We start from the raw sequence: 72,089 nt of genomic DNA, 5'->3' as shown, positions 1-72,089 counted from the left end.
TTTCTGACTGCTACTGAGTACTAAATCACCATCGCATAGAATTGACGTCCATAATTTTTTTTTTATTATAGCTTTCATATCTCTCTAAGATGCAGTAGCCCACCCAGTGTTGGAACCCATCACTGTGCAAAGCTAGTGAGGGGAGGGGATGTCTTCCCTGTGTTACTTTGCATTCACCAACATGAATTTCATTTGCCATTTTATTTGCCCCAGTTTGTCAGTATCATGAGTGATGGATTCTACTGGAATGATTTCTGGGTAAAGGCAAGAAAGTGTTCTATCAAGCTGTAGATGCTTCAAAGAGGGAGTCAGCTCAGTATAAGGGAATGAATGTCTCGGGGCTTGTCATAGTTTTGTAGAATTGGAATTCCTAAGTTCTCTAAAATAAATTCGGTCAAGAAGTTCTCCTATTAAGCCTGTGCATTTCTTTGCCTTCTGCCACAGAGTCTTTGAAGGACTTAATGGGCAAAACCTGACAGCCAAGTGAGGTTATGGAGAAGTAGTGACAGCAGGAATGTGGAAGGTCTGCCTTACTTGTTTTGAGGATCAAGGGCAGCAGTGGGAGGAGAAGAACACATGGTTCCAGGAGATAAGTTGACGAGAAGGAGAGGAAAAGAGACTTGGAATCACAAAAAAGAGATAAAGGTTGGTCTCCACCAGAAATCTGTTAACTTAGAAACACAGCATCTTGATAGCAGGATGACGCTATGGACAGGTACTTGATCGGTTGACAGCAGAAACGTTCATGGAATACGTGCACTGGGGTCATCGTGGTTCTGTATATTTACGGTTTTTCTCAACTAGCAACAGTGAAGCAGTTCTCCACTATGACATTATGCTATGTTTCTTGGGCAGATTTAAAGTTTCTGAGACAGAAATGGTACTTGGGTTTTGCTCACTATGCAGTGTTTTGGTCAGCAGTAGGAATTAGACTTCTTGGTGCTGAGAGAAGGGACCTTCAAAGTGATCTGAATTCTCCATGCTTATTCAGACTGCTTTAGAACTAGAGTATGTGTCCTCGGGGATGCAGTACTTGGGCTTCTTGTGTAAGGCAATCTTAAGATGTGTTTCCTCACAAAATACAAAACAAGAAGAAAAATCTTTAAGGTTGTCAAATCTTTCTTCCCCTATAAATCTTAAGTTTTGCCCATGTGTGTTGTGGTTTCAGCCCAGCCAGTAACGAAGCACCACGCAGCCGCTCGCTCACTCCTCCCCACCACACTCCAGTGGGATGGGGAGGAGAATCAGAAAGGAGAAAAGAAAAAAAAACGGAACCTCGTGGGTTAAGATAAGGACGGTTTACTGGGACAACACAAGAAGAGAAGTTACAACAACAATAATGGTACTAGTAAAAGAATATACAAAACGAGTGATGCACAGTGCAACTGCTCATCACCCGGAACCCGACGCCAAGAAGTCCCCCTAACCCACTCCCCAGTTATATACCGGGTGTGGTGTCACACGGTATGGAATAGCTCCTTGGCTAGTTTGGGTCAGCTGTCCCAGCTGTGCCCCCTCCCAGGTTCCTGTGAAAATTAACTCTATCCCAGCTGAACCCAGGACAATGTGGAAACTAGCGATGTCTTCAGCAAGTCACCAGATGGTTCGGGTTTTTCCCCTCTCTGTGTCTTTACCTTGGCTAAGGTATGGATAATCTTTACCTCTTTGGGAAAGCAGATTTCAGTTATTGGTGTTGCAAAAGAATTTGGTTCATTGTGGAGTCACAGTGTGTGCCTAGACAAAATACTTAAGGGGACTACTATCTAGCTAGGCTTCACATGAGTTTATCTCAAGGAGGCAGAACAATCGTTGAACATCATCAACATCAAACAATAGCAGCTCAGATGAGATATTTTTGCAATAGCCCTTTGTCATGGCATCCTTGTGGTCAGCTGAACAGTTTGAGGTGCCTTCATTTCCAAATCTGGTATTAATGTTATTTTTGGTTTTAGGGGATTTACCTTCTTGCTTTTATTTACTCTGTGAATCTAATTCTTTCCAGAGCTGTTTAGACCCTCTAGTCATGCTCTTTTGCTACTTCTTTTAGATTAGGGCATCAGCATTGTCAGCATTAACCTTTTATATCATCAAAATATCTATGATTTTCCTTTAATTACCTTCTTTGCTGGGAAAGTAATCTACAGAATACGCTCCCTTAAGGGGTACCATAAAGGTATTCTGGTTTTCTAACAGATTGAGGCATAACCTTGGGCTATCTAAGGTATAGGAAATATTTTAAATCATTTTTGTCTTCAGATTTCTCCCCTCATTCTCTTTTTATGTATTTGATTGGTTCTTCTCAGCCAATGTCTTAAGTTCTACCTTCTTTTATACTGCAGGTGCCTTCACTCTTTGCTTTTACATGTTATTCCAATAGCCACATGACAAAAGACTCCTCTTGTAATCTGTGTCTTAAGGCACAGACTGCGGAGTGCATGAACTTTTTGAGCTCTGTTCTGTCCCTTCCAGTATCACATTAACGTTGTCCTTGGACCCTGCACTGGCAGTTTTACATACTCAGGAATGGCCAGTCTACTGAGCAACGTGGTTAAATGGGGTGATGGGTAATTCCTCTTCCACCATATCACTATGCCTTGTACCTTTCTTAGTTCATTTACTTAAACATTTTATTCTATATTCTCCCATTGTGAAAACAAAGTACTCTTGAACCTCAATTTAACTTCTTTCCATGAAGTGATTTTTCTAAAGTTTTGGTATCATGATTTGGCTAACCATGCTAACTTTTGTATGCCAAATACAAAAGTAATAAACGGCCTGTTTGATTTCAGGATGATAGTCTTGCTTATCTTCTAAAACCCTTTACATAACTCTTAAATAGAATGCTTTTGAATTAATTATGTTATTGACATGGTTCTCATTCATGTTATGCAAGCTCTGGTTCTTACATGGTCTTGCTTAAGTGACATAATCCCTCTGTAGTCGCTGCATCCATTCTTTATAGGGCAAGAGGTTATCTTGCTATCAGTTCACTCTAGGTCCATGGGCAACTTTCTGTATCCGATTTCTCTTGCTTGTAATAGGTTGGGTTCTTTGCAGTTTGCATAGTGGTTGTCCACTGTATGCTTGGATTTGCTTCACTTGGTGCATCCTCATTTCCTCAAGAAGGTTCAAGTCTGCATCTTCTGGTGGTCTTTCTCTGTTTCTGTTGTACATTGTAATTACAGCCTGGTCTCTTGTCATTGCAGTATCCCACATTTATATCTAAGGATGTTCCATAATTGGCCCTCTCCGCTGGATTTGACTAAAAGACAATCAACTGCTGTCAGAAATAAGGTTTCTTAAAACTGTCTCACACTTAGCTGGTGCTCAGTGCTAGTAGATAGGACACAATTCATTAAACTGGATGTATTTATGCGCAATGGAGTTCTCTCCACCTGTCGTCATTCAGTAGAGTCAACAGCACATTCCTTATCTTCCAAACGGAGATGTTCACATTGATTTGTGTGTGGAAAGTGCTTCCTTCTCCATTGAACTGAGTATAGGTACAGATCTGTATGCTGCAGAAAGTTTTTAAAGATAGGCGAGTTGTATCCCAGGAATGTCTGATATCTGCTGGGGGAATTTCTGCTTAGAGACCCTTAACTTACCCCTCTTCTGCTAGAGGCATTGAATAGACAACAGATTTCTCATCCTGGTGTAATTTTGGTGTGGTTTGGTTTGGTTTTGTTCCCAGAATACCATTCTGTACTTGATTTTAGAAATGAAGCATGGGGCACAGAAGTCTTTTCCACAAGAGCTGGGTCCTTTACAAGGTTGTGTCTAGAGATGGGAAGCAAGAGCAATGACCACAGCTGGTCAATCCATCATCATGGGCCAGTAGGCAGTCCCTACTTTAGATAATGTACGCTTACCCAGAAGGCTTGTTCCCAGTATCCCTCTCTTCTAAATATCTATTATTGGATAAATACTCAGTCCATCTTTTTGATGAAATTGATCTTGGACAAGCAAAGCAAGCTGAGACAACAGAGCTGTAGTGCACAGAAAACTCGAGCCTTGTGTATTCACTACTGCCTGACAACAGCAAGGCTGACATTTCAAATAAGGCTCTTCACAGGTATGTACAGCATTGTTTAGCTACTTTGTCTAATAAGTGAATTAATACTTTGTTTCTTGATTTTTAAGTGTCTCAAATTCTGTAGCTTGTTCTCATTGTTGGTCATGGTTGTTAACCTTTAAATTCTTTGGAGATGGGAGACTGGGGAGAGGGGATATGAGTCAGTGAAAATCACACAAAGGTGCCCATTGCATGGTACCAATTAACTAGATGTCTGCTTCATTTTAGCCCACGTTAGCAGAGTCATTTGGATCTGAGATGCTGGGTAACAAAACTGACTGTTTCAAGTGCTGAAGGAATTGTTCTTTTTGGGTAGTTTGTAAAGTGACTTAAAACATTGCTCAATAATGAAGTATTATGCGATGATTACTATGGAAATAAAGAATACTATTCCTGTTGTTTTCACTTAAGTCCTTCCTTAGCTGCATTGATTCTTGAAAGAATTGGAACAGGCTTTGAATTTTCATTCTGCACTACTGGTTTTAGTTTCAAAGTGTATTTAGGACAGAAAACTCTTTTAACCATTACAGTGGTCAAAAACACCTTCCCCGTACCTGGTACTCCAGTTACCAGTAGTGAGTAAGTGCTAACATTTTTAACTAAGTACGCTTTCCTAAACATCTGAAAGAAATGCTTTTATTACCCGAAGATAGATACTTATTCAGTTGGACTCTAGCCTGTGTTTTGCATAAATTTTTCATATGTGCAGCAACCTTTTCATTCCTGTACCTTGTTGCTAAGAGGCTTTCTCAGTCATTGGTCCATCTTCTCACTCTTCATTTTTATTAATATCCTATTTCATATAAGTTTCTTGTTTCCATTTATGTAGTATACTATGTTTCGGCATAGTTAATAGGTGATTTTTTACTGAAAGACAGTAAAAAACCTTTTGCAAAAAGGTTTTAAAACATTTTAGTGGGTTTGAAAACCTGGTTTGTCACATTTAGCAGCTTGAGACAATGTACTATGATTTCTAGCTTAATTCAGGGAGATTCCAAAAGATCAAGCTATTAAGTGGAAACACCTTTATGAACTTACCAATATTTAAAGTTTTTATTACACTGAACACACAGTGTGCATTGTGGTAATGAAAATCATTGCTTTGCTGATCATTCAAGGTTCAGGACTGCACAATGTTCTGACTCAACTCCTATTTTTTTAAACCTGTTCTGTGCCCTTCTTTGAATGCACAAGAAGTCCAGATAACAGGAGAGGTTACTCTGGTGGAATGTCACTAATCTCATGAGGATCTATCAAAAAACAAGGTCCTGTTATATCATATCTTATCTCATCTATCTTCTCATATATCACATATTATATGTATCATATCACGTATCATATGTCATATGTGCCGTATGTATTGTGTATCTCGTATATCGTATGTATTGTACCTCGTGTGTCACATCGTAGCTATCACATAATTTTCAGTCATTTTAGCACAAACAACTGAGGACAAATGTTAAAGCAGGAAAGCCTGAAATGCCATTTCCATTGCATTGTGAAGGGCGTGTAACAATAAACTTTTAGAGGCAAGTTTTCTGTAATTAAATTAAAACCAAGAATGTTTTGAAATCTTTGGCATCCGTTTCTGCTCCCACATGTTGCTTACATATGGATTATTCAGACTTTCTCCAAGATAGAATCCTTCGTGGTGACCAAAAGGACTGGCATAGTGATGACTTTGCAGAATTCAAAGAGTGAAAGTCAAGCTGCTACACACAAATGGGGAGTCTTTTTGTTAAGGCAGTATGAATATACCTGTCAGATTTAAAAACCCTTCAGAAATACTTCAGAAGAAAAAGAATATTCATATCCAAGAATATTCCTTGCCACTTAAGATGAATGCCTGAAAATACATTGTCCGAAAATGCTACAGAAATCTTTCAAATAACAGGGGGGAAATCACTTTCACATCACTTGTTCTCCAGAAGTAAAACTTCCTAGTGTTTGAAGAGAAGTCATGCTGCTTGTAATTAATGACAGAATCATTTTTATCTTTAAAAACCTTATTCTTAAAAAGAGTGAGACATCAAAAAGGTCCAAGTGCATTAAGAGAAGTAGGATCTTTGATTTTTTTTTTTTATTTTTTTTTCAGTCTGGCTCTCTGCAAACCCTGAACCAAGCAGATTGCATAGTTACTCATGTATTGCCATACTGTGACAGAACTGTACTTGTATAGGGGAGAGAGCATGTGCTTACGATGACATGTCAACATTGTCGTGGTTGCTACATATTTCTGTTATGCTTGATTATCACACTTGAGACCTAAGTTGTTAGTGTATCATGGAGCGCTGAAGAAAGTGGATAGATTTTTAGCCTGTGCATAGCTGAAAAAGAGAAGAGTACCACTCGAGGCTGTTAGATGCTGTCTGCAGACTGTGCTTAAATATATGGAAATGATCTGTATGCACGCTTTCAAACTGACTCAGGTTTGTAACAGTGGAGAAACTATTAATGTTTGCACCAGTAGTTATTTTGTGTTGTAAAACTGCTGATTTTCCTGATGAAAACCAGCTTGCTTTAATTATCTGATTACCTTTTTCCAGCAAGGAAGTTCTGAAGGATTAAAGTATTCATTTTTTGAGTTATAGTATGAGTAGTTTTAGAGTGCATTAATTGTCTCATAGCACTGAGCAAATGGGAGAATAAATGTGTTTATCTTCATACGAATGAACAATCTGAACAATGTGTTTGCATGACAGAACAATATGAATTATACAGAATATACAAAGAGTTTTTATTTTCAATAATAAATTTTATTAAAAGCAAATAAGCTTTAGTCCGGCTTTTAGTGACATAAATATATATGTTATAATATAAATACTTAAGGCTCACGATTTTTTTTTTTCTTAGGGTACAACAAACCTTTCCAGAACGTTTTTCATGCTCCAACTACAAAGGCAAATTGAAATATGATGCAAGGTGGATAAAAAAAGTAGCAGGCTAATTAGGTGCCACGGGGTAGTGTTGACAGGTTGATAGATCTATTACAGTGGAAATGCTTTTGCTGCAGTGCCCACTATGTAACTGCTTGTAATAAAACCAGATTACTCTTAGACTTCTCGCGTTGCATTCTCTCTCTTAAATACACAGACACGCACACATATTTTCCTTTGTCTACCTCTGCTCGTGCTTTGCCAGCAGCTTCCTCGCATGCTGGAAGACCTACATTTTTGGCCAGAAGACGTGCTGCAGGAGGACCCGATATTCAAGGGGTTTGTGTTTTCATGTGCCATGTACCTGGTCTGGTTTTCTGTCTTCTTGGAAATACTGCTTTCCTGCTAGCTGGTAGCTTATTACTACAATGGGAAGCCTGCCTGGAGAAAAGATGGATGATTGGGATGCTTCTCCCTTGTTATGAGACCAAGATGGAAGTTTTCGCTAATGTTCCCGGCGGTACTGATGTTTGCTCTGTGTGAGTAGTTTCAGTGACCCACTGACATGCTCTTACGCTGAGTAAGGCTGAATTCAGTTGGCTCTTGTTCTCCTCCACCTGTAAGACAAACAACAGAACCCAAACACTTGCTTCAGGTTAACTGCCAGCACTTTCAAGCACTGATTTGCTCTGAAACCTTGTGTATGTACTTCTGTGGGAGATCTGCCGTTTTAATAGTAATACTGGCTTTCAAAAAACATGCTGATCACTGTTCCCACAGAAAATTTGAAAATGTCTGTGGGTAGTCACACTAATGCGACTGCCTGGATTTTTAAATGAATTATTTTAATTGCAAATGCTTTGTTAGCTCTTCACATGGATATTCTTCTGCACTGGCTGTCTTATACAGTTGCAATTGAGACAGTACTTTATTAACAGCTTGTTTCAAGTTCATTGAGCTGATATCCCCACAGGTCTCTTCTTAAGTGCATCTATTTGTCTTGTATTGCACGCATTTAGCAGTCAGAGATCTTTAGTTCAGAAGTCTATGTACTGCTATCACATATCTGGCTGCTTTGGCTTTTCTCATTGCTTGTTGGGCTGTAAACATTAATTGTCATATTCATCTTGATTCCTAGCCAATTTTCCTTTCTGCTTACTTTAACAAACAATGCCTTCCAGATTTCTCTATGGCTTGCTTTATCTACTTGAAGATCCCAGGTATTTTTCTACTAGATAAACAAATAGGCTTACTCCTTCATATGCATCAGCGATTCTTAGATGCGTGCTTTTTGCAACTTTTACCTTTATTAATTATCGGATGACTGTGCCCTGCGAGGAAGGGTGGATGTTTAAGTTCTGGTTGCTACCTCTTGACTTCCATGAAGATTATCACTTCTTCAGATGACCTTTGGTCTCATCTCTGAGCGTATTTTGCAGTAGTCTTTATTTGAAGAGCCCCTTTGTGACAAGGTTTATGACACTGGAAGGCAGTTACAGTGCAGATGCCTTGCCTGGTTATGAACCTTTCTGTGAAGGATTAAGTGCAACTTGGTGCCCACAGCGTTGCAGTTTCAAGCTGCAAGCCTGATTAACTGAGAAGTGTCTTCCTAAGTGTGATTTTTCTTGAATTCTTTCTTAATCATGCCCTACTTCAAGGTGAGTTTTCTTTTTAAACTGAGAGAGGTTTCTGTAAGTTAGATTGGTCTTCTCAATTACTGTTAATTACCTATGAGGAAGATGATGAATTGCGTGACATGCTTTGGAAATTCATCTGTTCAAAATTGCCTTCAGAAGCTGCTATGCTTAGAGCTTATGAGCAAGAAGAAATTGCAGTTTTGCCCTTTTCGTTTGGCATTTTCAGTATACAATGGAGGTAAAGGCAGTAGTGGGGAAATAAAAATATATGACCCAAAAGCATCCTGCGAGAGTAAATAGCTTTTAGCTAGAAGTATATCAGGTTAAGAACAGGGCCTCCTTTAAACTGACTTTCTGTTATTCACTGGATGTTGTTTGTAATTTGTAGGGTTTCTGAGCTACTGTGATGTACCTTCTCAAAGAAAAAACAACTTTTAAGCTATGTAAACATCAGTCTAATCTAAAATGTTTTGAAACCATTTCCTTACTTCTTCAAATTAATTGGTGTTTCAATACTCTTTCATTTTCAAAGTGCATCTTTGAAATAAGCATTCTGATTCAAGCCTTATTAAAAGATAATTCTAGCTTCCTAATCAAGGACTCTTGAGTTTCTCCCATATTTCTCACATGACAAGTGATACAAGACTTGCTCCAGAGAGAATACTGAAAAGATTGAAACTGTTCATTGGAAGGTGGGATGCAAAAGGACATACAAAATTAGAAGTGGTACAGGGACAGAAGATCAGCCCTTTTGTAATGCAAGAATGAGAGACTGTGAAACTGGTCCAATAGCATTTACTATTTATTTACAACTAATCAATAGAAGTCATTGAGGTAAAAGATACCCATGTTGATAAGAGCTCCAGAGAAGAGCAGACGTTTATAGAAACAATGAAATAACTGTATAATAATTCACTGTTATGATAATTACATAAAGAGTCTTCAGGAATAAATTTTTTCTTCAAAACATTGTAAGCCTCTAATGAAAGGGATAGAGAAGAAATTTACCTGTAAGACAAACTTCTGCTCGTGTCGACTTTCAAATATCTAGCAGACTGTTCTGCAGAAGAAAAACTGGATTTGACCTACAACTGATATGACAGCCAAATTTTCTGTAGGAATTTCACTGTAGCCTCTTTAACCTACTGAAATACCTCTAAAAATCTACTCTTAAGAATCAAAACTTCCATTTTGTGTTCTTACATTGAAACTTTTGCCATTGACTTCAGTGTAATGAAGTTGGCATTAGAATTAGGTTTCTGAGTTAGTGACCATATGGAAAAATTAAAGCATATTGTCTGAGGAATGGAGTGATATTAAGCAGGGTTAAACAGAGATGTTTTTTGCCTTTTCAAGGAGGACAAAACCCCACAACTGTTAAATCAACCCAGAATGTTTCATTTGACCCAGGACAATGTGTATTTCTCTTGCTCAATAAATTAGAGAGAAATCAAATAAGCTTTTGGATCTTTCTAGGATAAAATTTTGGGTTTTTTTCTGTTGTTCTCAAATGTCTACATCTAGAATATGAAACATTTTTCATTTTTAAAAATAGTCAGTTTTAGCTGACTTTATTATTCTTGTTTATAAAACTTGATTTTTGGTGCATGCAGTATAATCAAAATGTCCTATTTTGATTGATACCATGAACAAGCAGGAAATCAGCCCTTTTCCTCAAAAACTTCTTAAGAGCAAGAACTTGTATAAATTCTTCCCAGTTAAACTACATGTGAAAGAAATTTAGATAACTGGCTTAGAAGAACAGAGCTGAACTTAACTACCTAGAGTATAACCATCTGATAGTGCTACCAGCCTGGTCAGTAAGCAGAAAACTAGGATGATTAAACTGAAGTTCTAGCAGTTGTAGCAAGGTGTAACGCTACCTGGAAGGAAAAAAGAAAAAAAAAACCAAACCAAACAAAACCCAAACCCTGTTGCAGTTCCAGTGATTAGTCTAATGTATCACTTCTGCTATGTTTAAATCTGTCACGAATACACGTTTTAGGATGAGGCAGCAAGGTTAACAGTGTCTCTCTGCAAAGAAGAGGCAGAAGAAACTCTCAAAATTCATGCACATGGAGTAAGGTATTATTCTGGCTTTTGAAAACTATGTAAACCATTCTTTGGGCAGATGATTTCCTGTAATCAGTAAGATTTCAATGCTGAGAAATTTTTCCGGTATTGTGGCCAGGACAATTAAAATTTTTCCATTGTATTAGTGTAGGATGGATAAGATGGTAAATAAGAATAAATTATATCTTTGTGTGAAAGACCTTGGATTGGCAAGCCTTTGTAGGGGAGCTGTGTTTATTTGCTACATTTTGCTATAACTACAGACCTAGATTATTTTCTTAAAGCAAAACTTCTTGACAACATATTTAAAATTATGCTTGACTTATGGTTACATTTAAGACCTACAGTAGCTACAACAGCTGATGTACTGACTATTCAAGAGGCCTTGGAAAAGGCTGAAAAGCCTCCTTTACCATTGTTGTGGTGCCTGAATAGGACAGTAATCCCAGATGGTAATTACATGACACAAATTACACCAAAACATGCTGCAGTCTATGCTTACCCTTTTAACTGATTTTGAAATCTAGGTATTAAAACATGAGGATTCAAGGGCAAGGGGGTTAATCAAGATAAGGATTTTTTTTGGAGAGAGAATATAGGACAAGGAGAATACAGAGTAATATGTGACCTTTGGTCAAATATCACAAACCAAAGCAGTATGTTTAATAGTGTAGAAGACAGTTGGTTACCAAGGAAGCTGAGGAATGGACTGCTGGCTTTGGTTTTTGGCTGGAAAAGGTCCTATGTCAATGAACTTAGAAATGATGAGGACATAGAGGAGGATTTTAGAGGCAGCTAGAAAGCAGAATAAAATTCAAGAACAGGAAGGGTTCTTCAGAAGTCATCTGGTCATTTCTATTCCCACTGTTTTGACTGTAGGGACTAAATCATGATTTAAGCAGCTAGAAGATGGGAAGAAACAGAATAAGGTTATACAGGAGGAAATAAATCACTTCTGCATCTGGCTCCTATTTCTATACTTGGATGATCCCATCTTCCATTACACTGTCACTTAGTTTCTATCTCTTCACCTCCTTTGCCCCTTGAAATATTCGCCATCTTTCCGCCAGAGTTTTCCAGAGATGTCTCTGTGAGTTGTCATTCCAGGGAAAATAAGGAAGGCAGATTTCAATCCTTCTTTCTCCATATCAGACCACTTTATTTGCGGGAAGGCTGGAATTCAGGTATGGAACCTGCTGCAGAAGTGGCTTAATCCTAAATATAAAAAGCCCCTCTGCTCTTTACAGACTCCATTAGATTCAGTTCAGCTACGTTTGAGTTCTGAGGATTTCATAATTCGGTATATTTTGGATGTAATTTACTGTCCCAAGACACAACTGATTGTCTGGAGTATATGTCTTCATCCATACTGATAAATATATTACATAGTGGGCATCAAAGGCCTTATGATTAGTGAGAAGAAAATCACTGCAGAATGAACATCTGTGGCGGCTGCCAAAATGATTATATTTTTATTAGACAAGAGGGTAAAAAAAATTTTGTTACAATAGATAAAACATTTGGGAACAGACCTTGAAAATGCATTGAGATACTAGGATCAAAATAATACTCTGCTCATAAAATTTGGATGCATATTGTCGTGTCCCCCCCCATCCCCCACCTTAGAAGCTGTAGCACCAGCTTTTTTTTGTCATATGTTTTATGATCAGGTTTTATGATAAGTTTTGTGTTCCCCATTCAAGCAAAATAGCTAAAACTATCTGTATTACAGGATAATAAAATTGTCACTTAATAAATGTAACTAGTTTCATATTGCTAAAAATACCCAAAAGAACGGGTCATTGGGACCAGACTGTGAGAGACTGTTCCCTGTGACAATAAGGGATTCTTTACATAGACTTTGATGAGGTAATGCATATGATGTGGTGTAATTGCAGAGAGGAAATGCAGTTATTCAGCCAGAATTTCCAGAAACAAAGTATCTCATTTTTTAAATAATTGTGATTTAAAACTGAACATTCCTATTTCGCTTCGTTGTGTCCTGTTCCTCTGAATGTAGAGGTTAAGTATGACCCTTCAAAGATATATAAGCTTGTTTTCTGCAAGGATGGTTTAAAGTCATATTGGTATCCCTGTATCCTTTCATCACAATCTTTCAATAAATTGAGCTGTGTATTTAATTACACACAGGTTAAATAATTATCTTTTAAGTTCTCTGGGTCAGAGGCTTTGTAGGAATATCTCAAAGACACAGTGGCTGGCATCTGGGTCCCGTCAGAAAGTTGTAAGTCAGACGTCTCACTGTCACTTTCTAACTTCATTAGTACGGAAGGCATCACTAGGGCTTATAATGACTTCAGAGTTGACCATTACTAAATAGAGTACAGCAGAAATACCTAGCCATGCTCTCTTTTGTATGTAGACTTTATGAAAATCACTTAAACATGAAGTGAGTTTATATTCCCATAGGTAGGGGTTCTGTTTGGTTTTTTCTTCTTCTTCTTTTTTTTTTTTTTTTCCTTTTCCCCTAACCTGGTCACTTTTCACAGGAGCATGGAATTTTTAATCTGTGTTTCCTGTTTAAGGCATTAGACCTAGAAACTTGATACACAGTTCTCAAATCTGATGTATTCTTCCTTTATGACTGTAACTGCTCTGTGCATCAGGTTTTTTTCTGTAAAATAGAAATAGTACCACCTCTCCACTTGTCTTTTTTCATTTGTTTAGACTCTAAAATATCTGGGAGAAGAAATGTACTGCATGAATGCAATATTGCTTGCTGGTAGTATCTTTGCTGTGTGACATACATGATGAATGCCATACTTTCTTCCTTACATATGAATTTTTTGGACTTGATACGTTTTGTGAATGATGTTCTATATACTGGTCTGTAAGGTAAATAGGAAATGCATGTCACTGTCAGAGGAACCTTTTCAGAAAGTTCTGTCAAATGGAACTATTGCCTACTGCAACCAGAAGACAAGTAGCAGTTTGTTACTACAGATGTGATCATCTGATGTAAAAAGCTGATCCTGTTGACTTCAAGGCAAAACTCCCACTGACCTCAGTAGAGCTGGTATTTTACCCTGAAACTTAATTATAAGTTAGCTAAGGAGCTAATCAAAACACTATGGTAAAGTTACTTTGCACACGATGCAGAAATAAATGCCCTTCTCTATGTAGAGGAAGCTTACATAGCATAAACCAATTGAGCTGAATAAAAATACATGGCTGGGTCATGCTTATTTTATGCATGACTCTGTACTTTCCATCTGCAAGTTATAAGGTGCTTACTGTTAGTGCATGCTGAGGTAAGTTGGATTTAGGAGGATGCTGAAACTAGAAACATAATACTGGCTTACAGAAAGAGGGGTAAATGGGCTTTTAGGAAGACTTTGTTTCCCATGGTAGAGCACAGTTGTCAGCTCAGGCGCTGACGCATCCACAAGGGTGGTAATTCCTCAGTTGGTTGCTTTGTCATCACGAACCTGCGTTCAGGGTCATTTACTGGTTTTGGGTGATTGTTCTACAGTCTCCAGTATGTGGTGTGAGCCCATTGACTTCCTACCAGACTTGCACATCTACCGAGCAGAGGTGAAATTGTGTTTCAGGTATAGTTGACAGCAAAACCTTATTTCAGTAGTGACGTAATTTTGCACGCAGCTGGATCCAACGGGACTTAGCCCCAAGATATTCATCAGTCTTCTTAATGGCATTTAGTGCAGTTATATTCTTGAGGCATTTAATTTTTGCCTTTAAGATTCACTGTTCTAAAATGTAAAAGTAATCCCTATCAATATTGGAATCTTTTGACAAAGTTAGCTATTCTAGTAACTATGCAGAGAGAAGCGTACATAGAGGTCACATGCAGTCGGTGCCAGTTTGTGCTGGAATGACCCAGGATACTGTGCCAGAACCTGTTTCGGGTGTGAGCTTCGCTTCACTCCTTCCCTGCCTTATACAGCCAGCATCTCGTCCGTACAGAAGAGATGTTCTCTGTGTTCTACTGTAATTATAGACATATAAATGACAACTGTGTTCAGGTGGAAGCCATTTCTTAGGTACATGGCTGTAGGGAGCAAAGGACAGTGTTGACATCAGTGGCTCATGACGAGGTTTCACAGGTTCTGTCGTAGCCCTTGGAACACTAAGGAGTACGCTCTGTGTTTATGATGTATGCCTGCCCACTGAGCATGGACAAATAAATATTAAACAAAGGAAGCCACTTCTGAATGAACTGTGGTTTCAATCTGCTCTTAGTGCTTCTGGTACATTCCTGTATTTTTGCTCAACTTCACTGGGTTCAATGGGGAGGGGGTGTTCAATGCTTGATCCGTGTGAGGTCAAGAAACAGGATTTCTGTGGAATTCTATACAAGTCTTTTCAAGTAGCTCCTCTCACACCTACCTCTGTGCATAGCAAAAAGTCTGCAGAAACCCCAAGCTATACATAAAATAAGCACTTTTTACATTCTGTAAAACAAAGGATGTGAAACAAAGGTTGGGCCTGTGTTGTCACCACCAGCAGCACAGCTTTGTTTTACCTGTTTTTTCAGTTCCAAAATGCATGCTAAAAAAAAAAAAAAAATTGTTGAAAGCCACTTTTCTGTTGCTCTGCATGCCTTTTTTCCTTCTGCTTGGCAACCTCCACACCTGCTGTTCTGACTACTAAAAATTGTCCTTTCTTTTGTCCTGCAAGTATTTCTGCCTAAGAGGAGAGGACAAAGGATTCACTACCATTTTTCTTGGTTCTGCTGCCTTGTAACTTTCAAAATGAAGTCCTTGTTAACAATTCAGTGTTCCTGGGGCTCCAAAATTTAGGTTTTTTTAATTAGAATGCCTATGAGCTAGGATGGCTGCAGTAGCACAGGCACGTACTGCTCTTAAAACCAGCTTTATAATGTATTCTTTAAGTGTATAGCAGTGAAAAACAGCATTTTCTGCTGCACTGTGAGGCTGGTGTGTTTTAAGAGGAATGAGGCAAAAGAACAGGTGAAAGGAAGTTACTCCCATCTTCACCGTACAGTTTTTCTCTCCAACATTTGTTGGTTCAGGGCTCCCACACAGTTTCCTTTTTCCGTAGCCGGTACAGTGACAGCTCCTTATCCTGTTCTAGTCTGCTTTAAGAACAGCCTTCATTTGTGATGTTACTGAGAAACATTTCAGTATATGAAACGTTTGAATATACCATTGCAGATGTTAAAGGAGGAAGGCCAGTTCTTTCTCAGTTTACTCCGATGGGTGTTTTTCATCATTATCTTTAATGAGAGGGTGAGCAAGTTCTGTCCAAAACGTTTCCTGGAATCCAAACAGTTATTTGCCTCTTGAGGGAACACGGATGGCTAGTTTCAGATTTCAGAAGTGAAGAAGTCTTGCCCTTTGAACAAATGCGTAGAAGAGCCCACCCATCCCAGAAACGCCACCACCACACACACAGACACGGTAGATTAAGTGCAGAATTTTGCCAGTTCACCCCAGGTGACTACCTGGGTCATTTTGTTTCTCATAAGCCTTGTTGCTGCCAGCACTAAGGGTCTATAAATACTACTCTGTAGTATAAAGACAGCTGAGCTGGTTCTAGACGAACGAACTTAAATACTGGAAGCACCCTGTATTTCTTCACAGGGTAGACACGCCTCCACGTAGGTCTGCACTAGGACAGCTCGTGTGCTTTCAGTTCACATTTAGAACTGGCTTGCAGTGCATGTTGAGATGTTTTTCTTAGGAAAGTTGGAATAGCATTGCCAAAATACTTGTAGTACAGATCCATCTATGTCAGATAAGCTACACGTGGTGTTGGCATAGTAAAATGATCCTCATGAGGGGAAAACAAAAGTATTTTTACTAGTTTAACCACAACTGGCAGCTTCTTCCAGCACTGCTACATTAATCAGGGATTGCACCCTTTCCTGACTTAGCTAACTGTGCCAGCAAAATTAGCTGGTTTTCCCATTGCAATGTGTCCTGGTTTTAAAATGTGTTAAATAGCATAGTGACATTTTTGAGCAGGAACACGAGTTATCATTTCAATACGTGCCGGCCAGAGAACCATTTTAGAGCCTTTTAGAAAGGACTAGCTCTAGCGCTATAAGACAGGGCATGCTTAAGGTAATAACTTTGCAAGGATTGATGCCTAGTGGTTGGCCGAGTTAAAGTACAACTTGGTACCCATACAGGGGCTTGGAATGTTTAATTAGATTCTAAAGGAAGGGAGTAATAGTTTGTATTTTTAAAAGGAAACATCCTTTCTAAAGTTGATGGAAAGAGGAAAAAAGTATTCATGAGAATTCTGAATTCCTTTGAACTTGACATGTTTAAATTAATCCTTTTTTCTGAGCCCACTTTATCTTTTGCTTAACTTACTCTCGTATTTTTTACTTTTGAGCAAAATAATTTTTGAAACCATTTTACAAACCCAGAGTGACATAAGGTTAGAAACCAATCTGTTTAGATACAAATAATGATTAACGATGTTCAAGAACGTGAGAATGAAATAAAACTTAGATGTCAATAGACTGTTCACAGGAAGGTTTATTTTTCAGAAGAGGCCATTTTGAAAGGAAAATCTATCAAATGTTCCCATAGATACTATAGGTAGTTCTTTACTTCTGTATATATACAGTTGACAACATATTGGTGAAACCAAAAATTTACTCACGCTTATTTTTCACTAGATAAATTGTTGATATATTACTTTTTTCTCAAATGGATAATACAGATACACTAGCCAGGTTAACTGCCATGTTTATAGAAACAGATATTCTCGGGTTTTAGAGCTATGCTGTAATATAGAGATGAGCAATATTTGTCTATTAGATTTTGGAGATTTTTAAAACATGCCTGTTATAAAACCTCTAATCTTACCTTCATAACTTCTTTTATTTCTCAATAACATCTTTAAAATTACAGGGACAAACAGTTTCCAATAAACTAGTAGAATCTACATTATTAATTTAAGACTTGGAAATTGTAATATTTTAAATTTAAAGTACTTTTGCTCTGGTTCTGTACTGAAAGTAGCTCAAAAACACAAGCTTAAGTTTCCCTAGAGTAGAGCTTTTCATTTCTTAAAAGCTGAAATGATAACTTGATTAACAATAGAGATTTGGAATCACTTTAAAATTAATCCTGTCCTGCTCTCAGGCTCTTTTAGAAAATTATTACAAAACTGTGTATGTTTCTTTATAATTTCTGCCTCATGGCAGACCAAGAGCATACGTAATTTCAGAGTCAAAATTCAGTTGTTTCAGATTACTTTGTTCCATGAATAGACCAGACTCGATAGTTTCATCTCACTAGATTTATTTATTAATTGATAAATGAAGCACTTGTTTCAGCTCACACAGCTGGCTAATCTTAGAAGTTGGTTGCACAAAATCACTCAGCTGACTTGTTTGACTCAGTAACCCAGGTATACATCCAAAATGAGTTTAGTTCATTAGAAGTAAGGATTCTGGATGACTACAACAAATCTTTGTCAGCTGCCTACACTCATGCTGATATAGTACATGCAAATGAGAATATATGAATATTTCAGTCTCTTAACAAAGCTAAGTGGTGTTCAGAGCATTAGGAAAGGTTGTAGCTCTTGTCTGCAGAAGGAATTTTACTTATGAAAGTGAGAAAGTTGCCGCTAACTTGTAGCTGAAGTTAGTTATCAGTGTCAGTATATCATTGCAACTGCAGCTGTTATTTTTACATAGCTGACTGTCTTGCCAAAGTAATTTAGGTATTTTTCCCCAAAATGAGACCATATACAGTGAAGGGCCAGTTGTAGGACAGATGACAATTTAAAATTTTCTGACCTTCCTCAGCAATAAATCCAGGACATCAAATATCCTGCTAAATGGAAATACATAATGAATTGCACCAAGAAATTGATTATCTGAAGTTTATTTGCACTACAGCTACATTATAGTAGTATCTTTAATATCTTTAGTTTTGCTATGGAGAGAGGAATTTGGCGGTCAATAAAGATTTTGTGCTATCTTAGGGAAGTTTCTCATCAGTTCAATTTTGTGATTAAAAGGTCTGAATGTACCACTGATTCTCTAAAATTAATTATCTTGTAATAAAGGAATACTTTAACTTCTGTATCAGATTCTACTGTGCCATGTACTGCGTAGTCAGGGTAGGAACTGCTAAAATCCATTTCCAACTTGCAAGCATATGATGTGTCTCTTAGGATGTAGGTGTAGGACAGGGCACAACGGCTGACTAAATGTGTTGGTGAAAAGGGAAAGGGGTGAAAGAGGCAGGAGATGAATGAGCGGCCTTAACAGTTGTAGCACGTACAGGTTTCTTGGCCTTGTCTTATGAATAACAGCTATAGACTGACTGCTTGACGTTCACAAGATGGTCTTCAGGCTGTACTTAATAGCTTTATTTTTTAGGACTCATGCATGTTGTCTCTGTGTGGAGGATAGCTGGGGGAAATAATAAACATGGGGGTGAAATAAAACAAAGTAGTATATATTTTCAGTTTTAAAAATTATAAGGGGGAAGAATTTCATGATCAAGTTAGTTTAATATAAATTTGCTCGTCTTTAGCAATACTAAACCCCTAACTGTAATGCTTTATCCGCAGTTGTGCAGACTCACACATGCTTAACTTCAAGTATATGTGTAGTCAGATGTTTTTAGGAGAGGCACTGAGTAATGTTAATGCTGCACTATAATTCAAAAGGTCTTCTACCAGCAGTTCCTTTTCATAGGTTGTTTCAATCGTTTCAGGTAAGACAACTGTCAACTGAAAACTAGTGTCTGTTTTTCATAAACATTTTCTTGAGGTTATCGCATTGTGAAACCACGTTTTCTTAATAATCAGGTTTTCTTTCACACCGGTTACATTGCTGCCTTTGTAAAAAGACTGTAATTTCACTGTAATAGCATTCATTAACTCATACTAGATACATTTTTAAGCCTATTTTAATGTGAGAAGTGAACAGAGCTGGACTAGAAGTTAGGATTGGATCACAGCCTTCTCTTTTCAATCTAATTTTAAACAGCTTTCTCAACCACTGTGATTGTGTCAGCCACATTATTCATGCCCTTACTGCTGCCACAGTGCAACTGGTGTTGTCTCTCGTCTTCACGTGAGCAAATAGGTTGAAAAGAGTCATTTCCCTGCTGGTGATCCACCACGTCCCAACAATGTAGGAAGTGCAGCAAAGCTAATACGTCTCTGAGGTTAGTCAGGGTGTTTTCCAGGAGGAGACTGGGGAATAAGAGATTATGGAAATCAGAGCTTTTCTAGGTATCGTTTAATCACAACTGTGAAAGATGACCGTGTCCCAAGAGAACGGAGGAAGAAGTGGAAGGGAGCTCCTCACTGCAGCTCCTGCTGTGGCGTGGTTTCCCAGGGCCAGGTCCCTGGTACTCACTACGATTGGAAGGCCTACTGGACATTAGGGTGAAAAGAGGGAGTCATCCTCAATTACGTCACATGTGGTGGTATGTTTTTACCTATATAGTTATGTCTGTATGTAGATGCACCTTTCTGGGTATAACAGTGATATACCTATGTACCTTTTGATTCACTATGAGAAACAGCAGAAGCTCTAGGGCTCTGCACTTTCGTAATGCGGTATTTTTATTTGCCTCGGAAGATGTAAATTTACTGAGTTGGCAGCCACTGTGGTATTTATTAGGACCTTCTGGGCACTAAGAAAATTAAACAACTGAAACTGAAAACGACACTGAAGTTACATGTAGCACCTTGCCGTAAAGTGTACAGCCAGATTTAAGAGGAGGTATAGGAGGTATAGCAAATATGTTTTTTAACAAAGATTGTAAGAAGTGGAAGTTGTTGGCCTAAGAAAAGGTTGAGTGAAGATATAGCACTTTTGGTATGCATTAATTAAAGACTGTTGCAAAGAGAGGTGTAATCAATGTTGCTATAGTTAAGTCGTTCTCCAGCTCCACTAGGGATAGGATGGGCTTGAATCAAAGCAAAGGAGCTGCAAGTTAGACATAGGAAACCTTTCTAGCCATGAGGTTAGAGGAACAGTGGAAGTGAACTGCCTGAGAAGGCTGGAAAACCCCTCTGGTGGTGGAGATTCTGTGAACTTCTGCTAAGAATGGTTCAGAGGTACTTAATCCTGTGACAGAAAGGTGGATTAAATGACCTCTTGAATCACCTTATTTTCTGTTATCCTATACAGAGAGCTAACTTGTGAGGCAGTGCTGATGTATTTAATAAATTCTCTTGCTAACTCCTTTTGTTCTTTCTAATAACTGAAAAATGCAAAAAGTGCAATGTTTTTCAAACATCTCTTCTAAACATAGCTTTTGTTTTCCTTCAAAGTGAGGGGAAAATTATTTCTACATAAAAATCTTGCCACATGAAATGGTTATTTCTCTTGGCAGCTTTTCTTTCCAATGATTCACTGATTCAAGAAAAGACAGCTAGATAAAACTATATGGATAACCGAAGCAATGTACGTAACCAAAGCAATGTACGTAGCAGCAGAGTAAGAGCTAAAATGTCACGGTGTGTAAGTAAAAAGTAAAATCTGGCGTAATGACTGATACATGTGTCTGGTCCCTGCATCTAAAGTCCATGGTGAGGAGGGAGGTTAAAGGCAAATGAGTTCCGTTTCTGTAGCGGTGGGGAGATTGGAAGTTAGAGTGCAATTGCAGACCCTTCGTCAGCAGAAACAAAAAGCCACCCACCTGCTGAGTCTCATATTAATGTCTGTTCTCCTTGATCATAACATTACAGCATCTTTCCTTTGAATGTTGCTGTCTTTGAATCATTCATTGTTGCACCTTCTGCAAGGGAAAGCAGTAGTCCTAACATAATCCATATTTCGTGAAAAGATAGCAAAGCACTTAAAAAACATGAGTAAGGACCAATTTTTCTATTTCACAGTAGACGTGTTGAAAAGCAGAGCAAAAAAAAGCCTCTAAACCAGTGATGCCTCAACCATTTCTTTAGTCTACTTTATGATGTAGCTGCAGAGATACTTGTGATTGCTAGCAGAACGGAGCAGGGTGGTGTGAGGCTAGGAATCTCGAAGGATATGGAAAAGGATGGGCATTTTCCTTCCCTCGACAGTGACCACAAATAAGCTTAAAATGGTGCATTAAAAATTAAAATTGGTGCATTAGACCACCCTTCCAATTGCTGATTTACAGAACTAGAAAAGAAAACCTAATCTCTTACCCTCCAGGCCCTCGAATTTTATTAAAACAAAACAAAAAAACTACAACCAAATCTACCTTTCCTCTTTCCTTCAAATGTAATTCTCTATTTTTAAAGTGCCCTGTCAGTCTTGACTAATAATAATCATAAAAAATTATTCAGCTAGATCACTGCTAATTACTACGTTTCTATCATCTCTATTCTGTGGTCTAGCATTAGGAAATACTTCGTAAGATCTAGGCACTTTCTTTTAGCGAGCCACCTGTTCTGCCCAGCTCTTCCACCTGTCTGATTGAGCTCTAATAGCTCAGAGACATCCTCACGATACTGCACTAAATATGACTGCTTTAGTCAGACAACAGCATGTAAAAAAAAAATTCAAAATGGTCAAGTAGTGAATGGTTAGTTGTATCTCTGTCCATCTAAAAACGGTCATACTCAGTTTAATGATCACTGAAGCAGTCATTACAAAATCTGAGCACTTCCCTGTCATCACAAATATGTATATATTTATACATCTACACAGTTTCTGTTGCTCTCCTGGCCTTTGATGTGTGGCTCTAGTGTTTTAGTCTCTCACTCTGATCTTCCCAGCTGGCACTGAATAAAATGCAGGCATCACAAGACTTGGATTAAAGTGCCAATTTCATTGTTGCCAATTCTATTGGACATAATTGAATAAATCTTCCCCTCCCTGAAAAGCTTCTAGATTTCTACATACAGTACTGATTAAAAAATTACCAGTAAGGCTGTATGTACTCAATTACTAGCAAGACTGTACTTTTCAGAAAATGTGCATCTTACTTCCAGTCTGAGTTAGTCTTCCATAACTAATATGCTTCCCCCCCGCAATCATTCTCACTACCTGCTCAAATTGCATGCTACTAAATAAGATACTTTATGCTACCTTCATCAACAACAACACTGAGAGAAATAAAATGTACTTTAGCATAAGCCCACAATGATATGCATTAGTTATATTACTCTCCTTAATTATTTATTAATTGGATTCTGTATTAACCATTCCATTAACTTTCTCTAGATCCGCATCATGTTCACAAGTTTGTAATTACCTGAATTATCTCATTTACTTCTAAAAATGCCCTTAGGTTTCTTCAGGTCCTCTGAAAGCTGCCATAGTTTCCCAACGAACTGGAAAAAGGATATATATGTCCCCTAGCCAGCTCTTCTAAAATAACTGGATACAAATTACACAGAATCGCAAATATCACATTATGAACCTTAGTATCAACTCATTAATGTCATCCTAAATTAGCCTTGATATGGAAATATTTAATAGTCTCAGCTATACCAAACATCTGTCTCTTCCCAGATACACAACAGAAATGCTTATTGATGTCTTTTTAATTAACTGTTACTAAAGCCACTATTTCCCTCTAGTAATGAATCACTATCAGAATTCCTGCAGCTTTGGTTTACTCAGGAAAAAATCTTACTCCTTTTATTCCTAACAATATTAGCAATAGCTTGTTCTTTGTATCTGTTTTTCATGATCAAAATCCTACATTCTTAACTTCTGGCTTATTTTGAGTATTATTCTTTTTTAAGCAATTCTAACTTTAAATTTGCTTGGTGTTTTAGTTAATATGATATTCCTTCTGAAAAAAAGGTGGTGGATTTTTCAAACAAGACTGATGCTTAGAGAAATATTCTTAATTAGCATTCATAGTTTTCTGCCCTCTTCCCCCCCCCCCGCCCCGTGTTATACTTTTAATTGTTTTCCCCTTGGAAGAACTGATTTATTTTAAAGCAACAAATACAGTGGTTTGGATGTTAATCATGCTTGCAGGTAACAGTATAAACTGTCGTGATTTCTTGTACAAAAGTTACACTGATTTTTACGTTTGTGATCTGTTGTTTTTCATATGCTAAGATGACTTCTTAGAGAATCTTCTTGTGCCAGACACAGCATTTTTTGTTAGCGAGAAATCTTTTGTCTCTAAACACTTCATGGATAGCACTGTGTCTCCCCTCCTGTGCCCACATATGTTACTCAGAATTTAGTTATTCATGATAATGTTGATTTTTACTGCCTTCTATTTTGTACCATACAGGTGCAATTGTCTCGGGATTTTAATTTGATTCAGTAGATTGTAGTAGACACCTATTAGTAAACTACCTAGTATTTATGATACAGCACTGATTTCATAAGCACTTGGCATCATGTTGCTCTTGAGCTGTCAGCAGCAGTGTAATTTTTCACATAAATTGCCATTTTCCTTTCTTTTTTCCAAGTTGCTTCTTTATAAACATCTTAGAACAATGTTTTTAACAACCCAAGAATTAGACTCGCACTACCAGCTTTCAGTACTACCATCTAGGCTTTCTGGTTTATAGCCCAAGCTCCCAGTGTTGTTGTACAAACCAGTAAGCTACCTCTTTATTATTCTCTAATGTCAATGTGAGTTCAGGATGCTGAAGACCTTATATGTCCAGCATTAGTTTGCATTAGCAGTGACAACAGCATAGGGTACCAGACGTTCCTACTGATGTTGATGACAACACTTGCACTGGGACAGAGTCTCTGCTAGAGCTGTAGAACGTGCAGCTGGTGACGTCGAATCCATGTGGATATAAGATGGGTTTGGGCTCACCCAGTTGTGGGGCTGTTCTGCAAAAAACTAGGATAGCCTTTTTCTGATGACTGCCAGCCAAACTGCATCACATCTCACCATCATTTCTAGGAAAACAAGAAATAAAAATCCCATTAAATGTTCTGATTGTAATGAAAATACATTTTTTTAAATGTTTCCAACCATCTCAGTTGCTCGACCCACTTTCTGAACCACTGCACCCTCTAATGGGGTAAAACAGATTGACTTTCAAAGCAGCCAATATATTTTTATATTGTTTATATCCTTATAGGCATAGTACACCAGCCCATTCTTTTGACAGTAAAATAAGCACAGTTTTGCTGAATGTAGAACACAGGGGAGGTGTGAATATCCAATAAAGACTTTATATGATTCGTCTCTACTCTGGATTAATCAAAAGTATGTAAATAGCTGTATACATTAATGGTGAAATGAGAAAGGAATTTTTATGAAATCATAGAAAGGAGAATTTATTTAACTTCTAAATCCAGAAAGAAGTATGACTGGTTTGGGGTTTTTTTCCTTATTGTGTGAAGCCATCTCATTTTACTAAAGCTTTGTGGGGAAGTAAAAGTTTGAACAATGAAAGTGAGATGAAACTGACACTTAACCATGATGTTGCATCTTGTCAAACAGGTAATTCTCTAATGGACCAATGAAAGCCAATGATGACAAGTTGTGGTCAACAGTCCTTGAATGTGCTGATGGTTCTGCTTTCATTACTCTTGTCAGCAGGTAACTTTTATACTTTGAATTTATCTTTCGCTGATGTGTGCCACGGGGAAAAATTAGTTGCAATTTAATACTGGCTTCCTACAAATCAAACAAGGTCAAATGGATTGTTAATAGAGCAATAAGTAAATAAAGCCTTTTTGTATTTAAGAACTGGAAGCTGGAATTTGAAATGCAGTTGAAAATTCAGTTTAAGAAGGAAAAGGTGGTGGGACACTGACGTGGTAAAGCAGGCTGAAAATTTAAAGGAAACAAAGCTACTGTTTTGATATGCTAGTTTTTCAGCTCATCTAAAAGAAAAAAGCAAGCTCTGGACTGCCGTACAATCCAACCATTGAGCTAAATAACCGTCTATTGGAAGCAGAGCAAGTTGGGATCCAATTGTGTGGTTTTATATGTGCACGCAAGAGAATGTAAGCATGTGAAGGATTCAACTGGGAACTTATATGTTAGATACCATGTAACTTGGGTTATATATACTTAAGAGAAAAATGCATGACATCACGGTACCCAAATATTATGTTATTTTCCTGAATCTAAAGAATTGACTGGACCAGGGAGTGGTTCAAGAGATTTTTCTCCTGATGCCTGGTAGATCTGCCCTAGATGTTTGCTACTAGCACACAGAAAGGATTTGTGCAGAAATCTGTAAGTTGTTAGACTGAGAATTAGTTGAATGCTATGGTTATTAGTTGCATTCGTTCTTCAGGAGTTATTTATGACATTAAGGTTTCTGTAATTATGAATTAATATTTTAAAAAATAGTAATTAAAAAGGTTCTTAGTCCAAATAGATTTGATCCTGCTAGTTTTTAACTCTCAGTACAACCTCTTTTATACTCCGTTCTTGAAGCACTTTTTAATCCAAACATTTTTTTTTTCCATCACTGCTCCTTATTCCCTTGTACTACATCACATCCCTAACCACCATACTTAAAACTTTACCAGGCATTATGTATCTTAAAGTATCCTTGTGTTCCAGTAAGATTGTTACTACTTTGTCTGTGTAATGCCTATAATATTCAGCGTTAGATCCTCATCAATTAGTTCGAGTGTGCGTTTTGTTGCCCACAGTCTCATTGCTTGTTTGCAAGCATTTGAGTTGATTCTTGCTAATGATAGTTCGTTATTTAGCTATAGCTGACACAGTCCTTTTGGTAACAGTGTTACAATATTATCAACTAGACTACTTCTCTGCCTAATCTTAAACTAGTGTTTTCCTTTAGAGTCCTTCCACGCATACCCCTATGTATGGCGCTGCATCCCTACTTATGTCACTCCCCTCCTCCTGTGCACTAGTCAGCACAGGGGCTGTGGCAGCTTCTTCGTTGTTTTCCAGGTTAAAGTCATTTCAGAAATGGTGCACGAATGAAGCCAGTTATTCAAGACAACTTCAGTGAATGTATCCCAGCGATCAAACTTAACAAAACTTCTCCAGCTGCTCCAGTCTCTTCTCTTGATTTTTGTTATGTTTTCATACCTTTACCGCTCTTTATAGGGAACTTCTACTAGAGACCTCCTGAGATCCCACTTCTCTGACCATTTTCCTCAAGACGGTATAAATTCCTGTGTTCCAGTTGAATGGGACACTGTGATTACAACATGTGTGCAAATAGAAGTAGTCAGCGACTGGTACATATACACACTTAATTCCCTCAAACCCAGCCATAAAGCCAGTGTTCTGATATTTTTTTCTCTTAGAAGAAGAGCACTGCCTCTGAGGTACAGTGTTTTTATTTGAAAGTAATTACGTATAGTTTTTACTTCTTACAGAATTTAACTGTTAACATCACAAACTATTGTCTTTGTAAATGTGTACCTTATCTTCTTGTTGCTCCTTGGCTATTAGTATTTTATTATCTGACATCCATTCTTAGCATGTAGAATGCAGGCTTAATTTGAAATCATCACAAGCCTTTCATGGCAGCCTAACTCTGCTCCTTGGAGAATTTTACTACTGACATCTGTAGGAGTGGGTTTAGGTCATTGCTAGCTCACGCGCATTTTACAGGATTAAATTTATTATTATTTTGCAGCCAGCATGAATGTAAATTTTTTTGTCCAAGATAGGTCACCTTCCATAAAGGAGAACTACTGGCTTTATGCAGTGAGAATGACAGGGGAAAAAAAGGATGCTACTCTCAATAGAATGATATGAACATCATTTTTAAACTGAGGTGGAATGAAAATCTAATGGCAGTAGTCCTTTTGAGTTGCCTAGATTTACAGACTTTTGTCTGTAAGATCATGCTTTACTTCCAAGTCTTTGATATACTAAGATTCACAGTCTTGGTATTAAATTTCTAAAATCCGTATGCATGGTTGAAAAGTGCACTTACCAATTGGAAGCGTAACTTTCACTGGCTCCACAGCCGGAATGAAAGTAAGGGCACGAGTAACAGAAAAGTTCCCGGAGCAGCTGTTCTCAGAGCCTGGTCTTCGTTGTGTCAGAAGAGGAGAGAAGCAGTGACGGTGGCAGCGGAGCAGAGGTGTGGGCAGGTACCGAGGTCGTGGCTCAGAATGAAGATGAATTTTGGCAGCTTTAGCAGCGTGGTTAGGAAGGAGATGCAGTTGCCTAACGTGGGCAAAATGCTCTCAGGGCAGGGACAAATAATGCTGAAAAGAAAGGCTTCCGTTCAGAGTAGGCAGGCTATGGCTCCATTTAAAAAAAAGATGAAATTGGATTGAGAATACTGAAACTTCAGCCTGATTTTATTTCAGTGCTATCAAGATCACAATGGCGTGCAATTTTAGGATTTGTGAACACTTACTAGTTGTACTAGCCGCACAAGGAATGCATAATAGAGGGGGGAGCAGCATGCAGTCGTGCCAGAAGAATATCCTTTCTGACCAGTAACTCTTAGATTTGCTTTGCAGTAATGTTGATACTTCTATTCATTTAATGGATTGAAACACATATATAAAATCAGGGATGACAGCAAGGCTTATATTAACAAGCAAAAATTGACAGATTATTTGCACATTACAGTATTTTTTTCTTTGAAATAGGAAACGAATGTCCATACAGCAAAATCATTGAGGATCTCCAATGGTTGGCATTGTGCTAAGTAAAATGCATACATGTGAATATTTCTGTGGATCCATACGGAAAGCTTATAAAGACCAGCCATTCTGAAAGCCTTGGGGTTTTAAAAATTCAGTAGCTAAATTAAAAATTTAATCAGCATTACATAGATCTCTAACTGTGAACAGATAGGGAAGTAAGTTTGATGTACACTGTCTGTTCACTTTTTAAGGTAGAGTAGATAAATCTTAAGATGAGCTTAAATCAGTCATTTGAAGCACAACAGACACTTCTCATCTCAAAATTAGTAAGAACAGAGATAGGAGCATCTATATTACTTACCTGTTCAATAATACTTTTCAAAAATAGTATGAGAATTTGCACATGCAACTCCACTTCAGAAACAGCTGCCATCTTTGCAACAAACAACTTAAGAGCCTTTCAGGTACAATACTTTTATCTGAAGCATTTCTGTAGAAATAAGGCTCTTTAATCCTCAGGATTTAAGCAAAGTTATTTTCAGGAAAAATACTTTTTTTAAAAAAAAGACACACTTTGTTTATTGAATCTCTCAAAGAGAAGCAAAGAGAGCGAGTAAAATTACACAGATTACGATACATGGATACCGTTTTTTCACTGTGTACTAGGTCTGGCAGGGATGGGGTTCATTTTCTTCACAGCAGCCTGTATGGTGTTGTCTTTTAGATTGGTGACCAAAACAGTGTTGGTAAGACACCAGGATTTTAGCTGCTGCTGAACAGCCCTTACAGAGGGTCAGGGCCACTTCTGCTTCTCGTTGTGCACCCCAGCAGGGAGGCCGGGGGGGGCAGGAGCCTGGCGGGGACAGAGCTGGCACAACTGACCCGAACTGGCCAAAGTGGTATTGCGTACCACGTAACGGCACGCTCAGCGATAAAACCGGGGTGGGAGTTTATCCAAAAATTGCTCAGGGCCTGGCTGGGCATCAGTCTGCTGGTAGTGATTGCTTTAGCATCACTTGTGGCTTGGGTTTTTTTGTCGTTGTTGGCGTTTCGTTTTTCCTTATTCATTTATTAAACGGTCTTTATCTCGACCCACGAATTTTCTCACTTTGCACTTCTGATTCTCTCGCCTGTCCCACTGGGAGGGGGAGTGAGCAAGCAGCTGTGTGGTGCTTAGCTGCCTACCACGGTTAACCCACCACACACTGACTACCAAATTCAGGCTGTAAGTCAATCATCATGTTATGCTCTTATTTGTGCATTTATTTTAGTCACTGACACACATTCTCCTATTTAAGGATTTGCTTAGGATTACATTTTATTACAGGTATCACTCCTCCTCTGACCTGATGTTATCTTCATTCTCCCTTCATTCTTTAGTCGATCCTTCCCCCAGTTTTCATCCCCAAAGAAGTTTGGGGTTGTTTTCCTTTTAAATTCAGCAAAGGACCCTTCTAGGGATCAGGGGGCACTTTCACATGTGCTGTTAAGTAAATCACTTGGCAGTGACGAGCAAGTAAAACTTCTTAGGGTCCTATAGCCCTCTAGTGCATTCTCACAACGCAGTGCCTCTCTCAGAGCACTGAGTAATTTCAGAAGCATGGAAGTAGTCGATTGCTTATGAAACATAAAGAACTAGTTTTAATTCTTATAACATGCGCTAGATGTATATACAAGTCAGGTATAACCTTGCAGGGCTGCTGTTCACTTGTGGTAGCTTAACACGGGTGTAATCACCTAAGCTAAGTTGTATTAATAACATATGAAAAATTACATTTTTGCTATCCTGTTATTTGCAAAACTAGTTTTACAATAAATATCTTCCATTAAAATGCGCCAAACTTGAAACCATCTACATTGGAGGCTTCAAAAATTACTAATGTGTAATTAGTTATAATAATGTAACTTTTAAAAGGAAAAATAAGTTAGTATATCTTTAGCCATAAAAGGCATTATACCTGCATTTTGAAAAAAAAATTATGATTCTGTTGATAATGCATGATAAACAACATTTGTGTTGCACTCTGAGGCTTTACAGGTATCAAAGAAAATTTTGTTTCCTAGGAGCAGCTGGCATAATCACAGTGCAGGTATTCCAGCTAAGAAGGGATAAGTGAAGATGACTAAAAAGAACTGTCAAACTGATCAGTTCAGATCAGTTATATTTTCTCTATGGCTGCATCTGAAGTAGTGCATCCATTAAGCCATCTACTTCTGAAAGTTATCCTTCAGCTGGATAGGGAGAACACTGGACAAGGTGGAGAGAAAAAACCCAAACACAAATGTTCAGGACATAAGCAGCACTAAAGGAGAAAAAAGGAAAGTCGTTTTTCTTACTATAGAGAGTTTATCGCACAGCTTTTTTGATATAGCACATATGTATCTTCCTCTGAAGCATCTGAAACTGGCCATTTATCAGAGAGGGATTAGATGGGTGCTCTTCTGCTGGATACTGTAAACAAAAATACCATGGATAAACATCACTATTGGAAATGCAGTGCTACACTAGGAAGGTTACCCCTTCACTTGCATTTATTAGGTCCAATAATAAGACTTACTTTCTGTTTGTTGACATCAGGCATGGACTTACCTTTTTTCCTAGTAATGATGCCTAGTGAAACTAACATTGTAATGCATGTAATATGCACCCTTGCAAGCTGATACCAAACATTTACAAAACACTTAGGGACCTTTATAGGTGCCTAACCACGTGCATCTGATGCCATTTGACTTGCCCCAGATCATCCATGTGTGCACCAGACCTACAAGAGACCTCCATCTCCTCCACTGAAAGCTGGAGACCAGACAGAACAGCCTAGGGAAATCTTAGCTGGCACTGGAAACCTGGATTTAAGTAACTGAGTCAAGCTCCTGTTCTTGTTGGAAATCAAATACTTAGTTAAAAGTTCTATTTAGTTTGTGAATTTCTCCCATGCCGCGTTTCTCCTCCATTGTTTTCCAGATTTAACTTTTCCAAAAACAAATGATAGGTAGTTAAAACTAAAATGATGATGGGACAGAGTGCAACCTCAGCAAGCTTCCCGTTAATACGGCAGTGGGAGGAGCGGCTGACAGGCCATAGGGTTGTGCTGCCATCCAGAGGGACCGGGGCAGGCTGGAGACGTGGGCTGGCAGGAACCTCGTGAAGTTCAACACGGGGAAGTGCCAAGTCCTGCACCTTCCTGGGGAGGAACAGCCTCAGGCACCAGTATATGCTGGGGGCCAGCTGGCTGGAAAGCGCTTTGTGGCTCCATTAGTAGGAGTGCTGCCAGCAGGCGGAGGGAGGTGAGCCCTCCTCTCTACTCAGCACTGGTGAGGCCACACCTGGAGTGCTGTGTCCAGTTCTGGGCTTCCCAGTACAAGGGAGAGATGGACCTACCGGAGAGAGTTCAGCAAAGGGCCGCTGAGTGACGAATGTGACTGGAGCATCCCTCATATGAGGAAGGGCTGAGAGAGCTGGGACTGTTCAGTCTAAGGAGGAGAAGACTCGGGGGGATCTTGCCGATGTATATAAATACTGAAAGTCGGGATGTAAAGAAGACTGAGCCAGGCTCTTTTGGGTGGTGCCCAGTGACAGGACCAGAGGCAGTGGGCACAAACTGAAACACAGGAGGGTCCCTCTGAATGTTAAGAAACGTTTTTTCATTGCGAGGGTGACTGAGCGCTGGAACAGGTTGCCCAGGGAGGTTGTAGAGTCTCCATCCTTGGACATACTCAAAAGCCACCTGGACATGGTTCTGGGCAACTGGCTGTAGGTGGCCCTGCTTGAGCAGAGGGGTTGGAGCAGATGACTCCAGAGGTCCCCTCCAGCCACAACCACTGAGTTTTGAAAAAAATTAATCAACCCTGGAACAGTTTTATTATTGCTACGTTAATTAAGGAAGGATGCGGGGAAGTAAGTACTTGTTCATACAATTACATGCTTTGTGGATTTTGTGACAGACTTTGAACATGCAGATCTGTTGCAAGCGTTAACAGAGGATTTTGAAAACCTAAGTCTAAAGAAAGACAATTTTTTTACTGATTATAGCATCCTCAGATTTGGAACACACATTTTTCCCAGGCAGGGCAAGAACAGATAGGTAATTAGTTTTCTCAGTATCTGTGTTCCTTTAGAAATATCATTTTTCTAGCACTTTCAGTTCCTGACTGAATTAGTCTACAGAAGGATTTTCTCTTTTGTTAAAGTAACGATGACAGGTATGTGTGTGTGCATGTGCCAGTATGTATATGTGTGTGTATATATATATATATAAAAATGTGAAATGTTTAGAGTAGTTTTCCTTCACGCAGAGGGCAGTACAAGTTACCTTGTTTTCTCTTCAGTTTAGTACTCTGTTTTTGTTCTAAGTTCCGTCTATACACACAAAGAAGTAATCTCCACTGTCATAGTCCTTAATATGTGACTAGACCTACAGAGAGTGAGAGATTCATGAAATTAATGTATATTATAAAATGGAGAAACAAAAGTGTTAGGAATTGGCTTTTTTAAGCAACATAGAAAGAAATGAGGATTTGATGGGTAAGGTGCACAGATGCAATTACAGATCAACAGGGACTATGGGCAGAGAGATACTATACAGTTCAGCTAAGTACATGCAAGTCATTATCTGTAACCTCTTCTACTGGTAAACTGATAGAAAAATCATACACCAAGTTACAAGGGTTAATTCTGTCAGTCTAAAGTGAATATCCTTTATTAATTGGTACAAAGTTATGAAGTGCAGGTACCCACAGCATCACTGTGCCTCTGTTCTCTAATCAGAGTAAAAACATTTCACTGCTAAGAGTATTCAGACTCTTGCCTTCTACATTTCACTTTCCTTAGAGTGTAAGGCCTTTGGGGGGTCTGTACGGTACACACAATCTCAAGTGATGCCGTAAGGCCTACCGTAACACAGACTATAGAACAGCTGAAACACTGGCAGTATGTGGAACCAAATATTGTCTCCTACAATACAAGACTTTTCAGATTGACCACGAAGTCGCGTGTGGTTGCTTATGACCGTACTGATAGGGATCTCTCTGCATCCTGCCCCTCTGCACGGTTGATTAGCTCAGGGAAACTAAGATGATTGCACAGCTCCCAGTTCAGAGCTGTTTGCGACCAGTAGGCTTACAGCATGGTCAGAGGGCTTGCATCTGCCCACAGTCTCACCATGCAGAGGTAACCACAGTGTGCCTGTCGCCACGCAACAATAAGCCTCAAAACTGCACAGCTGTATTTCTATTAGTTCTATCTATTTGCAAATTCAAAGTTGTTTTGTAATTACTATTTTTGGGAGAATAATCCTTATCAAAGAATGACTTTTACAGTAGAGACAATATTTTCTGTCAAGAACAGTGACTGTAAATCAAGTGCCATCAAACTTTTATTGCAGTTTTTACATAGACTTTTTGTTTTGATGAAGCCATCCCAGGAGAATCAAACATGAACATTGTTGGGTGGTTGTGGATATCCATATATTTAGAACAGCAGTATGAAAATGTTTCCCTAAATATTTTTGTGCTTCTTGGCATGGAGGGCATTTCTTCTCTTCCCTTAAAACAAATAATAGTAATCAGAAACATAGTAACAATAAAAGTCATGAGAGGCTAAATATTGTAATCTTCTAGTACTCAATGTTATGATGTTGAAAGTTCTGAAATATTTATGTTTTTCAGAAATCAAGCAACTGTTTAAGCTTAGCCAATGAAAAATTATAGTTCATAACATACAGATAACACAAGTCACTCACAAAGCCAATATTGTTCTTTGTTTTACAGTGCTGTCCGCACATTTTCGGGTCTGCGAGCCATATACGGACTACAAAGGTCGCTACCACTTTGGGTTTCACTGCCCCCGTCTTTCTGACAATAAATCTTACATCTTTTGCTGTCACCATAACAACACAGTATTTAAATACTGCTGCAATGAGACAGAATTTCAGACTGTTATGCAGATGAACTTAACAGGGAACGCAGATGGATATATGCATAAGTAAGTAAATGAGTTTTAAAGTACTCTTCACCGAACTGTTCCTGGTCTAATAACGTAGTCTGAGGTGTACTTAATGATGGAAGCAATTAGAATAATTGCACATACAGAAAAACATTACTAAAAGGTTTTTGCTGTTACAGAACTCCTAAAAGAAAGGATATTTTAGCTTTGGTTTCTTTGCTTTGACATGGGCTGTAAACATTGCTAGGAGAGTAAGTATGTAAAAGTTGCTTATAAATGTAACAAATATAAAGTTACATATAAAAGTTAGAAAAGGCTTTCTCCCAACCCCAGTCTGATCCAAACTATGTTTAAATGTCTATCAGTAAAAACAAACCCAAAAGATGTCCGCAGGGGAGAGAGGGAGTGAGTTGGCATTTTCCATATCGACTCAAATGCACTATTTTGAATCTCTGATGTTTTGAATATAAATCTCTTGTAATCACTGACCTTGGGGAACAGAATGTATTTGTTTATATACCAACAATGTGTGGTCTCCTTGCCTGTTACCTGCGATACTTCCATGTACTGCTGGGGCATATCCTCTAAGGTAAATGTCAGTAACTTTTTTTCTAAAGAAGTAATAAGTAGCAAGTAGATCTTTGTTACTGATTACCTATTTGCTATGACAAAATCTTCACTTGTGGTCTGTCTCCTATTTAGTATTTGACATTCTGGACACACTAATCTGCTGCAATTTCTCTTGGTGCAGAGGGCAGCCTGCAGCTGATGTAAACCCCCAAGGTCAAATTCTGATCTATCGGCTTTCCCCTGCCATTTTATTCTGGTATCCAGCCCCTCCGGGGCAAGGAAGGAGCAGATTAAAGAGAACTGGAATTCCAGTCTATCGATTTTTCTTTACAACAGGGATTTTGGTGATTTATTCTGCGGTGCAAAAGTCAGTTGATGTGTTGTCATTCATTCCTATGGAAGCAGGTGCTAGGCTGCTAGGAGACTGTGGTGCGGGAATACTGATCTCAGCTCTTTTAACTCACTGTGTGCAGCTGCGTCCAGCAGCAGCCAGCTCACGGAGTTGGCAAGCTGCCATCTTTAACAACCACTTCTCATACAGCTCTGCCTAGAGAGGTTTGAATCTTGCGTAGATGTAGAAGTTGCATATGTCACGACCCAGACTGGACAGACCAGGGAGTCGTGTTTAATTAGAAATTCCCTCGGGCTAAATTAAGGTGAAACGACACCAAACGATCAGTTAAAGATTTTATTCATGACAGAAGCAAACTGAACTGGGGAGGCGTGGTAGTAGGTGGCAGGGTTTCTCACAACAGGAATTGGCATAGGACTACTTTTGCAAACCATGTAACCCAGGGTAACCGTATACATCGATTCCAGGAATAAGGAGATCCCTCCCGTTGAGTCAGGAGGTTCAGAGTGGACCCCCTTGCTTTCCAGGCGGCTGGATCCACTCCTAGTCTCAGACTTGGTCAATGGTTTATGTCTTGAAATGGATGAGGTGTAGGGATTGTGGAAAAGGAAAAGGAAAGAGAGAAGAAGACAGAGAAAAAGGAAGAGAGAAAGATTTCACTGGTCCTGGGTTCAGTCAGCCAAGGGATCCAGTCCCAGTGGGCTTGCGCACCCGGGGCTTCAGTTTGTGTCCTTTTAGCATCCTTGCCCTTCCTTTGGGCGGGCACCCAAACTCCTCAGCTTAATGAGCAGTTTGTGAGCCCTTGGGCTTGGGGGTGGTTTGTGGAGTAACTTCTTCCCTGCAGACGTGGCCGTTGTTTGATCTTTGTATCAGAACAGGGAGCTGCGCACCCTCCCGCATGCCCTCCCCCTCCTGTTGCTGATGTCTGAGCTGATGGGCTTTTCACCTGGGTTCCTTGCTGTGTGGGGTTTGTCTTTAAGCAGAACTTGCCCCACCACAATGTTTGAGACATTAACTCTTTCAGTCTCTCACAGCATACTCTAACTTTACAGGTGTTAATGTGACAATCACCTACTATAAAGAAGTCTGTGTACTGTGTAGTGTAAAAAAAAGACAAAAATAGACTCTACCCATATAAGATACCTTTAAATCAATGTGGATCTATACCGTCTTGTTACTGTATGTGCAGGTATGTCCTTGAGGTGAGATTTCCTTGCCTTGGCCTTGTAGTGCATCTGGGAACATCATGAGAACGTATCACGCAGAATGCAGGGGAGGCCCTTGAGTCCAACAGGCCCATTAAAGGCTGTCCATTTTCTCCACCCTTTGTGCAGTCCGGACAATCTAGAAACCAGTAGTACCCTCACCTCGGGCTACCCAGCGCTGCCAACATACACACCTCCAGGCAACCTGGTGGAATTTAAACCACACTATGCCCCAGTGCCCCCACGCAATGCATACTCTGTATATGCTCCATGGTAAAAGTAGGATGTGCTCTCCCTTTGTTTGCTGGGATGACCCGGCAGCAATCGGATGCCTGCCTGAAGGGAGGTCCTCACAGGACTCTCAGTACGGAAGTTCTTTGTCTTGCACACAACAAATTTGCTTTATTTCTTCCCTTGCTGTTCTGTAAACACTGCACCAACACTGCTGTCTGCAAGTCTGCATAACAGGCAGCTTCATCACAGAGCTTGGGATGTTACTGGCCAATTGTAGTTCAGCCAAGTAGAAAGCCAATGCTTCGGGCTTTTTCCAATATCTCAGCAGCTACTCATGTAGTCATGGCCAGAGCTTACTAAGGTAAGGCCCTTCTGTTCTTCCTTTCACCAACAACCTGAAATGGACAGGGCAATCAGCCACTTCCCAAAGCAGACACGCACACAAGAACAGGTACAATCTGATGGCAAAATATGCCCTGGGATGTAGAACGTTTCTCTGCTTCCTGCGTTCTCTGTTCGCATGCCCACTCACATCTGTACATGTGCACACACATGCACGCACACCCACAGAAATAAACATAGGGCTGTTCATGTTATAGGGCTGTTGTGTGTGAGCAGTTCCTCAAGGGGAAGAAGGTAATTTGGTATTCTATGAACTACAGTATTTATTTTAATGAAAATATTTAGAGCATAGTGTAAGTATTACATTAGTTTTCATCTAGCAATCTTTTTTTTTTTTTTTTTTAAATAAGTCAGTTCATTCAGTTGTGATGGAGAAAGAGCTACCTCTGTAGTCTTTGTTGGTAAGATTCATGCTTGAGAGCCACCTGCAGACTGTTGACCATATATGTCTTCAGTCCAGAATTTCCCGTGGACATGAGCTATGTGCTGATCTTTTGCGAAGATATGTGAAATCATGCTAAATACAATAAAAACCTTCTGGAGATGCAGCTTAGAGAAGTGCAAGAGTGGAACTGCCATTACCTTTTTGTAACTTCCTGAAACATCACTTCTGATGCCAGGAAAATGAAGAGACGGTAACTTTGTATGTAAAACTCCACCAATGTGGTGAGACAGAGGGAGAAAGATCTCCTCACCCTGAACACGCTGAGATTGGTAGAAAACTTCCTGATAATTTTGGTGTGCTGTCAAGGAGCAGAAAGAAGTGAAGCCTAGGTGCCTACACTAAAAACATTGTAAAGAGCATCTTACTTTATACGCTCTGACTTTATTTAACATACATGATAATTGAACTTTATTTGGTTTCTAATGGGTCCAGGGTTTACTTTATAGTAACAAAGTCAGCTCTTTGTTTAGATTTAATTTCACACACCACTGAAAAAAATTCTGATGAAACCTATTGTACTGTGGCTGGGGAGAATGATTTAGGATATGGGAATAGCAATGAACTGAAAAAAAAGGATTATAGTTTTCAGGGAAGAGTGATTCAATATTATTATTTGGTTTATTTTTCCCCTCAGTCATTCTTGTGATCATCAAAATAAATTTCTTGTTTTATAATACAGTTGAGGGAAAAAATTAATGAAGTGACTTGTAACTTCTTTGTCATGGCACAGCTGAAAAAACACATTTGTCTTCTACAGTCATGCAATATAACTATAGCCAGGTTTATTTACAATTTTTACATTACTATAACAAAAGATTTCTATGTTTTTATAAGTGCAGAATACTGGCCTATTACATCTTTGTGATCATGCAGATTAATCAGACTATAATATTTTTGAATGTGAACAATTAATTTAGTATCAAATATAGAAATACCAATGTCTAAAAGACAAGAAAAGTTCTGCCAAAGTATTTTTCCATAAAACTTTGTCTAATAAGTTGTTTATTCTTACAAATAATATTCACTTGAATCTAGTGTTCATACTCTCTCAGATTTTCTATTATGCATGTTTGGGTGGATTATCAGCAGTACTGCTATGCTAGGGATCCTTCATCTGATACTGGAACAATATTATGGCAGTCTGTAATGCATCCATGTTTTTCCTTATCTCTTATTCAAGTTTTTCAGGGTTGAATGGCTTTTGCACACCACACTACAACATTGCACCAAAAGCAGTGGGAGGCTAGAATAGCACTATCTTTCTCCATGTATAGCATGTCCCCTGCAGAGCTGGAATTTGCTTAAATATCTCCAGAAAGTCATCTCTACAAGAATGAAAAAAAAAAAAAAAAAGAAAAGAAAAAAAGCATCAATTCCAGTACCAACCGTTGCAAAAAGATGTAATTTAGCTGGGAATGCCTCTTAGGTACTACATTACCAGATTCTACAGGAAAACACAGGATTGGGCAAAGGCCTTGAGATAATAGTAAAAACAAATTGGGAAAAAAAAAATTCACATTTAAAGCGTACATGCAAAAACTGCACAGATTTCCTCAGTGTTAGAAGTACCAAGGCATTTGCTAGGATGTAAGCTTGCATTTCCTTGGGGCAACGCTTAAAAAACGTTATTACTGCAAGTAACAGCCCTGTTGAAGGAGAATAGGGAAAAAACCAGTTTCCATGGCCATCTGTCCACATTTAAAGTCTGCAGCTGTAGAATTCTGCTCACAATTGTTTTGATTTGTTGTTTTTTAAGCCTGAATTCCCAAATTAATTATTTTCTGTTCATGTGCTGCACGTAAAAACCAACAAACTCTTCTAAAAAAAATATAGCCTGGTCCTAACCTGCTTGTCATCTGTCTCACAAAATTAATGAATTAGATGGAAGGAATCACATGGGTAAAAATAATAATAAAAGAACCTGCCCTTTCATATGTGTGTAGGGATGTTAGAGAAATCTAAGCAGCATTCTGTAGATGGAGTAGGAGGAGATGGATGGTAAAAGTATTTATTGTTCTCAGAGAGCCCAGTTCAAGGCTCCCTGAAGTCAGAGCAAATCTTTCCATTTACACAAGTGGGCTCTGTCTAAAGGCTATACCATATATACATCATATTTCTACAAAAGACATATCTTAAAATAATGAGCTACTAAGCTTTTCTGATAGGTCCATGAATTACCCTGTTTCACAGAGAAGCTAAAAGGAAATTGTCTTGTAACTTTTACTCGAGATTTAGCTTTTGTATTTCTGTGCCAGCAGCAGCAGAGGACTGGGCAACCTAGCTTTAGGAGTCACTTCCAGTGTTGTATTGCTAAGCCTTGTGTTGAACCTAAACAGAAACCTCCGCAGTGACTGATGGGGAAGGGCAGGAGCCCGGGCAGGGCAGGGCAAGCTTTCCAGCTGGAGAAGGGGAGAGGAGATACAACCACACGAAAACAACTCAGTGTACTTGATCATCCCTGTGAAGGAGCAAACCCCTATCATCTGAATCTCAATAAATTTGGAATCTGTTCACACTTTGGTTTTAATTGAAATGAAACTTCTGCACAAAAGTACAGGAAAATCAGATTGCAAGATGAAACTTTTGCAATTAAATCATTCAGTTCAATGAAATGACAGCAAATCCTATTAGTTTTTTGATTCCCAGTTCTTTTCTGTGTCTCTGGCCTTACTGCTATTCAGTGTAAGTAAGAGTGTTTATTTTCTAATTAAGACACCTTCTTAATTTGTAGGGAAGTTTTAATTTTTACTATACTCAGTAGCCATCAGCAGAATTAATATTTTCTGCCATCTTAATAGTTTGAGAAACAGAAAGCATCAAAGTACGGAATTTCCCTCTGTGTACAAAACATACTACTGATTAATTTTGCTTGTGATTTTTTTATAAGGCCCTTTTGATAGTGCTGTTGTCCCACTGTATGTTAATTAAAATAAAGCAGTCTTTCATTTTTGTACTTGTGAGAAACAGATGTTATTTAGAAGGAGCAGATGGATAACTCACATATGGCATGATTAATAACTTGTTGCTTTAAATTGGAACACTCAAAATAGCTCTAATTTTCAGTAACCAAAATTTTGATGGGTGAAACTAAATACCTAAAATACAAACAAGTTCTTTTGAGCTGACTATAAGAAACATTCCTGCCTCTCACATTGCTGCCAAAACAAAAATGTTTTCTAATATTTCCATTCTTACTATGGATCAAATACAGCTCACCTATTTGTAAAATGGATCCTATTGGCATTAGTGATGAAGAACAAGATTTGTTACGGAGGATTTTTTCCTGACTTCCCCAGCCTTCACTTCCCTTTTATTTGTATTAGCAGAAAATAGAAGAGTTTACCCCAATAGGCATAAATCCACTGAAAGTCAAAGAGTAGCACTGCTGAACAGTCTGGATTAACCTGATCCTGTTGTACTTTCAAGTGCCTGGACTGCAAGGATTTTAATGCATTACAAAGGTCTACCCGCTGTTGTGTGAAGTTAGACATGCATGTGTAAGTCTTTAGTGAAGGCAAAGATGCTTGAGTTAAGGGTTTTCACCAGCACTATATTTTGTCTACTTGCAGTCCTCCTGGAAATTTACTGAAATGTCCTTAAAATCCTAGGCTTGCGTAATCCTACAGTTACACAGGAAGGGACCCATTAACAGCTCTGACCTTCCTCATGTTACTTGGAGTTATTTGATGTGGAACCTCATTTAATCTAAGCACGTTATACCTGTGTAATGGAAAAATCATTCCCTGGAGAGGAGAATCAGTCTCCTTAAGTGCTGACAGGCAGCAACACAGAAATTAAAATTCTGATTTCTTATCTGATTTCTTGTTTCAAATCCTGATTTTTTTTTTTTAAAGTATAAAATGAAAGTTCATACAAAAGTTTAAATAGAGTCATACAAAAGTTCAAAGCAGAGACTTGAAATATTTTAAATCCGAAAAGGCTGCTGACATGTTTTTAAAATGTCAAAATATCTTTCTGGCTTGCATCTGTAATAATGTCTTCTCAGCCTTTTTTCTTCTCACAGCACTTCCATTTTGATCAATGTTCTGATAAAATACAGTTCCCTCAAAGTTTCTCTGAATGTCTGTGAAAGACAGCATGGTTGAGTGTGTGTTCAATTTTATTTATGTAAGTTCAGGTTCACGTAGATGTGGGTTGCCCACCTATTATTTCGATGTAATTTTTCTCCAAGACTGTCTTCCTAATGACATTTTTTACTAGTATCCCTTCTGCTTGCTCTTGTTTTTGCAGTCGCTGGTACACATACTTCCACATTAGCTTATAGGTCTAGATGAGCCTTCTTCACTGTACACCTAACGATCTCATTCTTACCCATTTCTTTCCTTCTCTGTTCTGACCTCATCCTCCCCACTTAGACAGTTTTCAATCCAAACTGCACTTACACCTGACAGTCATTTTTCTTTTAATAATATTGCATCTCCAGCAGAGCTTTAGCACTTCCTCCCCTTTTTGATCTCCAAATTCTTGACCCCTTATAACTTTTCCTCATTCCCCCCCCCCTTTCTTTTAATATCTTTAGTCATCTGTCATATAGCTTTACAGCTACGTGCACCATGTCAGCAGCTGATAATTTTCATGGCCTTTATCTATATATACACATTATAACTACACCAACATATACATATAAATGTAGTATAAATTTTCCTTCCTGTGGAATGCATTGTATAATATGATCTTGTCAATATTCTTCCTTCCTAAATTTATTACCAGCAAACTAAGGGATCTTCAGCAGTTGCTCTTGAAAGCCTATACTTTAGTAGTATCTTCTGTATCCAACAATAATTAATTATTGAATTCAGAGCATATCCAAGCACATTAAACACCTTTTAAGACAAGTGGTTTATAATGCATGTCAGCAGTGAATGTTTTCAATAGCATAGATGCTCCTTGGTCTCAATTATTACAGCGTATTTTCATATGGTTAACCCTCACTCTCATAAATGCCCTGCCACTTTCAGTAGGGTCACTCTCCGGGAGTGAGAATTTGCCGAATAAGACATATGACCCATCAACCATGTATGTATCAGTGGTCTCAATTAAAGCATTGAAGCTAACTGTACACCAAATTTATGTCTTGATATAAATACACAGATGAGAGGGAGAAAGAAAGATGTTTATAAGACTGGGGGCCTTATTTTTTAAAAAACTCCAATGTCATGCATATAGGAGTACTTAGGTTAAAATAATAAGTAATTTTTAAGGATACATGCTTTAGAACAAAATTTTTGCTTCATCTATCTATATATTATATAATTACTGAAACAACCAACCTTGATAAACTAACATGATGACCATAACTGATACATGAAATAACTTTTTCGTTTTCCCTTTTTTTCTTTCTCAGTAACTACAGCGCACTGTTAGGAGTGTGGATCTATGGCTTTTTTGTGGTGATCTTACTGGTACTGGACCTCTTGTATTACTCTTCAATGAACTACGATATTTGCAAATTTTACCTGGCACGGTGGGGAATCCAGGGAAAGTGGATGACACAGGGACAGAGCCGATGGATTAATCCTGCTCAGGATCCAAGCCAAGTACAGACACAGCCTCAGCCAGAGACACAGCCTCAAACTCAGCCACAGCCTCAAACATCACAGACAATACATACTTTAAAAGGAGATGCTTTAAGCCCACCCCTGATGTCTTTTCAGAGTACATCTGCCTGGTAAGTAAGTTAAGCCATATTATGATACATTTTTTGACTCTGTACTTTTGTAGTGTGAACAATCACCTGTATTTGGAAGTGCCTGCAAATTCAGGCTGAATGGCACCATTTCTAGCATATAATTTTTTATATCATGAACTGTCTTACAGAATTACTGCTTAGGAGTTATTTCTTACTCTGGAATGTATTAAGTCATCTTTTAGTACTGTTCTTAGAGAAATAGATGCAACGATTTTTTAGTGCTAGTTTTACTACTCTGTGGTACAACTAAACTACAACTCTTTTTTTTCTACATCAACCATTCTAAAATTAATTTTATTCTGGTGTCAAAGACTAAATGCTATGTGTATCTATGTATCTGTTGGTCTGGTTTTAAAAGATTGAGCTATTTCAGTGTTGCTATTTATACAATATGAGATGTCACAAATCCACACTATTTGTGGCATGAGACACAGAAACAACGTAAAAACCAGGTCAGGTTTTTTTATATGCATAGCCAAAAAAGCATAGCTTGATCTCATTTGACAGGGTGATACAAATAGGCTACTGTAAAGTTAAATGCTACAAAAACAAAACAAAGCCCCCCCAAAAAACCCAGACCAAATGGGAGACACATACTTCAGGAGCAGGCAGAACATGCAATATAAATAGAAGAAACTAAATACTGATAGCCATAGGACAAAATTACATTGAATGATTTTGGACTGTTCGTACCAAAGAAAACAGAAGCAAAGAAGACAGCTGAATAAAATGATGCTCTGAATAACATGTCAAGAAAGGTGGGGACTTTTGTGTTGGCAAGAAAGCATGAAGATATGGAAGGGGGCAGAGAGGGTACAGTGTCACCAGTGTATTTTAGAAGTGTTCCAGAAGGCTGAGTGCTGAGTTTTGGCAAAATAAGTGATCTAAGAATGAGTAGGGTGAAAAAGGTGATAGTGGTTCCTGAAGGCTCTAGAGCATGTAAAGCCACAATATTCATCTTGGTCTGAAACCTCTGGGTAGCACTGTGTTGCAGATGGGATGATGATAGCAGTGCAGTAGTCCTTTTATTTCTTAACTTGCCCTTTAGTTTTAAGTGTAAATCTAGAGCAAATAGGGTTGAAGATTCTTTGTAATAAAAAAGGTAGTGATAGTTTGACCCAAGGAAAAGGATCAGTGAAAGAGGAGGTTGTTCGGCATAGTACCTGGTACTGGCTGTATCCAGTGCAGGTCAGACTTAAGGACCATTCTAGCAGGCCTTGTCCAAACAGAAGAGTCTAACCATGCTACTTAAGATAGACACTTGCTTGTGCTTAGTTGTAAGCACCCTTCTTTCCACTTCTTCCTCTTCTCTCCATTTTTCTTCTAATTGCTTCAGCTTTTTTTTTGCACATTGATTTCTCAGTCTTCAGTCAGAATTGCCATACAGGTTAAGGCCAACGTTTGTAGTACAACAGTTGTATTCTAGCTTAATATGTGTGTGCGTGTACGTGTGTGTATATATAAAAATGTAACAACTGCATGAATATATGTATATGTAAAAAATACTAGCCTGGTTAATACCACTTGGCATTACATATACCCACATAGCATTACAAACGAAAGGAAACTATTCAATAATTCTTGAAGGATTCTTGGTCACTTTCCATTTACTGACTTCTGTTGTTCTGTTTCTTTGCTTTATTTGAAGCATTAAGCGGGGAATGTATGTTAGGATCAGGTGAGCATATCCCATATGCTCCTTTTCCTGTGTTTGCAGGAGATGAGCATTGATAAGTCACTCCAGTAACCCTCACCCCTTCCCCAGTGAACTGTCCGTCTGTGCTCTCCTCAGTTCCCATAAAATTGATTCTTCTTTTCCCTAATCCTTTCATTGCTCAATGGAAGAAAAAAGTAGATGTTTCCTTAGCAAAACTAATTTTATCCCTTATATTTCAGCATGTAAAACACTTGCAAGAGATGCCATATTTTCAAACTTATAACCTGCAACTTCTGAAACTCACAACCCCTTAACCAAGCACGTAGATGACTCGGAGTTGGATACATAAAAAATACCAAGAAAAAGCTAGTAGGCACTGGTGATCACAGGCAGCGTGTTTAGCATGTGAAAGAGGTTTTTGAGTAAACAGCTCCCTCAGAAAATGACTTGCGTACTACAGCAATTGCTAAGATAGTGGGGAGTAGGAGGAGGTTGCCTGGTTATTTATTTCTCTGTTAGATAATCTGCAGGTTATATACATGAAAATATGGTAATTTTGCCATATAAAAATTAAGTTTCGTTTCAGAGTCCGGTTCTGCTGTAGTCTATGTTTGATGAATGACCGCAGTACTGTCTTCTCAAAATGTAATCATACTATCAGTGAAGAAGTGCAATGGAGTTACTGGATTTACAATTTCCATCACTGGTTTTAAAATTGCCTAATCCATTAATACCTTTTTGTATTTTACACCTGAATTTCCATTATTCTAGGTGATGACACCAACCTCTTAGATGCATTGGTAACTTTTCAGTTTATGTTGGCATTTTTAATGTGTCCTAAACTTATCCCAGCATTTCCCTTCATAGAGAAAATAAGCATTTTTCTTCAGCACCTCACACACACGCTTATGTGTGTGTATATAGATATATACACATATATCGTACCATAAGAACAGTTCCTGTTTACATATGAGCTTTTTGAAAATACAAAATAGATTTTTTTAATCCTGTGAGATATGCATATATCCCAGGGCATAAAAATTTAAATACGGTTAAAGACATTTTCCAAAAGAGTTTGCAGCTTTTCATGATGACAGATGTTGTTGAAGTTGTTAGCTTCCTGTACTACATTTATCCTAACACCGTTAAAAAAACCACGCCCATTCTAGAAGACACATGATAATAATAGGAGAGTGATTCTTGCACATCAAGAACCTCAGCAGCACTGAAGACTTTAGGTATCCGTATTGCCGAGAACTGACAGTGTAAGAAATTGTCCCAAAAAGATGGCAGGATTAACCTATAGTTTGTAAAGCAGTTTGGGATCTTCCTGGATTAAAAAAAATATGTAAGTGCTTTTTATTTTATAATTTCTTTTCTTGTTCTAGTTTAAATGCTATGAATTGGCAGTGAAACCAATGACTGAAACATGTCAGAGAGAAAAATCAAGCAAGTCATAGTAGAACCATCCCCAAGATGTTTAAACATTTTGTCATAGCAGATCACTTTATTATTTACTTGAGACAAAGAGGACCATGTATAGCCATAATATTATTATAACTAAAGAAGTCTGGAATCCATTATACATGCTGCTGGCTGCTCCGCAGAGGGCTTGCAGTGTTGTGCAAGGACGGGAAGGAAAATCATTAATCTCAGAAACATCGAGCCCAATTTAGAATAATGTTGCTTCATCAAGTAGTGTATGGATTTTGCGGCCCAACTAATGTTGATTTCTTCTTTAGTATGGAAACCATCTGAGGGCTGTCCAAAGGCCTGTGTGGTCTGAAGGTCCTGGTGGATGTACCTTCCGCAACCCAAACACCGTCAGAGACTGCAAGTGAACGAGATTAAACGGTTGTGGCTTGCCTCACGGTGGTTCCTCCAGGTCACGGCTGAGGTGCGTGAGCTGGGCCCTTCCGTGCTCGCTGGTCCATGTAAGAATCTGCAGTCTGGTTAGCCTGAGCAAGCTTTTAACAGCTGGAGATCAAACAGCAACAAGCAGCAGGCAAATTGTTACTACTGCTCCACAAAGTACAAGCCAGGGAGGCAATAAAATGAAGTATTGTAAGTTGAGGCATCAAAATCCTGGTTACTGAAAAAACTTGTTCTCACACCCACAGGAATATTGTGAGTTAATAATGACTAAAAAAGGTCAGACTAGCAAGGAAGATCACGTAAAAGGAAGTGTGGGCCAGGGCAGCCTGGCAGTCTCTCCAGTTTCTCCATGGCTGTGCTACGTTCCAGATGTGAGGGGAACAGATGAACATGATCTCTCTGCCTTGCTCTGATGATGTTAAACTCCTTCCATACCTCCATCAAGGATGCAGATCACAGGGAATACTGTCTTGAAGTCTAACTTTTGCCTCTCTATTCCCTGCCTTTCTGCACAACAGCACGCAGAGCCAATGCCTGCTCTGGGATCAGATATGTTATGCTACATGGCTCATGGTTTCGGAAACCTGCTGGTTGTCCAGAATCAGGAAAAGTATCAGCCCAGCAGGGTAAACCTGTGCTTATTATTTCCTTTATGCTGTTGGAATGGGTTAGACAAAGGCAAGTCTATTTTACTTCCCCTTATTAGATGCTGCAATCTGCTTTTGCTGTGAATTCCTCTGGGTCACATTGTCTTTTAGACAACAAATAGAGTAGTTTTTAGCCTGCTGCTATTCACCTGGTACTTGACACCTCTTCAAAAGACTACCAAAGCACTTACTTATAAACAAAGAGAGAAAAAAGCCTATAAAAATATTGGCAGAGTTTAGAAGCCAGCATGTCCACAGCAACTGTGCAAAAAACACAGGGAGTAAATACTTTGCTGGTGGCTAAAAAGACTATGTGAAAGAATTCCCTTTGATACCAAATTTTGAAACAGGATACAGACTATCACTGGAGCGAAATACGTTCAGTAGGTGTTCTGCTGCAGCAATTTAAGAGCTGCGCATGCAGTCTTGCCTGTGTCGCCTAGCTTGGGACTTTGGCACTGAAGTGGGTCAGCTGTGCGGTGTGAACATGGCCACAGTCCACCAAAGACATTAGGTGCTGGGTTGGTGGGAGGGTTTTGTGCAGAGGCTGTTCTTGATACAAGATATTTACAGTAACAAAGGCAACAAAGTCTGCCTCCTTCCATTTTAAGTAAAGTGAAGATATGAAAGATCTCAAATTCACATTTGCAAAATTGCTACATTAAACAGGAATACAATGATACTGTTTTAAAGATGAAAAAATTTGCATCACAGGGCAAAGCATAGTTTTTATTTACAGCCCCCTATCTAGATTTTTATATTACACTCAGACTAAATATGGCAAACCAGAGCACCAGTAGTTTTTTTAAAAAGATGGCAAGAAATAAAGTTGAATACTCATACAGTGCTTTTATGAAATAACTGTCTGGGAATTAACATCATCTGGAGAACCTGTCTGGTAACAGATGTTAGGTGTGTTGGGCAACATCCACCGTTACATGTGTGCCTCCATTCCCTTAAATAAATTGGGTTAGAATAACAGATATTGTTGAATATATTTTCTTCTAAATATTCTTGTCTATTTGCTAGGAACTGCGTAACTGTAAAAATAGAAATTGCTTAAAAACAAAAGCACGGCTAAGGAAATCACTTTCTGCTCCTAGAAGAGCCAGATGCTGAAACTCATTTTGCACTGCATATCCCTTCTGCCGGGCCTCGTATTTGATGTGGGGGCAGGAGACAACAGCACAAACAGGCAGTGGGCTTGGAACCAAACACCTCAAAATCTGCAGTGCTCTGGGTCTTGTTTACTTGCCTCACTACTATAATCATGCAAATAAAAGGGAAGATTTATTTTTCATTTTTATCATTTGCATTTAAGTAATACTTAAGTTACTGAATGCTTGCTTGCTTCCTTGTATTTAGAAATTCACTATTAGCATGTGAACTTAAGCCAATATGCAAGGTTTCTGTCCACCGCAATCTGAATATAGGCAATCTTTGTGTATATTGATAGACACTGCATCTTTTGTTGATACATATGTGATATATATTGTTCATTTCATGCCTTATTCTCCTTTTCCTTTCGCTCTGTAAAGTATAGACCCCATATTGCAACATTTATTTCTCTACATTCTTGTTAACTGCAGATTCATTGGATATGGGCTGATTGATATTCCCTGTTTTAGCTGTTTCTCAGCCTTTCCATCAAACTGGGACTGTCACATGCATCAGCTTCAGGAAAGTCTTTCTTTTAAATGGACTGTACAGTTGCAGTGATTTAACTTAACTTAAATGTGGTAATGAATTGTCAGAAAATAGCAATTAGAACAAAAGTAAGTAGTTAAAAGGTTGTCTGAAGAGTACTGCTAAATGAACTCTGCACCCTGAGAAATGAAAGCTAGTAAAGATACTGGAAACCAGTTCTGAACATTTTCCGTATTTAAATTTTCACATGTATTTTGAGTAGAATTTTTTGCAGCAAGATCATTACCTCATCTACATTATAACAAATCCGGAATAACACTACTGAAGTAGCAGATAGCAGCATAAAATTCGTGTGGAATCAGAAAGCTCTGATTAAGCCCACAATTGCACTGCATAATGTCACAACACTATAGCATCTCACACAGGAATGAGTGTGACATCCCAAGTTTTATCAACCAATTCTATCTTCTCTGTCACAATAGAAACCACTTAATTGTAAAAGACTCTGTAGTTATTTTAGCAGTTACAAACTCCTACCCTTTATATCCTCTTAGGTGCCAGATGTTCAACATTAATTGTAATAGCACATGCACATTTTACATATTTTATATATGCACTGAAAAATAAAATAGCAAGGTTATTCTAAAGGTCGTCATTTAGATTCTGAAGTGTCACAGAGAAACTTTAAAACAGCCCCAGCCACTTTGCAAGTACAGCTGAGCGCAACAGCTGAGCTTCGTACCCACACACATTGATGCAGTCTGGCCATTTCTCTCAATAGCACATCAAAGGTGTCCAGGCTGGCTGATTTCACTTTCACGTTGGCATTTAAAAAGCTAAGTCAGGCGCTCACAATCACTCCTGATTTAGATCTGTAAATACAAATGTAACTGAAAATCAGCCTAGTTGTCTCTGACGTGCTTTTAAGAGTAGCTGGATCTGAGTAGCAACAGCAAGGAGGTATGAAGCAGTGAGTAGCTCCCATGTTCTATTGAATTATGCAGTTTCAGTTGTATTAAGCTTTAACTGGCAGGGACCAAAACTTCTATTACGTTGGTAAAATTCAACTAATTGGTTTTAGTTTTCTAGAGACTAAATAAGGCAGATGGACAAGCAAACAACAGGGAGAATAAACAGCATTGGTCAAAGATAATGCAAGTGGTAGAAGAAATAAAAAGGGAGGTATTAAGGAGCTGGAGTTAATGATCTAAACAGGCAAGCCTTCCTGTCTTTATGCAAAGTTGCAGCAGGATTTCTAAGGAGATTTGGCATAACCCAGAGTTCTGAACTGAAAGAAAGCACTTTTCAAAAAAAAAAAGGGGGGGGGGGGAGAAAATTATGGACGGAATACTGTCCACCTTAAGTAGGCTACACCCCAGAGAACTACTAAAACCACCTACAAAACAACTATCTATGTACAGTCAGTGCTTTTAACAGAAGTGAGAATGAAGGAGAAGGAAAAAAAAGTCTCTGAAGTAAAATCCCATTGCTTTCAATGTCTTGGGAAATCAATTCCCAAAGTGCATTTTGGATATCAAGAAACAGGTAACTCCCTGTTAGGAGTTAAGGACAAGGAGAAACAAGCAGGTAGTAGAGCTGAAGATCATGTACAGACCAATTTATTATTCTCAGAGTTATTATTAAACAAAAAGCCATATGTAATAAATAATCTTTTTATGGGGTTGCAGAGAATCTTTTAGAGTATGCTAAAATTTCTACATGAAATAATGGCATACTATGGAATACCAGACAGTAATGAAATCATCATAAAGCTTATGTGATAATGCTGAATGCATGACCATAAATGGTAACAATGTCAGACAATTATTTGCAGTGAGAGCTGAGGTCAAGATCTACCACATCATTACTTTTATTGTTACTGTTCTCTGATTAGATCATGACGAAGACAACTGCAGCAAGCAATGAGGCATTTCATCAGAAAAGCGATAAAACCTGTTTGTATGACCTTGGTTTTTTAATGATGTTTCACTGCACGGTTCAAGAAAAGGACAGCAATTAGACACAGTCAGTTTGTTCATCATTAGGAAGATACCTGATATATGGCTGTTTCACATCTCAAAAGCAAAACAGGTTAAAAAGCATTGAAATTTGAGAAACATTAGAGTCATTTTACTGTTTATTAAAGTCATGAGAGAACGCTGATGTCAATCAGCAAACAATTTTCAAGAACTTAAGAGGTTTTGGAGAAGTTGCATGCTCAACACTGTCATAAATACATATACACAGATATCTACAACCATAATTGTGAAGAAAATCTATTAACTGCAGGAAAAACATGCCTCTGAAAAGACTTCAAAATCCACTATAAAAAGTTTCTTGGAAACCAGAAATGCTAAAGAGATAAAACCAGTTTAACACATTAAATGGCAAGAATATGACAAATGTCACTGGAACACAATAGGAAATGCTGCGATGTTAGTCCCATGTCAGGTGATAACGTGATCCCAAAACAGAACAAGTGAGACGCGTTACTTTAAACATCAGAGAAATGAGTTTAATCAGCACAACACTATGCAGCCCCCAAAGAGCAGCATCAAAAGAATAAATGGTGGAAACTGGGCACCCATCATAAAATACAGGAGGGTAAAAATAACTGTAAAAAGTGGTTATGTGTGAAATAAATAAGCTACCTCACTTTACTTCCCAATAGGGTAATCTGTTTCCTGGTGTTTGTATATATTGGTAACCTTTACTTAGGCTCTAAAGAATCTCAAAGGTGGAACAATTGTGGAGACGTAACCATTTACAGTAAGTGTTAAAAGCACCAATGGAAAAGTGTTTGCACAGCGGTTCATGCGATCACCTGGCAGAACAATGACTGTTGAGCTCAAACCTAAAAGGGCACGAGGTCCAGCTACAGTTTTTCTTTCTGAAGGACTGGTGCTCTAGTACTAGTTGAGTAGTCTATGCACAAAGGAGCCTTCATAGTTACGGGAATTGTGTGTGTAAGTAGCTAATCATATCTCTGAGCTCAATTCTGTATTAGAGCAAGTCCTTGCAGTTATTAAAGTGATGCTGCTCTGAGAGCTGACACACACTACACAAGCTGCCTTCTTTCTGTTGAAAATCATTACTATCATGTAGCAGCATGTGGAAAAGTAATTGCAGTGAGCTTCATCAAAAATTACAGTAAATTAATTAAACAGTCATTAACTATATTCTGCGTTGATTAGTGATACAGATTTTAATCAGTCACACAGATGAGGGAGGCAGGTTATTTTCTATTGCATTCCCAACTTCTCATCTCTGGAAAATGATGAGTCACAGGGAGCTGCTGAACCCTGCACCTTTTATCAGTTTCACCTAAAAAGTTCTAAAATTGTGATTGGAAAGCAGCCAGAGTTCACCCTTTTCGATCACCAAAAACCTCCCAAACTTCTCTTATGCTGCTGAAGTTAACAACTGAAATGAACTAGAAAAATACCTGCTTGATTTGCATTTTAAGACATTTTAAAGAAAATTACATGAGGGGCTGGGAGTTGACCTTTTTTTTTTTTTTTTTACTAGTCACTGAAGCTTCTCAGTGCTCACAACAAAAAATGGTGTCCCAAATAAAAAGAGCCCCACCGGTTGCATGAATGACTAAACAAAGACAAAAATGTGGATGCATTTTTGTGGATGTGTTAAAAATACAACCTAACTGTGTTGCTATTGAAAAAAAAATAAACTTGGTTTGGCATTTGCCAACTCTTGCTCAGGTTGCCTCTTCCTGTCTTTTCCCTGGGAATACATAAAGAAAAAGTAAACATCCCTGAAGCAGTCCAATAGCCATACTTAGGTCCACAAGATGATGCTGGCTGTAAGGGACAAGTTTTGGAGGAGTTAGAGACAAGTGAGATAACAGAAAAAAGAGCTTGTTAAGCATTAGGATAGCGATGAAAGTAATCTACATCTTCCCATTTTAAGTCTTAATCTTCAATTAGTTTGTTACACTAATAAATTTCACCTGCAAATATAGGCTAGAATATTTAAAAAACAAAATTAGTAAAAATTAGCTAGGGCATTGGCTGGCATTTCCCTACCTTTGTTAAAGGCAGTTCTCATGACCACTGGCTGTAGCTGGAGTTAGCGCTGCTCCTATATACTATAGAAGTAAATGAGTACTTAATAGGCTGTGATGTATTTATCCACGCAGTGCTTATGTGAGCTAGTAAAGTTTTCTTACTTCCATTTGACAGATGAGACAGGAAAGCTTATCTGGTTACTGAGGGCCACACTGAAAGTATTTGATGATACTTCCATTATTGTAATTTGTGTAAAATTTTGTGATACTGTAAGAGCGTGAAATTGTCCCCCACTTCCAGTATCATCCTGCAGCTTCCAGAGGATCATACCTCCTTCATATTCCTTTATATTTAGGAGGCAGTAATCCTGGGACTGTGGAGGTCTGTAGGTTTCCAACAGTCCCAGGTTCAACATATGCAAACACTGATTCTTCTAGTTGAGTTTTGCACCTTACCTGACATAGTATGAGGAGACCACATGGAAGCACACGAGTAGATTCGTTTGCACAGTGCAGCATGTAATGTAGTGCTTTGGCAAGGTTCTAGTAGACTGTCTAAGAGAAGATGAAGGTGTCACTAAAGAATTCACAAACTTTTGGTGCTGCATCCAGTTTCTACAGATGTCTCTCCCATAGTTCTGTAAAAATTTGCAAATGCATTACAAAGATCAGATATACAACAGGCTGTAATCTAGCTCTTGAAGACTTTTTATACCACACTCTGCTTTGGTATCTGAAACTTAGCACCCCTACCTGGGCAACAACCTTCCTACCTCACAATGCTAAGATTGCACATTTTATGTTATGTAGTAGAAACACGGACATAAGGTTCAGGTAATGGCACAACTCACACTCTACTGTTCTGTTGTAGGCATTGCTGATATAGAGTATCCTGGAACCATTTGAAATAGCCAGTAATACAATAAGTAACTACTCACCATCAGTTTCCTATACAGTATGATGGCAAAGCAAGCTAATGAAATTCTTGAGTATAGAAAGAAGAGATGAGATACCAATTAGAAGTAGGGAGCTGTTATCTCACTAGCAGTGGTGAGACTGCTAGAGGAAAACATAACCTTCACTAGGGCATGTAGCAGAAAAAAATTGTAACGGCAGATGGGAAAGCATTCAGCAAGAGCTGCAGAGCTTATCTGACTTTTGGAAAGTCTGTCAAACTGTAAGAAGTTTAAGAAGCTCCAGGCTAAAAGAATATTAAAAGGCAATTTGGTCCCAGTCTGTAAATTCTTCATGGCAAGGAGATTTCAGATAGCAGAGGACTGTAGCAAAGAAAGACAGAAAAAGATCCAATACCTGGGAGATCAATTTATACAAATCTTGACTGGCGATAAGGAGCAGGATTAACCTCAGTCAATTTAGTGATCTACAAGTCGAGCCTCTACTAGTTATTCAGGCATCCTCACTAACACATTGAAAGAGCCATTTCCAGAGGGCTATTCATCCCACCTCTCTTGGGATGGATTGAATCACTTGGAAGCTTCTCTTCATTCATTTTTTGACATTATGCTGGAAGATGAGCTTATACAAGTTGCTAACATTTAACCAGCTGAAGTTTGACAGTGGGATTCGTCTCACCTAAGTGTACATTTCTTTTCAAAGTTGGCAGTTCACCAAGGAAATGTCTTGAGATGCAGCAGAATACCCATTACTTTTGTGATTTGAAAACTGGCAAGGGGGCTCATGGTATACAAGGAGGAGTCACTGGATGGGAAGATAGGTCTGTACAGGAGGCCAAACTGAGGACCCTAAGGAGAATGGCTCTTTAAAATCTGATTTATCTGGGAAATGTGTGAGGCTGCATTCCCAGAAGACTCACACCAACATCAGTTTTCATAGAATCATAGAATTGTTTAGGTTGGAAAAGGCCTGTAAGATCATTAAGTCTAACCGTACATTTAGCACTGCCAAGTCCACCACTAAACCATCTCCCCAGGTGCCGCGTCCACACGTCTTTTAAATACCTCCAGGGATGTGACTCAACCACTTCCCTGGGCAGCCTGTTCCAATGCTTGACAAGTCTTTTGCTGAAAAAATTTTTCATAATGTCCTATCTAAACCTCCCCTGGCGCAACTTGAGGCCATTTTCTCTTGTCCTGTCACTTGTTACTTGGGGGAAGAGACTGACACCCACCTCGCTACAACCTCCCTTCAGGTAGTTGTAGAGAGCAATAAGGTCTCCCCTGAGCCTCCTTTTCTCCAGCCTAAACAGCCCCAGTTTCCTCAGCTGCTTCTCATAAGACTTGTGCTCTAGAAGCTTCACCGGCTTCATTGCCCTTCTCTGGACACGCTCCAGCACCTCAATGTCTTTCCTGCAGTGAGGAGCCCAAAACTGAACACAGGACTCGAGGTGCGGCCTCACCAGTGCTGAGTACAGGGGACAGTCACTTCCCTAGTCCTGCTGGCTACACTATTTCTGATACAGGCCAGGATGCCGTTGGCCTTCTTGGCCACCTGGGCACACTGCTGGCTCGTATTCAGCCAGCTCTTGACCAACACCCCCAGTTCCTTTTCCACCAGGCAGCTTTCCAGCCACTCTTCCCCAAGCATTTTCCTAGCATCATCGCATTCTTGTCGGACTTACAGCGCAGTCAGAAAACATGGGCCAACAGCTGCACATCAAAAATCACACAATGCTTTTTCCAATTGTTTCATCCTCTACCATTAGGGAACACAGGGGACAAACATGGTCTTCTTCCTCCCCACCTCTTCCAATAAATGCCCAATTATGCAGCTGCTGCATAATAGCTGCTGATGCCAGTGGGACTACGTGGTGATTGCATAATCACACCAAAGAATGGAAATCTCTGGGCAAAGTCTCATCTCGGCACCACCTGCCAAATCCTCGCCTCTCACGTTCTGTGGGCACAGAAAGCCAGTGGTGGTAACAGAGCTGAAGAGGTGAAGATTATTTTTGTGTGTAAGTAACTGGCTTCCAACTTTTTATTTGGAAGTGCTGTAAGATTATAGTGGACACAAGAACATTGACACAGCACAGCAGGATTCTCTGTTACAGCGCGTGCATGTGATAGCTGTTGTTGAATTATTCTGAGTTATTACGGTGTAATATTAAGGTGCACACCTGAACACTGCAGTCATCACTGGGCAACTGCAAGAAGCCTAAATATGCATCATGAAAAAATGAGCATACAATAGATTCACAGAACAAAACATGCACACACGTGCAAACGAATAAATAAAGAAGAATAACTTAGAACAAACAGAGAATAACCCACCAGCTGGCAGTCGTAATTGTTCAAAACAAAAATTTCCATGCTTCATAAATTATCATTCAAACCAAGCCGTACTGAATAGAGTACCTCAGCCTAATGACACTAAGCAAGCACTGTTTTTCTTTCTCCGAGACTCAAGAAATGCTACTCAGCAGGCGTCATACGCTGTCATTGATCCATGCACAAAGATCCTTTTGCAGCCAAAGGACTTTTTACACCCCAGCAGACCAGTATCTAGATGCAGCTGTGAGACAATTTAAAAATAATAAGCCAGTCACAGTTCAACCACTGGCGTCAAGGTATGTTTCTTTGTGAAGCCAGCAATACAGCTCAGATGATAACCACGAAAGAGAAATTATTTTCTTGCCCCTTGCACTCTGCTAAAATTGTCCAGGGTCCTTGGCCTCTTCTCTTTCCACATCTCAACACACCTCAACTTCTCCTATGGCTTTTTACATGGGAAAGGCAGGGAGGAAAGAAGGGAGAAATATTTCTGCATAAAATTGCCTTTCTAACATCTCTTACAGCATGTAGTGCTGTTTCCAGCGATCGTGTTGTGGGTGTTACCCTTCTGCTCCTAACTACAAATAAACAAAGTTAAAAATTATTTATTGCTTGGATGGTTATGTGCAACCAAACATACCCTGGATCTACAACAGGAAGCCAAACAGTAACCAGATTAAATGCAACAGCTTTAACTTCTGGTTTTTTTAATTGTTGATAATTTGGTTACTGTTAAAAAGCTGTTCCATGCTCTTTTTTGAAGTATCTCCAGAAATTTATTTTAAAAGAAATAGTTTTAGATTTCATACTGCTAGAAAAGCCACACAAATTCAGTTGGAGGAGAAAAAAAAAATCATACACAGAACAGTTACAGGAAACACAATGACTGTTTCATCCTACATTGAAATCTAGCTCTCAACACAGTAATTACCGAGCTCTGACTCAGAAGACTAGCCCTCTTAATACTGAGAAGTGAAAGTAGAAAAGAAGGCTGTTTGGTAAAAGAGATAACTATTTCAAGAAATACAGTTTTTTCCATATGCCCTTAATATGCATTTTATTTCCAGAAATGAAAGAATTTCCTGTGTTGTGTGGCGGTAAATAAAAAAGCTGATTTAACTGGGAGTAAATATACAATTCTGGGCTAAACCACAGGTTTGGGGATCAAACTGCAAGTGCTGAAACAGAGTCCTCCCTCCCAAATGGACCGTTCTGCAGTTGGAGCAAGTTCAGCCTCTGGCGAGACGAAGGGAAGCAGCTCGTGCATCTTGTTTCAGCTCTCCTGGAGGAAGCAGCAGTTATTACAGAAGGTTTTTAATACACAGGAGAGAAAAATGGAAACAGGAGAAAGAAAGGGGAGGAACTTAGTAAGTCAAATGAAATTAAGAGGCTAGGTGGTGACTGAGGAGCAGTTCCAGTGTCCACGGGGGCTCACCGCCTACCTTGCTGCTGGGCAGTTGTTGGATAGGGCACAGGAACTGGCCACCTTCCTCTTCAGGGCCACCCTTCTGCCCCCTCTGCCCCTGCAGCACCCACCTTGCTACCAGGGGAATGGAGAGCCTGCAGTACTGCATAGTGTTGCTAGGAACTGCAGGGGATGCAGCTGGGATCCGGTTCAAGCAATATATTAATCCGATCTGCTTTGGAAACCAACTTTGCTGCCTTCTTTCAAATCGAATCTGGAAAAAATTCTCCTGCTTCTAACATAAATCCCCTGAAATCTCAGTGGCTTTCAGTTTTGTTGACTTCCATGGGCCTTGAAAGAAGTCAGCACCTTGGTACCAAAACACTCAAATCTAATGTTTGGCTAACCCCTTCCCCGCCTTTCAGCACATTTCAACAGTTCAATTTCCATGAATGTGTTTTTATCCTCTGCTGGACTTCAGGACATGCTAGGCAGCAATTTTAATAGATTGAATTTTGCTGGTGCCAAGGTGGCAAAGAGCGCTGGGGCAAAAAGAGATAATAAAAGGAGGAGGATATTCACCTGATGTAGGTTAGCCTACTTTTGTTCAGCTCAGTAGTTCATTCTTGAATTTTACAAAGAAACTAAGCTACACTTACATGTAAAATGTGGGAGATTACATACAGAAACTGTGGGCCAGATAAATAAATGATACATATATACACGTATATAAAGATGTGCATGTGCACTCATATCACTATACATATACCCACATAGTTCCTTACATACGGCCACATTTCTCCTTTACTTACTAACTTTTCTGTACAGCTCAATTAACATCAAGGTGCAAACCACATACATCACCCTGTACAATAAAGCTGCATTTAACCACAGCTGTAAGTTGCAAAGACCTGTCACAACACTTAGAATTGACCATCCACTGAATAAAGATACTCTACACTGAGTATAGCTTGCATAAACATCCTTTTAAATTATGTCCTTCATTTATTTATAAATTATCGGTCACTATATGGCAAAGGAATTACAAAAAAATTAAGTTACTAGACTTAATAAAAGAATACAGTCTGTAACTACACTTCTTTCTGAATCAGGCACTACTGTTACACCAAACTTTTGTTGTTTTGTTTTTTTTTTTAAATCCCTAGTGAAGTTTTTGGGTGCATTAGGAGATTGCGTAAGCAGGGAATGGCAGTGTCCTAGCCAGCTACAGCATAAAACACGTGGCAAGTTTTACTGCTTGCTTTTTAAACCTGGCTTTCAATTTGTAGCAGATCTGTTAAATTCAAATTGTCAGCCAGCATGAAAGGAGGCCTTTTTCTCATATCATGTACCTGAATTTTACATAGAAAGGCCCACTCTTGTAAAGCCTCTTGTACTTTTCATTGTGCTCTCTTGGATCTTAGATGTATGGGTTGACACTGTTGTATAAGAGTTCAACAAACATGAAGAATACTTGAGTATCTTAGGTATGTCAAAGCTCCTTTGCGGGAATAGATTTTGAAAGCTGGTAACATCGGCTTTTGGGAAATTGGGATGAGCTGAAATCAGAGACATTCAGATAATTCAGTCCCTACCACTGATGTAGAAATATTCAAAGGTTCACAGATCTTTTTAAAAGCTCCTACAGCAGTACCAAGAGATTTCACTGTACAAAAAAAAAAAAAAAAAAAGGAGTATCAGAGTATCAAGCCCTGCTCCAGAGTGCCTATTTATTACCCGATCCACAGGAGCATGCAGCATCTCTTGGGGTGCCACGGTCATGAGCCTCAGAGATGTACCTTATCTGCCACTCAGCCAATGGAAGTTCATGAGAGAGGGGGAAAAAAAAGTATCTTTGGAACTGCACATGCACATGTAGGGTCAGAAGCTGCTTTTCTTTCCAGAGGTAGCTGTATGTGAGGAAATACCTACAGGCCCTAGCTTTTCCATCAAAATCTTTTAGTATGTTACATGTCTTAAACACATGACTCAAATCTGCTCATGAATGAGCGTGAGGGAAGGTTTCTAACCAGGACATGGAGACTCCAGAACAACTTCCACTTAGTGGTGCTGGATTGTAAATAGCACAGAGTTGGATATATTTACATAGAAGATGATATATTTGCATCTGGCAGTATGCGACTGAACATGATGGTAACAGAAATCCATCCTAGCGCTACACATTTTTATAATTCAGTTTTCAGGGGCAGTGGGACTGCTCATTCCCTAAGTTAGGCATGGGACTTTTAGGCACCTGCACCTGAACTGATTACCCATCTTTCTTTTGGAGCCAGTAAGGACAAAGGGGAGTCTCCGCAGCATCACTCACCCAACTTGACGCCTAGCCCAGGAGGAGAGTAGCTCTGCCGAGGTGCCTGTTGCTTTCTGTTGACAATAAAGGAGCCTGAGGTGACTCTCTGGAAGTGAAGACATCTAACCATTTTGATGTCTAAAGTTAGGTGAGATGGTATCTTACACTTACAGTATCTATGCCGTTAAATTACACATAGCAATAATCTCCTTTCCAAAGTGACATGCCTGCCCCAGATCTTAAAGAAGCAGGCAAAAAAATACTGTCTTGCCTCTGGCAAGAGTTCCTCTTGGCGTCTCCGTGTCTAAATATCTCAAGTCATCTTCCTCTATGACAGGAATGCAATTAAAACTATTTGGTCACTCCAGTTAGCTGAAAATACGTGAAAATGAGCAGAGTCTCAAGTGGAACAAGAAGTCCGAGTTCGTTACATGATATCCCTATTCACTTTGGCATCATGATTCATTGAGGTCTTGAAAAACACCTGAAGGCGGTTCAAACTGTATACATAACAAAACGGGGGGGGGGGGGCGTAACATGCAAATTGATTCGCCTTGAGGTGTATCAGTTATTTAATGGTTGCCGCACATTAGCCTACAGGAAAATTTGGCAACCATCAGCCAGATAAATTTCAGCCTCAAGTGATGCATCTGATTCAGGCACCCTGGTAGCAACTCGAGGGTTTCATAGATGTCTGGCAAATTAGTAAGTCCAGCTCACTTTCAGTTTTACTTGTAATTGGCCATCCACACTTTTAAGATGCTTTGGAAGACCCAGGGTGTTCTGAGTATTTTTTTGAAATAACCTTAGTAGGAGGAAGGAAACATTTCAGGTCATTAAAAATCAGACTGCAATGCTTCAGTGAGGGAAGACGCAGGCAGCTTTTCAGTGATCATCTTTCAATTTATGTCCTCAAACCTTCATCTGTTCCTCTATTCAGCACTCATAAATCAGAACTTTGAATGCTTCAGATTTCCTTTAAAAAAAAAAAAAACCTCAGAAATTCTCCTGGATGTTTTTACTTTCCAGAACTGTGTTCAGGAGTATCAACCATTTCAGGAACTATCAAATGAAAAACATTGCCACTAATTGAAAAATACTTGACTTTCAGAAGCATAGGATTACTTCAGAAACCCTTATTCACAGTAAGTAATATTTATTTATGTTAGCAACCCTATTGGTTTCACATCACTGCTCTTTGTGAGAATTGTAAAATACAGCCTTTAGTAAAAAATAGAGAAAATTGTGTCCTGTGTGGTTTCATTCCTCTCCCACCCAACCCAGCTGATGGGACAAAAGATGTATTTAATTTGTACAATTATAGATATTCCAGAAACTCTACAGGAAACCCGTTTTCTCTCTTAGCTTTGGTCTGTTAGCCAGGCAGCCATATTAATAACAGAAGTTAAGCCAGCTGCTGTTTTAACACCCGCAGTTCTGGTGGAGGAGGTGGGGAAGGCAAGTCCTTGCCTGCAGCAGCTCTCCAGGCTCACTCCAAGTGCCAAGTCTCCTCCTGCATCCGTCTGTGAGACAGACCTGGGATCCAAGCAGATCCCAAGCTTCACTTACCAAAAAAGCAACCAGACAATCGGTAACGAGACCATATGCTGTGCCAAAAACAGCGCTGGTACAGGGCCCTCCCCCTCACTGCAGGGGAGAGCTGGGAGGCAATTTCTAACTGGTTGCGCTTTGCTTCCCAGCTCTCTGGCTACCAGCTCAGAGCACTGCCCTAGACACAAGTCTGAACCAGTGGACCCACCAGTATGAAGCTGAAACACGTGCTGGAGACAGTGTTCATCTGAAAACTGTCTTTGAACTCTACATTAGCAACAAGAAGTCATGGAATCAAATCTAAAAGTAATTTAAAGAGGCAAATAAAGACCTTCCACTGGTGTGAGTAACCTTATCTCATGTGTGACTACACACCAGTGGGGGGCTTGGCTGTTGTTAATTAGGAGGTCTTAGTACTGGGTTCAGATTTAGCTAGGAAATAACCAGCAGTAGACTGTAAATCCTTCAAGTTGCTGTATGTTCCTCTGGCATGGAGAGTAGCCCTGTACCTCCCCTGACCCACCAACTCTTCCTCTGCAGGACAGCAGCACAACCAAGGATCTGGCCAGCAGGTACCTGCCATCCACCAGCAGTTCTTTCTCCCGCACAAGTGCCCAAACCAGCCTACCCCCCAGGAATGCAAGATCTTCCCGAAGTTTCTAAAGCTCCTTTAAAGCCAGTGAGCAGCTCTCAGCAGTGATGTGAAGTGCAGTTTGGTTTATATCCCCCAGTCCTTACAGGAGTTACACAAGCTTAATCCAGGCTAAAAGAGGTGAGATTCTTAAGAAATGGGGCAAGCAATTTAAAAGCCAGATTTACCAACGCTCATAACAAATTATTAAAATGGAAATTTCTTAAAAATTGCACTGCTTCGTAATTTGTGCACCTGACTTTTTCTGGTAACCCCTTCTCAAGCATTGTAAACAGTCATTGCTACTCTTGAATATATTGCTACAATGCTCCAATGTCTAAGACAGCTGACAGCATTTGCTTCTGTAGCATATTAAGCCTTTATGTGATAATTAGCTTCCATAACACAGCCAAGCAATTTGCTCTGAAAGCGCAATGGAGGAGAATAGTGTGACAGGAGACATGCAGACCCATTTCCAGTGACTGGTAGGTAGGACCTATTCCACCTGCACTTTGAGTTGGTACCATTCATGCCTTATGTCTTTGTTCCTCATTTGGTATGGCATTGTACTGATGCTCATGCATTGCAGTATGAGCAAATACATTGCTGTAAGCACAATCCAAAGGAAACTCATAATCCAAATGGTTCATTCCCACCTGCAAAGCAACAACGTGGGCAGACAGCATCTCTCACGTGCTTGTGGATTTCCCAGCATCAGTTACAGAAAGCAGGCTTTCAGTTCAGCAGAACTACTCTGAACTTAGTATAATCTTTAACCCACCCCAGCAAAAGCTTCCTCTCCTGATAGCCTTGTGTATGTTTAAGTACATAGCACATTCCAGCACTGCTCAGGGCACATCGCAGAAGACTTCTAAGTAGGCCTCATCTTTCCAGAGGACCCCAGCCAAATGCATGTTCTTCCACTCATTATGGCAACCGACCTATCTTTTGCCTGATGCTCTTAAATAAGGACAGTGATTCACAAGCTACAATAGCAAAAGGGTAGGTTATGTCCTCCCAAAGAGCAGCAGGGCAGAGAAATGCTGCTGAGAAAGTCTTCTCTTGAACCGACAGGGAACTGCTTAATTGCCTGAGCACTCCGGTGCTACACCCCAGATCCATGACTCAGAGGAGCTGTGGTTCACAGTTCTCCATCTATGCTTAATCCAGAGCACATAATAACCTTTCTAGTTGCCATTCACACCTACGCTAGCTAAGTTATGGGCCGCCAGCTTAATACAGTTGGTACCTGCCCTCAAATAGGAACCCCTCCAAAATGTCCCCACAGAGTACCATCAAGATTAAACAAGCCCATCTGTCCTGTGCCTCCCTGGGGCTTACAGGCCTGTTACAAAGTCCCACAGTGTTTCTTAACAAGCGATGGATAGAAGCATCCCAGATGTTTCTGACTACTTAGCAAAGGAATTCCCTCAGTTAGCCCCATTTATGTATCTCCCAACAACTAAGAGCACACCTACCAGGGCAGAAGCTTCTGGTTTCATTCTTAACACATCCTAGGTATTGCTGTTGTCTTTTCTTTTCTTAGGTCTGCAGGTAAGGGATTGCTTAACTCTGATGAATCTGGCATGTGTTGCACATTTGTTCTGTTTAAGCCCTAAAACCTTCCTGAGGTATTAATTTTCAAACATATTTTGACACATCTCTCCAGCTTTGCAGAATTGTCAGCTACAGTAGAAATAACACTTGAGTTGAAAATTCAGAGTCTGTTTTTCAAGTTGAAAATTTCCAGTGCCTGGGTTTTGTTTAAACTCTTAAGCACCAGATCTCTATCTTCCCTGAGCCAGCTATTACTTTAGAAACATTAGTGATGGCTACCAGTGATGGTCATTTTACATAATGGCTGCGACAAAATTGATTTGCCACCATTTAAGGCAGTCCTCTCATCTGACCTCATGCAGGCACTGTGATGCCCTTCACAGCGAGACCAGAGAAGAATTTGTGCTGCATCAAAGGCAATGTAACCCAGTAAAAGATCACTCAGCCTGGGGATGAAAATAGGGGCCAAACCACCACTCCTTTATGGCAAGATGGCAACACTGAGTGCCACTGCTTAATGTTGAAGTGTTCTTAGTCAATTAAAAAGCCCGAAACATTCGACCTCTTCAGGACTGAGCCAACCTGAAGCAAATTTTAGTTGCTGTTAGTGTTTCCCCCACATTGGAAAAATCTGAATCATTCAGCTATTTTGATATTCTCCCAAAGAAAAAAAGATGACGAGCCCCACCTAAAAAGTCTGAGACTTTCCGCTTGCTTTCACTCAACCAAGAAGGCCAAATGTAGATTGCACCAGCAGCATTCATTCTGGCATTTTGTAACTTTTAAGAATTAGACTTGGTAACCCAAGCAGCCTTTCAGCATACTTTTTGGATATAATGTTATGTTCTATGTATAATATAGCCATAGGAGTGTACAGATGCCAAGCTATGAAAATTATTTCCCTGCTCTTTGGCAGACTCCACAGGCAGAGGGATTAGATTATGTTCTATTTCTTTCTGGTTTGTAATACATTTAGACAACTGAATAGCTTTTCATTTGGTGCTCATCCTGCAATTCATTTCTCATATCCTTCCTTTCAATCTTGTGAGGCTTTTTTCAAAATCTAGTGCATTGTGCTTTGTCCTCCCTTGTCCTTCCATTTATGGGGAAGGAGGGCATTCCTATTGCCTGTAATAATTGGTGTATCTGCCAAGGGCTTCTTATTGCAGAAAGCTGTTTGTTAGCCTGGTATCCAAGCTCTTTCTATGAACAGAGAGTGGAAGCTTTTCTTCCACTCCCAGCATGACCAGATTTGAAGGCATTCCAGCAGAACCTCAACAGGCACAGATCAGTGCAGGTCTGCTTAGATCAGTATAATACAATTTTATGTGAGAGCGAGATCTGGACATTTGCGGAGACCATTTGCTTTGTTATCTGAGGTCTGAAGGGGCTGTGGTGATCGATAATGCTTTTATGTGAACACCAACTTAGCAAGAGGCCCTGGAATGGTGAATGTGGCAACTGTTTACTTCATTTGTCAGAAAATGACAGAAGTCCCCAAAAAAGCTTGTCTCCAGAGGCTCTGAATCATTCCTTCATTATTAATGGCTGTCATTTTTTCCAGCGGAACTAAGTTGCCATGCAAAGTCATTGCTGTGGAAGAGGCGGCAATCTTTTAGTTAGCTACTTCCTTGCCGGTCAATGAAAATCGATGCAGCTTGACTGGGTGCTGTTCCCGGAGCAGTCAGGTGGAGCAGTGATGGCAGTCATCTGGGGTGCTACACAACGACGGTACCTGAGCCACCTCCAGAGCACACACTTCAGCTCTGAATACATTAAAATCCTGTAGAAGTGACCAGAAATGATGAATAAGGGGTTTCTGTTGCCAAGCCCGCTGTGTTGGGTGGCTGGGATATAATACTCTGGCTAACTGCACTTGGAAATTAGCATTCATCTTTCTTAGGAAAATGCAAGTATTTTCAGTGCCCCCACTATTGCAAAAATGATCTGAAGCAGTACCTCTCAACTTTACTGGTCCAGCCATCAATCAGTCAATCACACACCCCACTTCTCACTAGAGGAAGAGGACCTTCCACCTGGAACCTGTCCTGTCAGGGTTTGGTTTCAGGCAGAAGCTATTGATTTGGCACCAGCCTCAGCCAGGAGCTCAGAAAATACAGTGAATACTTCATACTTGATGTAAGAGGCTTTCAGAGCTGAGTGTGGTCTATGTGTTGCTGGCTCTGCTGTTCACATCCTCCCACTCATTCTCCCATAGCTTTATACACACATTAGGGGAACTGGCAGAGAATTGAAGCTACTCGCATAAGTGATATTTTATCTTCTATGCTGCATACAAATATTCATAAACTTTCCTATGGTCTTTGGATCTGGGAGCCGTCATTTTACACCACCTTGGTGACAATCCTGATTTTATATTAACCTTGAAAGAAGGATCTGGCCAGGAGCAACTTTGGGACTCTCAGATACAGGAAAAGAGTAACTGGCTGATGGGTCTGACACATTTAAAATTGCATTCGGTCCTGGAGCACGCAAGTGACTGCTCTGCCTGCTCCGTCTCTAAACATTTCTTTAAAAAAAAAATAACTAAAAGAAACTGCATCCCATCAAACAATCTAGTGATTTAAGTTATGCGGATTGTAGATTAGTAAAGCATTTCATCTGAGCTAAAGCACACATAGCACTCTACGGGAGAGTGAAAAGGAAAAACTGAAGGTGCTGTGAAGGACATAGGTGGCTCCAAGCCATGATATGTGCTCATACTATTCAGTTTCTCTCTCCCCAGCTATTTTTTAAATTCATAATAACTAAGTAAGTCTCAGGAGACTGTCTTCTAGATACAAACAACTTCTTGTTTTAAACTTCATCTGCCTGCAGACCTCACAAGAGGCAGGTTTGCATGTTCTGCTAGTATCCATTTCTACCAATGTCAAAAAAGGACAGTGACAGAACAAGACAATGCAAAGTAATTTATTTGTATTTCTTAACATGAATAAGGCTGTCTAGGCTATTCGATTATTAGAAAACAATTACTGTCAAACCTTGACATAGGTTTCATTTGCTTGAGTTTTGGGTGAAGGCTTAAATCCTCAGGGTTAGTTACGAGAGAATTCCCTGGCTAACAGTACTGTGAGAAATGCCCAAATCTGAATTAAGATAATAGAGCTGAGCTACAGCTCAGGTGGCTGCCTACCCAACCTTGCACTTCCAAGCATTGCACCGCTGCAATTTCAATGGAGTTATGCTGACGTGAAAGTTGAGACTCAAGCCTCATATACTGAATAGAATTGATAGGTAAACACTAGATAACCTCAAACATGCAGATTTCCACAGATATTCTGCTGTCTGAACCAGATGTTTCTTTATATTTTATACATTAATGGAATGCAATATGTATAAGTACCATATAGACTTGAGAATACCCAATATGCAAAGAACTCTGGTGGGAGTTGCTACTAGGATGCCAAACTGTGCCTCTAACAGCTTGTATTTGTACCATTATGCTTTCCTGCTTGAGCAAACTGATGCATTGCTTTAATTTATTATTGTGATTAGTAATCTTCGTCTACGTCACAACTTTCCCTAGTTGGGCTTTCAGCCAATTTACCTACACGCTGCCATACTTCATATATGGATGGATCAGACAGCCAGTTACAGGCACACACTCTGCACAAGGTGAAGTGGGGCAGATTTAAAGCATTTGTTATGTCCAGGAGGCACTTCAAGCAAAAACCAATGAATACTCACAACACTTCTGTGAGGAAAGCCACAAATGTAATATTTACTCATTTACATATGTGGAAATAGAAGTGCATTTTCTCATCATATGAAAGGAATACAGGTTAGGTAAGCAGCCTGTGCTTGGTCTGATGCATACCTTGGTAATGAGTGCAACAGGAAGACGCCACACCATCTGATAAAGGCATTTACCGTATGGTCACAGGCACACTTTACTCACATAAACAGCTCCAGTGAGATTGTCCACAGAAAAAAGATTTACTTCCAAGTAAATTTATGGTTGCAGAAGGAAGCCCTCTGCACTTTGTACTTTCAGAGTAGACTACAAGCAGTAGAAATGAAGAGTTTAGCAGTGCTTTGTGTTTCCTCTTTCACCTTTTCAGCAATTTGATCTTTTCATCTCACAGGTAGTAGACAACACAACAGCGTGGAATGGGTACGCTGGCATATATACAAGAGGGATTTGGGGACAAATCTGATTTTTATCATGTGGCATCCAGCCTTGCTGTCTCCAGCAGCCAAGGCTCCACGACCTGAAGGAAAGCATCCCATCTCCCTCCCTGCTAAGTTCCCAGGGTTCCCTCCTGATGATGCTCACCCAGGGGTTCACCTGGCACATCATCAGCACCTCAGGTATGCACCCAGACCCAGGAGCTAGGCAGCACTCCACGTCCTGCCAAGTTACAGGTAAGAATAGGCAACTTGCACACCTATTGTGTGATTAATATTTTGCAGAACCAGGACCAGTTTAATATAAGCAGGGAGAAAAAAGGTTAGCCTCCCACTCTGACTACATGGAAAAAAGAGAAGGAGAATGCAACCATCCATATCACACAAGCTCACACTGGGCCAATCAGAGCTAATGAGGGAAGGTAGAGGCCTCCTAACACCTTTCTTTCTCACACTTTTCCTTCCTCCTTCTTGCCTCCCCAAATTAAATTCACAACTGAGAAAACTACAGGTTTTTCTTTACAGGAAGTACTTTGATGTTGTGTGCTCATGAAATATTATGGGAACACTTGTGGTTTTTGTCTTCCAGAAAATTATATTGATGTGCCTCAAGATGGGAGAGGTGAGATTAGACTTCAAGGAGCAGCTTTCAAGAAAATCAACTAAATGACAAGAGCTGAAAAAATGATGGATAAACAGGAAAGTCTACAAGAGGGAGATGAGCAAGTCACCTGGAGAGAAACACCATTCAGACAACTTCTATAGGCAAAGGATATAGAAAAGGTCTCCAAAAGGAAGTAGTCTGTAAGCAATATTTTAATTCGAGACCAACACTATTATCTCTGAAAGGAAGCATCATATTTGAGGAAATGGTCAATAGGAAGAAAATTAAGTTGCTCTGGCAAACCACACAAAGGTGGAAAAAGATCACAAGACAAACCTTTGGTAGATAACTTTTCTTTGCCTCCCCATCCATCTATTGCCATTTGAGCCTAATCTAAGTGTCAGAATACTGAATGTGAGTTTTTCCAAAGTTCTCTGGTGAATAGTTTGTCACAATAGGGTAGATGCTGGCAGTCCTCATCACTGTTAACCATATTGTTGGATGCATTACAAGGTAAGTAAGTGAAGCCCTTTCATCAAGTCAGACTGCAGGGTAGCAATTGCTTTAACCTTAATACACTTTTTAAGATCGTTGGCAATGATTCCACTAAGACATCAAACATCTGAGCTTATCTTGGCTTCAGCTTCACACACCCTCCTGAAGAGGGGAGCTTTATTAAGAAGCAACACAGATACCCCATTCCACCCCCATACCCCTTGAAGCTGAAAGAGAAACAGAAGAGAATCAACAAACTATATACTTCAAAAGCAATAATACCATTGTCCCTCTGCTTTACAAGGCAATAATCCAATTCCCTCAGCCAGCAGCTGGCTTCAGAGTTTACCCCTCACAAATCTAAGAATCCATTTGTAAGCCAGACAGGCAGTGATGCTACCACAGAAGTATGTGGAGTACTTGGTCACTAGGTTGCAATAGCTTGGCTTAACTTTCCACAGGACAGGTTTATTTTAAAATCATACAGTATCAATTACATGAGCAAATCCTATGAAATTCAATTTAAGATATATACATGGAGAACCTGGCAATGACACCCAGAGGAGTTCATCTAGAAATCATAACACAAAGCCATGATAATGCCAAATTAATCCTTCATGCCTAATATTTTTGTCCTGCAAATCTGAGTAACTTTAAAATAACCATATAACCATATATTTTACTGTATAACCAACAGGAGGAACACCTTGACAATGAACAATCAAGTTTTCCTTTTGTACCTCTTTGATTTGAGTGAATTTTAGTCTTCTGTTGAACTCAAAAGGGATAGACTACTCAGTGATTTGAGCTAATTCACAGCTACTGGAGTGCGTGATGGTACCTGACTAAAGCCAGGCAGGAATAAATAGTGCTAGGGCACCCAACAAGGCTGGAGACTTCAGGAGTGCCCAGTCTTCAAAGAAGGCCCAATTTGAGTAGGATACCAGTATGCACATGCCCCTTTTCTTTGCAAACCAATGAGTAAAAAATGCAGAATATCACTGAATAAGGGCAGGCAACAGCTAATAAGAAAGAATTCAAATGCCACAGGTGGGAGTGCCACCCGGCAGGCATTAGACTCTAGCCTGTCCTAGGTAACCTTCAGGCCTGGCCCATTCTCGCTCTTCACAGAAGCTCCTGCGTACGCACCTCTGCAAGCAACTCAGCTTGTAGAGCTGTAACAGACCTGCCACAGTGCAACCAGGGTGTTTTACATTGTGAGAAACGTAGCACTTCAAATAAAACAGAGTCAGTATTTTTAAACCTTCATTCTCACTAAACCTAAGAGATTCTAGTTTTCTAAAAAGAGTATTTCATCAGAGCATTGCAGAACCATTCAAAGCACTTCAGCTGGGAACAAAAAGGACCTCCAGCAAAGACACGCTGTAAGTAGCTTGCAGATACTGGCAGACAGTCTGAACTGCTCCCTCTGAGGTGATGAGAGCTTCAGCAGGAAAAGGGTCAGCGCTCCTGGTGGTGGGAGAGCTGATCCTATGAGATGTAAGGAGGTGCTGTTAGTGCCAACTTGCAAGAAAAGCAAAAAGGAAGCCAAGTAGCTGGAAGCAATGCCATCCATGCCTCTGCCAACATCACATCTTCTCCACACTTCCACATCGGCTCCACGATCCATAACCCCTGCAGACACCCAACAAAGTACGTATCTACAGTAATGAGTCTTACCTTGGCGCTTTGCAGTAACTGCTGCTTTTACCTTCTACCAGCACCTACTTTCATTGTGAGGTGATGACCGCCACAGAGAGCTTTGTAAAAAGCTTGTGTTCATGAAGGAATTTGTATTAGATACTGGTTTGTGTGACTTACTGTATTTTGTAAGGGGTTTTTTCCCTTTGGGAATTGTGCGTTATTAATGAGCAGTTTTATGCTTTACTTCTAGTATATGTATACCTTGTAATTGATGTGCTTTTTCTTTGTTTGTTTGTTTTCTTTTATTCTCTATACAGAGCCAGTTAATACAAGGTAGATACTCTCTGGCTGAAAGTCTGATTTTGCCTACCAATTAATTTATGGATAAATCCATGTCGTAGCTGATGAACAATAGTTCATCAATTGTGTTGTTATAATCATCTGATAGCCTCTCTAGTTTAGCAGAACATAAGATCCTGAATAAGACTAATGCTCGTTGGGCCTTAAACTAAAGGGAAATAGTGCACCACCTGTGTTTCCCTATCACCATTGCTATAGGCTCATCTCCCTTAGCATTTGGGACATTGTAGAAGAGCACTGGCTAGACAAACTGTTACCTGAACATCTCAACCATCTGTGTAGCTGTGCTCTTGATATCCCTCTGCATTTACCTGATCAAAATTATGGTGAACCAGATAAACTGCAATGAATTCTTCAATTATTTCTGCAGAAAGAGACTGGTTCAAACATAATCTTTCTCTAAAAGAAAAGACCTGGACTAAAACAGATGTATTTTCCTCTATGTCCATCCTGATATGGTTGGAAAAATAAGGGATCTAAAATTAACATTTCCAGAAGTGTATAATTCCACTAGACACCCTATTTAACAATGGCAGCTGTATGTCTCAGTGGCTATTAATGACCTTTGTGCTCCAGAAGCCTCCTTCCTTGTCCAACTCATTTTCTCTCTTCAGTTTTACTGAGAGCTGAGTGTCCAACTCCTTAATAGTTGCTGTGCATAACATAGGACATAAAAAAGATAAGTTATAAAGCTTGTGCAGGACTTGGTGTTGTAATTAACCATCTTTCGTGCCTGGTTATCGATCTTACAAAAACACAGAGTGAAAACAATCTGGCCTCTTAATGTATACTTCAGCATATTGTAGCAGCTATTTTAGATAACTGTTTTTAATAGTTTTGTTATGGCTGTAATTTCTATGTGAGGACTGTCCACTCAAAGAACCAATGAAGCAACATGTCAAAGTGATTTTTCAAGTCGGTTCTATTTCGCCACCAGTGATGGTGTGTGAAAAGTAAAGCAACAAAAAGAAAACCTCACCCACTTGCCAGGAAGAAACATCTTTTCTCAGCCTTGAAAATTGTCTTGTATAAGACAGGCATTTCTTCTAGTCCTCCTTTTACATACATAGTAAATCTCTAAGAAGATAATATATACAGTACAATAGTCTATTTTAATAGTCAGCAGTCAAATTTTAGGCTAATTAAGCTAACTAGAAATTCTAGGGTTGCAGTGATTTCTCACTCTTTATGAATACATTGACAATAATACTGTTTACATAACACTCGATATTTGAAATCAATACGTGCCAGTGTCCAGTGATTTGCTAATTTAGTTTTTGATCTAATCCTGTCCTATTTTTTG

The 72,089-nt window shown here is 39.4% G+C and overlaps 1 protein-coding gene across 1 annotated transcript; it reads left to right on the top strand.

The window, feature by feature from the left end:
• The first annotated feature begins 25,047 nt into the window (after nt 1-25,047).
• KIAA1644 (KIAA1644 ortholog) lies at nt 25,048-43,056 on the top strand. Its single transcript, XM_010563600.1, has 4 exons — nt 25,048-25,117; nt 33,886-34,099; nt 42,634-42,957; nt 43,011-43,056. Exons 1-4 carry the CDS (start codon nt 25,048-25,050, stop codon nt 43,054-43,056), a joined length of 654 nt encoding a protein of 217 aa, XP_010561902.1.
• Nucleotides 43,057-72,089: the final 29,033 nt, after the last annotated feature.

This window comes from Haliaeetus leucocephalus, unplaced genomic scaffold (genome assembly GCF_000737465.1).
Source record: "Haliaeetus leucocephalus isolate CR32 unplaced genomic scaffold, Haliaeetus_leucocephalus-4.0 Scaffold170, whole genome shotgun sequence".
Taxonomy (NCBI): Eukaryota; Metazoa; Chordata; class Aves; order Accipitriformes; family Accipitridae; genus Haliaeetus; species Haliaeetus leucocephalus.
The sequence above is the reverse complement of the archived record's forward strand: the minus strand, read 5'-3'. Positions and strand labels throughout refer to the sequence as shown.

Excerpts from the sequence above, each read along its gene's own strand:
- KIAA1644 (XM_010563600.1), top strand. The coding sequence starts at position 25,048 with ATGATGACAAGTTGTGGTCAACAGTCCTTGAATGTGCTGATGGTTCTG. Across the intron at positions 25,118-33,885 it reads TTCATTACTCTTGTCAGCAG|TGCTGTCCGCACATTTTCGG; the intron begins GTAACTTTTATA and ends TTTGTTTTACAG. Across the intron at positions 34,100-42,633 it reads GCAGATGGATATATGCATAA|TAACTACAGCGCACTGTTAG; the intron begins GTAAGTAAATGA and ends TTTCTTTCTCAG.